The sequence below is a fragment of the Triturus cristatus genome, chromosome 2_2, assembly GCF_964204655.1.
Source record: "Triturus cristatus chromosome 2_2, aTriCri1.1, whole genome shotgun sequence".
Classification (NCBI taxonomy): Eukaryota; Metazoa; Chordata; class Amphibia; order Caudata; family Salamandridae; genus Triturus; species Triturus cristatus.
Window position 1 is genome coordinate 874,965,401 of NC_140582.1, and position 72,089 is coordinate 875,037,489.

The following is a 72,089-nucleotide window of genomic DNA, read 5'->3' on the forward strand; positions in this document are numbered from 1 at the left end:
ATCAAACAAGCCATTGAGAAGGCTACTAAAAGTGAATACTTCAATTCCAAGCCGCATACAGAGATTATAGTAGAGCTAGCCCTGTCTGGGTTTGTATGACGTTACAACGCATGCCATTATCCCGCATGCCGTTACAACGCATAACTTTACCCTGACTTGCTGTCCAACTCTAGTGTGTGCAACAGTAGGGGAGGTGTTGGAGATAAATTGAACACTGTCTACCCCCTGCAGCAAGCCTTTTGCTTTGATAGGACATGCGGGGTAATAGCATCCGTTGTAACACATGCGTTGTAACGGTTGTTTCCCCTGTCGGTTTATGCAATACAACAACACAATGGACAGCCAAATGCAAAATGACGTACCGTAGCTTAGGCTAGTAAAACATTGTCCCAAAGTAAGCTTGCTTATTTACAACCTGAGCAAAATAGCTTGGCAGTGGTGTGGGCTTTTGAAAACGTCCGCGTAGTTTCATATGGAAAGCTTTACACAATAGCGACTGATTACCAGGCCTTGTTGACAATATTTGGAAATCCAAAAGCCAAGAGGACCTTCGTATTGAACGTTGGGGGTTGAAATTACAAAAATGCAACTATGCGATTGTACATCATCCAGGGAAAGAACATAATCCTGCTGAGTATCGCTGAAGAGTATCTTTGGTAATCCATATAAGACAGATGAAGCCTACATAAACTTCATTGTGAAATCGAGCACACCAGCCGCCATGTTATTGGAACAGATTGTCACTGCAACGAGCCATGATAGTGATATGCTAAAAAGACATTATTACTTACACATCCTGGACCCAGCACTCTCGACCTCTGACTGGTGACAGTGAATACTTGATATCTAAGAATATCAGAAATTAACTGTCTGTAACCCAACAAGGTCTCAACTTGAGAGGTTTATGAATGTTATTCCAGAAAATCTAAGATAACAGATAATTAAGGTGGCCCATGAGGGACATCAAGGAATTTTTCCCACCAAACGTGATCTCCGTCATCAAGGTCGTTTTCCTCATATTATGAAAGGGTTGAAAGCGAGTTCAAGGCTTGACAATGGATTTCTTGTTGGGGGAAGACTGAAACTGCAGAAGGGAGGTCTTCAAAGAGGGAATGACAGTTTGGACGGGACAGAACCTCACCCACACATCTTTCACCCACAGCCAGACAGGAGCCCCTGTAATTCGATTAGTTAGGAGGATGGAAGGAGAGTGTTAGGGAATCTTAGCCACACCAGTGGGTTGGGTTATCCACATCAAACTCTTCAGGAGAGACTTTCTCCATTTTTGATTTTGGAAGAATAGTGCTGTCTAGGACAAGAATATGCCACACTTTGGAGGCCGTTGTCATATACCTGGGTGTCACAATGCACCACATTGGTCAAGGGCGTACCCCTGCTTGATACACGGGATCATTGAATAAATATGGAAGAGTTGCCATGCAACTCATATCTGCTGCCAGAAACAACAAGGAGAAGAAGGGTTAGCCCTGCTGGAACCGTGACCTGAACCCAAACGATTGATCTCTGAAGAACTGGATCTGCTTTACAATTTGGGACAACAGCCCCAAAGACTTTGCCTGGCTTCACAAAGATTAAGGAGAAGACTCCCTGACAGCAACATGTTAACAGAACTCACCTGCACAATGTCCCCCAAGAAGTCATTAGTCTAGAGTGAGGCCAGTGAACTTTTAAAGATTGGCCGTGTGCATTGGGGGAATTGTAGCCCCAACATCCCAAGAATCATCTCAGAGTTTCTAGACCCTTGGATTCATGTTTTGAACACCTTGAACCCACAAGAGGAAGTTCAGTAAGAATTTCTAGATGTTCTGGAGAAGTTTGGAGCAACGTTTGTAAAAAGCTCTATAGATTCACTAGGTTCACTAGGTGGGTGTTGTAGTCCCTGATCCCAAGAGGCAAACCAGAGTATCTTAGCCCGCAGCTGTCCTGCATCAAGAAACACTTATGGAAATATGCATATAGAACTTTTAACTTTGTCCTGGTCCAGCACAACCTTTTTTAACCCTTTGAGCGCAATTTGCTTCTAAGCGCTATTTTTATTGTTAATCTTTAAAAATTCATAGCACTGGTTCTCTACCTTGTATGTTCTTCATTTTGGTGTCTATTTATTCATAAAAAATGTAACCTATTTTGTACAATGGTGTTGGCTTTTTATTGTGTATTGTGCTTAATTATTTAATGTATTGGTGTTTATAAATGCTTTATACACCTGCCTCCTAAGTTAAGCCTGCCTGCTTGTTACCAGCTACCAAGTGTTGAGCAAGGGAATATTTTAATAAGATCTTGACTGAACCTTTTTATTTTGTTTGTAGCCGTATTGCTAGTGGTAGGTCCCTTTTCATCACTACTACTACACCACATTTCAACACACCTCAATTAAACCAAGGTCCTTTGCTTTCCAGTAAGTTTCAGTTTTTGAATCAGTTCTCAGCTATTTTTTGCAAATGACATACATACAAGCCTGCACTTGCAGGGCTATTAACATTGAAACAAGGCAATTAAGAGTTAACTACCTACAACAACATTTTTCACGAATTTATCTTAGAAGCTGTGTTTGTGAATGAATTCACAACCATTGCATTTTACCAGAGTTTGAAGGAGGATTTAAAGAACACATTGTCCATACTAATTAAAAGGCCCTAAAAAAATCACAGAGTTGATTTGTTTAACCCTTAAAACTGATGCAGAGCAACAGCAGTGAATTATGGCAAATTGCTCTTTGAAGCTACATTCCTGGACATCCTAAAACAACAGAAGACTCAAACGTGAATGACCAAAATGTACAAAATAAAATAGTACAACAATATCTTGTAAACAAATATTGTCAAGTAAAAAATATTGTGGGACAGAGAATAGAAGGTAAGAATATAATTTTGATGTATAGGATATTGATTTTTAATTATTGTTGTAGTGCTTGATTTTCTCACACATGGTTGCCACCTTACTGTTGGTGAGCCGCATGAGAGATAAAACTATGCCACGTGGCATTTGGTACAATTTTCCGAACCTCCACACTCCAAGCAGAGCGCAGAGTAGGCAAAACTCCATGAACTTCGCCGGATCACTCTAATGTACACCACTCCAGTGTGCAGTATTCCAGTTTATGCTACTCCACTCAACCACACTCCAGTGTAAACCACTGCACTGTATGCTATTTTGAAATAAAATATTAAAAAATATGCTGCTGCATTGTACAAGACTGCAGTCCAAGCCACTGCCCTGTACAACAATACACTGTATGCAAAACATTCCATTATATTGAAAGGACGTAACTCTACTGTACCACGCCTTCATGTATGCTATCCCACTCCAGTATACAGTACTTCAGTTTATGGCACTGTAGTATATGCTCTTCCTTTGTATGCAAATCTGTATACACCATTCTAGTGTACGACACTCTACTCTATCCGACTTCACTGTAGGTCAGTGCACTCTATGCACCTCCACTCTACGCCACTCTGCTGTATGCCCTTCCAGTTTACGTCTCTACAGTCTAACTAATTTCTCTCTACACTACTGTACAACACTACACTGTGCCACAGTACAATATACATACTACACTATTCTCCACTATATTCTGCCGCATTCCACTTGCTAACACTCGACAACAGTAAACTGTACGAATATCAAACAATTTTATTAACAGTATAAATAACATGGAAATTTTCCCAAAAATTCCCAAAATTAAAGATAAGTTATAGTTAGGAAAACTTTATTTATGTTTGGTATGCAAACCAAACTTGAACTAAACAAACATTTGAAATTCTAAAGTTACAGTTATCTGTTTACTTTATCATTTATGCACCACTTTCACATTACTGGACGTTATACTTATAATTTATACTTATGCACCACATTTAAAACAATATATTTATTGTCACCTAACTTGCCCCACTACATTAACTGTTCTGCTAAGCGAGATAATGTTGTGTTGTGGCCAAGAGACAAGTATATGTAAGAAGAGTATGCACAACTAAACAACGAGTGCATTTACAAAAGAATTACAAGAACACAATATTTGGCTGTCAAGGAAGGTGTTTTCAGACATTTAATGGAATGGCAAGAAGTGGAATCCTAAAGGTTGTTTACCCAAACTTAATCCCAAAAATACAGAAGAATAGGGAGAAACCACCAGGCAGACTTATCACAGCAGCTATTGACAGCCTGTTTGCAGCACATGCAGGCACTCTCTGGGATTACTAGCACCTTTTATTTGCAGACGTGTCTGCGAATAAAAGGTGCTAGTAATCCCCGAGAGTGCCTGCATGTGCTGATTGCATGTGCTGATTGTCGCGTGCGTTTGGAGCTGCATTTATACGTGAGTCCCATCCTCACAACTTATAGCACCCGCCTGTGAGTTCGGCAAAAGCCTGACTTTGATGGGTTTGGAGCGAAATATATATATATATATATATATATATATATATATATATATATATATATATATATATATATATATATATATAAAGCTTGAATCTATCTATCTGTCTATCTATACATAATGTTGCAAACACATCGACAGATATTCTGGTGCACTTCTTCAAAAGTTATTTTGCCAAAAATGTACGCAGTTTATGACCTTTATCTCAAACAAAAACATAACTCTATTTTTAATCCCTGCATCATCCTCACAGGAAAGAAAGAAAACTACATTTCTGAATTTAGGGGTTCAATCACACTGTATTAAAACCATGAAATCCTAAAGTTGCCTAAAGCCGTCATGCAATTTTAATATGCTTCTGTTATATTTTCTAATATAGTTTCGATCAAATATTAATCTGAAGAGAAAATAAAGCCAGCATGAATTCATCATCCATTATTTCAAAGTGCAAACAATATGAGTTGCAAAAAAGCAGTATATTAGACCTTAAAAACGTTTCAAAACTCTGTCAAACAGAGATAAATGTGTGAAAAACAGACATTATTATCACTAGCTGCATGCAATAATACATACAGGTATTTTTCCAGTTGTCAGTGGTTTGGTATGTTCATTTTCTTGATGTACAATGAGAAACGCACATTTGTACAACTTGCCTCTTGCTAATCGTTGTAGAGAATGGTCACAGTATGCACACCTTAACACAGAAGTAGCTCTAGAATGCTTTTCTAAATGTAAGATGACCTTCATACCTGTCAGACAAAGGGGTGGAGATTTTCATTTGTTTGAATACTCTTTATTTCAGCAATATACCATAAAAGAGATGCAATATATAATATAATAAAAAACAGACCTTAAAAATAAAATCAACATGTTGAAAGATAATAAACATAGCACCACCTATTTAGAATTCAGGTGTAAATATACAGAGGACCATTACAACAACACATAAGGAGGATTAAATACCCAGGGGGATATAATTAAAAATTTTAATTGTAAAATGTAGAATGTGGCCATTTACTCATAAATTACCAGTTTTCTGCTTCTTATAAATTATTAACCAAGCATGGAACAAATATCTGGAAACTGCGAAAAACTGGTAAAACGTTTTGTGTCAGCTTGGAGGATCCTATAAGCTTCCTTGTATCTACTTACACCCAGCTTTATGCAAATTGGGACCAATCATTTTGCACGCGGTTCTTTGTATAATGGGCAGAAAAAAAGCAGATGTGATATATCCTTCTTCTTATAGCCACAGAAGCTACACCCCTGGTCTGAGTTACTCAAAAGGCTTGACGGAACTAAATGTGCAGTTTTTTTGGTAAATTTGGTTACATATCATCTAAAAAGTGTTCATAATTGTAATTGTCTTTTATCATTAAAAACGATGTAGTTAAAGTGCCTTGTGCCTGTGATAAAATGAGATTATGTTTATGAGTGTGAAATTGTTTTTTTTAACTCTTTCACAGAAATGAGATTGCAGCAGCCCGCTGGATCACTCCACAGATTTTCCAGACCCATCCCCATTAGGGAGTCTTTCACAAATGTAATACAAGATAGATTTGCAGCATTTGGATATCTACGGATTTCCACCAGCCCATTTCAATAGGGCAAAAGTTTGGGGTGGCCCAAATGCACCTCCAGAAAATGAATGGCCGAAATTCGATCTTTCAGTAATTTGCCTGAGTCCCAAATAGAGCTTCAGAGGTACTACAGGAGTGCTGAGTGGTAGACATGAGATTTGCCTAATGGGCCTATTTTCTACCATTTTCAGGGGTGATTTTCACATAAGCGAGGGGCGTTGCAGTAAAAAATAATACTTCAGAATCGAACCTTCATAATCATTAAGACTTTCAATTAAAAAGCACATAGCCATATTATCCTATTATCACCACCCGCCTCCCTACAGTTACATGTATCTTTAAGAAGCAGAGTTAATGAGGGATTAAAAGTCGCACCCTTAATTGAGGGAAATTAGGAATTACTGAGAAATGATGAATTGCATACTCAATCTCCAGTAATTCCTTACTTCCCTCCTGATCCTTTGCCTGCTTGGAAGAACTAGGTCAACAAGGTGTTTGGCAGGCCTACAGGGGTGACAGGATTGAGGCATATGAAGCCTATGAAAATATATGGTCTTGAAGGAACTGGGCTCATAAGTTCTAGATCTGTTCTAGAGTGAAAATCCGATGGTTCGTTTTCACAGCATGAAAGTATAAAGGGGAGAAAAGTTCTTAGGACACAGTCAATGAGCCAATAACTCCTTTGAATACATGATAACCCACGGCCAACTACTTAAGATTAGTTAGGGTTATTACAAAGCCAAAAATAACTGAACATAAAGACACCTCAATGTGAGTGTAGAAATACACAGGAATTAGCATGAAGCCAAATCAGCGCATCCAGTTTAATTGGCACAGCATAAACAATACAATTAGTTCAATAAGTAAAATACAGAAAATCAAAAAGCAAGACTTCAAATTCCTGTGCATCGAGGGTTGGTGAGTGAAAAGCATTAAATATGTCCCTACTCTAGCCGTGAGGTGATATCCCAAATAAGCATTTTCAGAATGAGGAATGAAAGGTGTCATCATGTGGATTCTTCCTAAGAAGTCACTTCATGATCGGTGAGTAAAGTAGCACGCAACTGCAAAATCAGAGCTCGTTCTAGGATGCTCTCTCTCTCTGAAGGCAGGGAAGAAGTGACGCACTATGTCTAATTCCAAAAACAATTATTGACAGGTGACATCCCATGGTGCACTACAAGTCATGCCATATACCCTGGGTACAGCCCTGAAGGAACTTTTCCACAATGTCGATGGAAGCTCCCTCATTACAGTTTGTGCTTGGTTCCCAGGTCCTCTCTTGTGTGAAACACAATAAACGTCCTTTATCGACTCAAGCCACATGATTGTAACCTCTTCTCTCCTGGCCTAGCTGTAAAACAAAGACATATTCTATCTAACAAGAGTGCTTCTTTCAGCTGCAACACAAAACGGGAGAAAGAATAGATTCCACAGCACACATGAAATTCAAACTGTTAAGAGAGTTTTCAGGGACTTGTATTTCAGGCCTACGAATTTCAGCTAGCATAGGAAAGCATCGTATAAGATTTACGACTTCACATAACATTAATGCAACTCTGAATAGTGCAGTTACCTACATATAAATGTCATGATTAACATGAGCATCTAGTACATGAATAATTATCAGCTGCACAACACGAGTTCTTCAGGTTAATATTTTCTGCTAGTTACATTCATTTTCTAGGTTGATTCTCCATGCTACTTTTTAATGGCTTAAAATACATCATGTTTCCAGTTAATACATTTCCCAATTCTAATGCTTGATATTAATACAGCAAATTATTATATGGAGGTGTGCTCAATGTGTGATTATGATGCAGCCCCTACAACTGAAATGAAATTTCTGCTTTATTAGTTTATGGAGGTCTGTAATCTCTGGAATTTGGGGAGGGTCTCCAGGGGCATTAAATAATGTTAGAGTTGGTGCAAAAACAATTGTAAACCCATTTTGCACTACTTTGCTGTCTATTTAATAAAACATAGAACAAAATGTTTTGCCGAAGGTCATATAAAAGAAATTCTTTGTACTTAGGTAAAATTTAGCACATTGATTGCAAACTCTTTCTAAACATATGAATAACACTTTTTGCCAGTAATTCATTTTATATATGCAAATGAAATGTTGCCAAACTCACCAGTACAGGAACATCCACGATAAAATGGACCAAGCTAAATTAGCACTGTTCTTGTTGCTCAAAACAGAACAAACTAATTTCACATTCCACTGATGAAACGTAACAACGTTAGATTTGTTTACCAAAAACAACATATCTATAATCGGTTTTCATCATGTTTTACTTGAAGCAAATACAGGTCATCTTACACTTTCTTAGGCAAAAGGCTAAATTGTGAATTATTTTTGCACCAGTGCTATTATAGCCACAGCAATATTAAGGCGAGGCGGTTTGATCATTGTATACACACATTCAAAACAGTTGATTTCTTATGACTAAACTGGTATGCCCTAAAAACAAATTCCCTTACTCTGTTGAAGTGTGAATTGTATGTGTTGTCTCTTGTCTGCTGTTTGAAGAAATCTAATTTTGAAAAGCAGCCTCAAGTCCACGTTCAATGTTGACCCCCAGTTTCAAACTCTGAAGGTGGACTACACATATACAAATTGTGCTTAGTATTTATTCAAGCACAAGCACACATTGTATGTTTGGGAATCCTTGCAAAACACCCTTTACTATGCATTAACAAACCACTTGAGCTGATACAATGAATGCAATGTGTATGTTATACTGGAATGCTCTTAATGATTTGTTAGTAGCAATAGGCTTCTCTTTGTCTATCAAGAATGCATGCCACGTGACCACTGTAAGTGTTCTGTTTGTAAAGGCAGTCAATATACATTCAACTTTAGGGACAGCTTGCACGGGAACAGACATGGGAATCTATGTTGGATAGGGATCTTTTGAGTGAAAATTTTCCTGGAGGATTTTAAATAATTAGTCAATTGTTTACTCACTAAGGGGTCGATTATGTTGGCGGGCAGATCGCCACCATCCACATGGTGGTGGTGATCCACCCGCCAACATTCACCACCCGCCTCCCATTTCCCACCCGCCACATTTCGATGGTGGGGGGACCCAGCGGATGGAAAGACCGTCCGCCGGTTTTACACCGGTCGACTCGTCGACCGGGCGTAAAAATTCTTTAATATGGTGGCGGTGTCTACAAGACACCACCATCCATATTACGATGTCTGCGGAGAGCAGCCTTTGCCGCCATGGAAATGCATGCTTATCCTGCATTTGGGGGCCCATTGCGGGCCCCCAGGGTGTTTGGGGGTGGGGGTGCACATGGGGGTACCTATGGTACCCCCCAGCATTTGCTTGCACAAGGTGGGAGGCATCATGCAGTGCCTGTCATGTTGTGCATTCAAATGCACAACATGCATTTTATACCTTGCGGTGGGTGGCCGCCGCAATGTAAAAAATACGGAATGCGCCTGCCAGTGTGGCGGGCGCATCCTAATGCCTACGGTGGGACCGCCGCACCTATGGCGGGCAGTCCTTTTAGCCGTTGCGGTGTCCGTCCGCCATTGCAATAGACCCCCTAAGTGAAGTTTGGGGAGAAGTCACGTGGACAAGTGGCATCATTATCCCCACACTTTACGAACCACAGAGTGTCTTGACACTGGACCATTAAAATATTAAATCGTTCTTTAAAGACTTCTTTTATGTGCTTGATTGAAGACAACAGTTTACAAGCAACATGTAACAAGTTTTTTCCACTTTCAATGCGTGCTGCATTCTACAGCACGCATTGAAGGAGGAAAATGACTGTAGTGATCGTTTTTGTGCAGGAAGGTGTCCCTTGGTGCAAGGGTGCCTGCGCCAGCGCATGGCTGCAGTTTGTTCGCCAGCGCAGGGGTCAGCACAGAGATTGGACATATTCTTGTAAAATGTTGCATCCCTGTTGCTTGGAAGTGCCACAGCATGGCGCACCCAAAGGGCTTGCGGTTCCACGCTGCAGCACTTCCTTGTAGAACTGCCCCTAAGTGCCTTCAGGGCACAGAAAACACAGCAGCATGTGGGCAGTCTCTAGACATGTCACGCTTTAGTCCATCAAGGCGACTGATGTAATGACCTCAGCCACCCTGACAGATGGCTTGCCATCTACCGAACAATGTATCAGACTCATAATGTGACAAGAAGGGTGGTGATGGAGTGTGGGAGTTGGAGCAAGATTTTAGAGTGAAGGTGACATGGAGGATGATATTCTGAAAGTAAATAGCGTTCTTCAAAGAATTCCTGTATAGAACCTTAACAATAAAACACATTCAGAATTCGTGTATTAGAATTACTGTCAACAGAGCTTGTCAATAACAATACTTAATATCTCTCACACAACAATCATCCCACTATAGACTCCCTCAGAGCTCTCATAACACACGTCTGCTTGGAGTTACAGTACCATTTGGCTCAACAGTGTTTTACCACTTCATCATGCATACGAGTATATACATGTAAGAATAGATTTACTGTTCTTATCTCCTCATCAACGGGTCTACTAGGTGAACAAATACATCTTCAAGGCGCATAGATGCAGAATTGAGAATGTGATATACAATAAAGCATCAGTGGAGAACAAGCACGTCTATTTTTTGGGCAGGTGTCCTGGTAAATCTCGTAGTAGAAAACTCAGGTTTATGTTCTATCAAGGTGGATGAAATGAATAAAGTCGAAATTAAAAATAATACCACTTATTAGTACCCGCTGAAGGTAATTGATTTATTATTGTGAGGTGCAAATACTGTATATTGAAGCTGCATACTCCAAGTACTTATATCAACGAATCTACAAAAGTCACTAGAAGGGTTACAAAAACGTGTATTTTATAAGGACCACCTCAAACATGAAGGGCTGAATGGAGAACAGTATTGGGGATATAGTCTATTGGTGAAAACAGATTAGAAAACAAAGAGTGCGATGATGAGGGGGGATAGCAAAAGTCAATCGAGGCAATCCAAGACAACACAGTGGACTGTTAGTTGTTATATAACACGTTGCTGCAACACAAATACATATAAATGAAGGTAGAGAGAATTACAGCATTTACCAACACAGCAGTTGGTGACATGACTCATTTTGGATTTGCATGAATAGCAAAATGGACACACTGCAGACTGGAACCGGGGTGATATATGTATTCATACAATGAACTACCATTATTCCTTGGGATTTATATTGAAATCAATTCGGTTTCGGTAGCTCCCACAGAAATCTTTTATGCTAACCTTTTTCATGAATGTACTTGACAAAAGGCACTTAGACCCATTTAACCAACAATCAGGCAAGTCAAGATATACTGAATTGGCATAATCGCGAACGTCACCTATAAATGCACATGCAGCTCATGTCTTGCATTCTCATTAACATATGGAAGAGGATCTTCTGGCGCCTCATGTGGAAGATGCATTTAGACACTCAGAACAGGATCTGAGCAGAAAGGGTCAAAGCAAAATGTATCTTGATACTCAGGAACCCCAAAGTCTTAACCGGCACTCAAAGGGTTCCCATCTCCCTCACCCAGTAGATGTTCAATGTAAGGTCTGCTTAGCCATTCACTACCAAAATCTCTGTTCTATGTTAAGGGTATTCAAATTCCTGTCCATCCACTCCGAGATGCACCTCACACATCACTGAATGAAAGTGCTAGTTAAGAACCCATCGCCCAATCGCACATCCTGCTGGATGTCATCCAAGTATATGTGGAAAATAACATTGAGTCGATGCACTTGGCCAGCAGTAAAGCATAGAGGTTAACTGTTAGAAATGGGATTTCTGGTTGGCTAGGGCTTGCGCCAGAGCCAGGCAGAAACCACCACTCTAGTCAGGGCTGGGGGTTACACGCCAAAGATAACCCCTGCTCACCCCCTTGGTAGCTTGGCACGAGCAGTCAGGCTTATCCCGGAGGCAATGTGTAAAGCGTTTGCGCGCGCACCCAGCAACAACACCCAAGGCCCACCACAAAAGAAACTCCACACAAGGTATTATATAAAAATAGCCTTTGTATTATACCAAAACACATTAGATAAAAACACACACTTCACAATGTGCCAACAGGCACGGGCAGAATTTACAAGGGATTATATGTACAGGGGATAGGGCCACATGGACCACTGTCAGGAATTAGCGCTTTGTAGAAATTAGCACTTAGAACATAGCACAAAATAACTCATGTAGCGCACAACCAGTAGCCACTGGTAACAGGTAAGTACCACCTACGCAAACCTAACCACCTTAGGAAAATATCGCGCAGGGAACCAGGACCTCACTAGCACCACCTGTACTAGGAGAAAACAACCACCTAAGTATCACAATACCTGTAGGGGTATAAGCACATTACACATGACGCATAAGAACACATTCAGAGGTGTAAACACAAGGCACATGACGCATAAAAACACATTCAGAGGTGCAGGTTTAGGAACAATAGTGCAAAACTCACATAAGCCACCACCTGTCCCTAGGCCAACTGGCCTTGTCGGGGCTAGGACGCCCTGTGTCCAGCAGAGTCAGGGCAAGACTGCGCACGCAGTCAGGGCAAAGAGCAAAGGCCACAACCTAAACATTGCAGCTGCCCACTAAGTGCTGGGCAGCTGAGAAATGAGCCTGGGCACCACTGTGCCTTTTTTAAAACAAATGTCCCGCCCTGGAGCCACCTAGGCTCTCTCTGGGAGTGAATTATGCCGCACGTCGGAGCCTCACTGGGCTCTGAGAAAGCAATGCCCCATAAACAGCGTGGGAGCCTCGTGGGCTCTAGATCATGAATATGGCCCAAGATAACGTTGGAGCGGCCCGCTGCCTTCCGGGGCCGCTCTGATCACGAACCAAATGCCCCCGTTATGTTGGAGCCTTCACGGGGCTCTGAATAATGAGCACTAACCACGGGGGGGCGGCCCACTGCCTTCCGGGGCCGCCCGATACCTGTAGTGCCTTGGTGCCTGTCTCAGGCACCACAGAAATGCCCCTGCAACGTTGGGGACCCAGCGCAAGGCGGGGGAGGAACCCACGGGGACGGCCGCACTCACCGTTGGCCTACGAGGCGGCGTCTCCTCCCTCGGGTGTCTCCTCCACGGCGCGGACCTCCCTTCACCCGGGCCCCCTCCTGGGACCCGGGACTCGGATCGGAGACGGCCGCTCCGGACTTCTTGCTTCTTCTTCCTCGTCCGGCGGTAGGAGCACGGGGTAGGCTCCCTATTCAAGTCCCGCCCCCGTCCCAGCGAAGGCTGCCTGACTTCCGGCTGAAGCCCGGCTGCGGCGGTGATTCTCACAGCGGCAACGAGGGGTAGGCTCCCCCTTTAGCAATATACGGCGGGGTGGGCACCCGCCGTAGGGAAATAAGTAAATAGGCGGGGTGGGCACCCGCCAACGAACGCCACAACAATGTCCCTGGCAGGGTGGGCACCTGCCGGGGGACTTCCGGATTGGCAAAGAACGGGGCAAATGCCGGGTGGGCACCGGCTTGCAGAAATAAAGCGCTCCTAGCGCTAAGGGCAGAAGTGAAAGCGCTCTCAGCACTGAAGGCAAGTCCAGCGCTTCCAGGCGCTTAGAGATTTACAAATGAAGCGCTCCCAGCGCTTAGGGGAGAATAACGAAAGTCCAGCAGAGTTCTCCTCTGCATGCAGCAAGGCAGGGGGGGGGGCAAGGCTGGGCCCAGAGGCAGCTCCCTGGGCCTCCAGGCAGGGAGGTAGTCCAAGTGGCGGTCCTCTGGCCCAGCAACAGCAGCAGCCCCCCTCAGGCAGGATCCTGGCAGAGAACCAGTTGTAAGGGGACACAGCCCCTTCTTATACACCTTTTCCCTTTGTTCTTGGTTCAGGGTGAGGGGGAAAACCAGTCGCAGCTGGTTGGGGAGCACCCTTGATGTGCTCAGCCCCTCACTCTATTCACTGGCAGGGCTAGGGTCATCAGTCGCACCACAGGGTGTGGAGCCAGCATTTTGTGGGGAAAGCCCTGCCCTATTCAGGTCCAAGGTGCACTCCTCCCCAGCCATCAGCATGCTAATCTCACACTCACCACTGGGGCAGACCCAACCAGACTCCTGGAGCCAGGCTCACCAGCCAGCTCCAGCCAATCACACGCCAGACACATTTTACACTAATATGCCAACTCCTAGAAGTGGCACTTCCGCACATGACATAATCACGCATCATACATCATTGCGAAGCATTCAATCACACGAGTCTGCACATACCAAACTCGAGCCTGCACACCCCACGCATCAGGAACTACCAGGGACACATACATTCCCCATGCATTACTATGGGAGGGCAGGCCTATCTCACCACATGCACTCAGAGGGCGCACGCACTTTACTCTGGGACACAGGGAAAGTGCGCAGAAACCAAAAATCACTACCACAAGGTCACCAATAAAAGCAAAAAGTTCAGGGGTGAACCTGCCAGAAGGGCCAAGTCCAACATTAACGATGCATGGTGAAAGCGCAGAACCCTGTGGAACACCATATAATAGAGGAAGGCCCTTGGCTACATAGGTCAAAAATTGTACCAGTTATGTACAAATGGTCAAGAAGGAAGCAAAGCATGACAGGGCCTTAAAGGGAATGTTTGACATTACAACGCGAACTATTACAATGCATACCTTTACACTGCAGTTTTTACAACTCAACTTCCATTCCAATGCATGCCATTCCAATGCAAGCCATTACAACGCATGTCCCATTACAACGAAAATTACCATTCTAACACCACCAGGTGCTTACCTCAGGGAAGGTGCTTGTCAGTGAGGGAAATGAGTTGCAATGGCATGCGTTGTAGTGGGATGAGTTGTAATGGAACTTGTGTTGTATTGACTGTTAGAAAGGCACTTCATTGTAATGCCTGTGTTGTAATGGATGTTCCCCCCTTACAGGTTATCCCTGCTACCATATGCCATTTTATCAAGATTACTTTGTTGATTGTGTCAAACAAAGCTGAGAGCTCCAATAAGTTCCAATAAATTAAGCCCAAGGAGACTAGTATAATATAAGCTATTTTGAGATTGTTGAGCATATAAGCATTAAAGACTCTGTAATATATATCAGCAGGGTGATAGGTAGGCCTGGTTGAATTTCAAATTACGTTGGTGTAATTCATGCAATTTTGGGCATTTCACATTACGGTTCTTGTGTAAAATGTCAGAAAATACACCATTACATCACTTTGCGTAGTTATGCACCATTTACGCTAAAAGTTTACAGTGAATGGCACAATTTGTAGAAGAAATTTACTGCAAAAGCAGAGGAACAACAGAATGCAAGCAGCTGTTGTTCGCGGTGTCGTTTAAATGCGTTATTGAGCGAAAAAATTACACAAGGACGTAGTCTGCCTTTAACTATTGCACAAAATGACAGATTAGCATTTTGTGTAGTTATGTGTAATTTTGCCTTCATTTTTTGTAATTCGATGAACGCAATTTTCACGAATTTAGCACCCTCCTTGTTATAGCTTTCCTAGGTAACAGAATAGGCTATCACCAGATAACATACCTGTTGGATTTGGCCCTTTTTGGCTAAAGTTCCCTAAAATGTTTGCTTTCCCCCTAGACCTTTTTTTTGACATGGTGTTGCCAACTTAAATGCTTTGGGCACTGTGCCACTGCTGATCAGTGTCAAAGTGCACATGTTCCCTGTATAAAGTGTAATGGTAATTGGTTGTCATGATTGGCATGTTTGCCTTAAAAGTAATGTCCCTAGTAATGTGCACTATGTGTGCCAGGGCTGGTAATGCAAATGCTACTAGTGGGCCTGCAGCGCTAATTGTGACACCCACACAAGTTGCCCTAAAGAGAGAACTCATGCCTGCCACTGCAGTGCTTGTGCGCAGTTTGTTCAACTGCTTTGTTTTTCTGACAAGTGCACTCATTTGCCAAGCCTTACCCTTCTCTTTTTATGCACATCAGACACCCCTATGGTAGGACCAAGGTACCCCCCTGGGCAGGGTGCAGTGTATGTGAAAGGTAGGACATGTACTGAGGTGTGTGCCATGTCCTGACAGTGAAATACTCTCTATTTCGTTTTTCTCTGTTGAAATGCCATCTTGCCAATAGGACAGAATGGGGGAGGCTGTGTAATATGTTTCCAGCCTATCTTCCCATAGGCTTAAGATGGAGAGGTGAAGTTTAGTGTGCCTGAACTCAAAATTTAATAACAAATCTTTTTGTGAAGGTGTTTTTGCATTGTGTGTTTAGAAACCACTCTTTTAGAAGTGACTGGGTTTTTGTGTTCTAACATTTCTGTGCGTCTCTGTCTGGTTGTGGATTGACTGTCTGGATTTGAAAGTGTGAGTCTCAGCGACGCTGTGTGTGTGTGCTTTTTGCAGCCTGAGACCTTCATGGGGATTGTCCTGTGATCGTGTGCACCCACAATCCAAGTGAGTCTCAGTGACGCTGTGTGTCTGTGCTTTGTGCAGCCTGAGACCTTCGTGAGGATTGCCCTGTGATTGTGTGCACCCGAAATACAAGTGAGTCTCAGCGACGCTGTGTTCACGCTATATAAAGGTCCGACTGAGCCATAATGGGTGATTAACATAAGGAGGGTTGGTCTGGCAGCCTCCGGAAGGCAGAAAAACGTGAAAGATACCCTTTCAGGGAACCCAGAACAAAGCATTGCAGGGAAAGGGTCAAAATAAAAAGCAACACATCAGAAAGGGAAGCAGACAAAGGGTCAATAGACTTTGCTGTACAATATGATACAAATTTGTTCCACCAGCAGGTGTATACCGTCTTGGTGGAGGGCCACCTGGCAAGCTAGAAAACATTATAGACTTCAGTAGGAAGGCCGAAAGCTGTCAAGTGTCGCTGCCAGTAGCGGCCAGCACGGATCGGGGGTGGCTGGGTACGGAGAGGGGGAAAAGAGGAATGTAATATATATATATATATGTTTTTAAAACACTTATCTTTTCACTGAGTCCTTTGTCTCTGCTCCATCTCGCCTCTGTTGGACTCAGGCCAGGAACAGGGTAAGGAGCCAGGAAGCACACCCAGGCACCACTGACCGACCACAAAGCTGCAATGCAGCATTGTTATTGGACTGAGCACCATAGTTTGGCACCTAGACGGGGACTAGGGCTTGGGTATGTTCTACACGCAGACTGTAATGCATCCTGTGTGGCAAAGATGCAAAGTGCGCATGACTGTTTGGCTGGCCCCAGAGGCCGGCGAAGCCTTCATGCGAATTTGGAGTGGGCAAATGGCTTCTTCCTACCCTGAGAGCAGACCAGCCCCACCTACCCACTCACACACAAAGCAGCTGCAAACAATAAAATTATATTAACATTGAGTCATTATCCTTGCCTTAGCGGAGGATCTGCCACTGGTCACTGCTCAATCTCCACAGAAGAAGGTGTACAGTTGACATTTGGGCAAAGGACCCTGCCCTACTGCTGCAACAGAAGATCCTCCCAAAGGGGTAGCCTGACCGGAGAATCGATGCTCATTTACAGAAGCTCGGGATAACTGACTCTCTGTGTCCCATCCGGAACCACAAGGATGATTTGGGCCCGGTCGTTCTTAATCTTCTTAAGAACTTTGAACAGCAGTGGTATGGGTGGAAAGGACAACACAGGATTCCTAAATTGCACTTGAGATGAAAAGCGCCGCCAAGTGAGAGCTGCCTTTGAAACACCAGCACACAAAACTACTGACATTGCACATTCTTGGAAGAGGAAAATCGATCTAAAGAAGGCTCTTCCCACTGTTGAAGGAGACCTTGCATCACCTCCAGATGGAGACGCCACTCGTGATCCGATAGGCATCGATCGCTTTCAACGCCAAAGTGATCGCTCTGAGGTCCAGCAAGATGATGTGGAGTACCGATTCCATGGGGGGCCAGAGTCCTCTGATCTCCATCTCTCCCAGATAGCCACCTCATCCCAAAAGTGAAACATCTGTCACTACTTTAAGATCTGGTTGACGAAGGAAAAGGGGTCTGCCTCTGACCCAATCGCGGCAGGTCTCGGGCAGTTCCCTCTGAGATCTGAACCATGACAGAGAGATTCCCCATGATGCTGTAAGCATTGGACTTGAGATCACACTGCAGACCCTGTATATGCCATATGGCATGGGCTACTGGTAGGATGCATGTGTCCATGAGGCCCAACAGTCTCAGAGACATTCTCACCGAAATCCAAGACTGAGCATGAAACATCGGTATCATAGGCTGAATATCCTGGACTCGCCGCTGTGGAGAATAGACCCAAAACTGAAAGGTGGCCAGAACAGCTTAGATGAAAGGGAGCCTCTGAGAGAGATCCAGGTGTGTCTTCGGCACATTGATAGTGAACCTATGATAATGCAAGTGGTTTGCTGTTGTCTGGAGGTGGGAGATAACAGCCTGGGGCAAGTCGGCCTTCAGCAGCCGGTCGTTGAGATAGGAGAAGACTGGCACACCTGATCTACGCAGATTAGTTGTGACCACTGCCATCAACTTGATGAACACACAAGGGGCGCTGGTAAGACCAAAGGGGAGCACCGTGACCTGAAAGTGCTTGTGGCAAACCATAAACCACAAGTAGTGTCAATGGGCAGGCAGGATAGGGAAATGAAGAAAGGTCTCCTGCAAGTCCAACCCTACCATCCGGCCTCCCAGGTCCAGGGCAGACAGAACTAGAGCCAATATGAGCATCTTCAATTTCTACTTTTTGAGGAAGTTGTTGAGGTCTTGAAGGTTGATGATAGGATGAAGCCCTTGTCCTTTTTCTGGTCCAGAAGGATGCTGGAATAGCAACCATGACCTACTTCTGGTGCCAGAAACCTCTTTATGGCTAACTTGGCCAAGAGAGTCATGACTTCATCCCAGAGCAAAATAAAATGATCCTCCATTAGCCAGTGGAAGGAAGGAGGTATGGAGAAAGTGCGGACTGGGAATGGGGTAGCTGAGAGGCCCAAGGACTTCCTCGTAGCCTGGGATTCCTTAAAGTGCTCCAGTGCAGTGTCTGCCTCGAAGAGATGAGTGACATCAAAGGGCATCCATGAGCAAGGCATGGACATCTCCTGAAAAGACAGATGTTCTCAGCCAGTCATGGCGTCTAACAGCCACCACCGTGGAAATTGCTCTGCCCAGCTTATCGATTGTGTCTAAACCAGATCAAATGGAGAACTTCATGAATCTTTACTATCTGATACTGCATGGGAGAGGCAGTACCAGGCCTCCTCCGGGTCCTGTGTCCCTGACTGCACTGCAAGGCTGGCAGAAGAAAAAATATTCTTGCCACAACTCTCCAGCCTATTAGATTCCCTGTACAGGCAACAACCATGGGAAGTGGAGGTTTGGACCACCAGGCTCTCTGGGATAGGGTGAGTAGTAAGGATCTTTGGAACACCCAGGGCAGAGCAGTGGCTGCGTGCGATCAACCTGTTCACAGGGGACCCTGTGCTGGGCTTGGACCAGGTTACCCAAAGGACTTCTGTGAGGGCTTCATTGAATGAGAGCAAAGGTTCCAAAGATGAATCTCCTGGCTGCAGCACCTCTGTCAAGATGTTAGTCTTGAATGCCACTGTGGGTAGACTGGCCAGTCCAAATAAGGCTCCTGGAACAACATACTACCATCGGACACTGTGGCGCCGAAAGCTGCACTGGTCAACTCAGTGCTGGGTCTGTGTCATCAGGGATCAAAACTGGGCTGGCGCCATCAGTGCGCGACATACTCACCGGGAGCATTGGCGTCAGGACAAGTGTTAGGGAATGTCACAGTGGCATGACTGGAATCGGTCTGGATCTATGTCTGGTTCCAGGAGGCCTTGGCACCAGAGTCTACGGTGCAGACCCAATGGAGCTGCTCAAAAATGAGATGCATAAGCAGTAATCACTCTAAATCACAAAAAAGCTGGGAGATGCGGAGCCAACCCAGGTACAGGTTCCAAGGAAGGAGGCCTTGAACGCTGATGTTCTTCCATCACAAAAGCCGATGGATGGGTAGAAGTTAAAGCACTCTTCAGCGTATATTGCATCGTATGCCTCTTACCTGAGTGTCCTGAGGCTTTTGAGTGGGACGCAGAGGACTTGGGACTTATGTAGGGGCCCCAATACCTGCCCCTCAACCGGGTCCGAAACCTAAAGGCTGCAAGCAGCTTTAGGGACTGCTCCCTCAAAACCTTTGGCACCATGGCCCAGCAGTCAAAGCATGGTCACGCTCCGGACACCACAGGCAAACCAAATGCAGGTCCGTCACCGACATCGCACAGTGACAGGCACCGCATGGTTTGAACCCTAAACTCTTCCTAGAGTAGATGACTTCCTACACACCAAAAAAGTGGTTGTTAAAAAGGTGAAAATCTTGTAAAATAGTGACAGAGGATAACTCTTTTCAAGGATCAATTCTTGATTGGCGCAAAAAAAAGAACAAAGGTAAGAAATTTACTTCTAGATTATGTCTCCACCAGGAGGCATTACCAAAGGTAATCGACTTGTTTGATAATGCTGCTGATTCTTTGAAAACTGTATTTATCCACAGACACACCCAACCCTTGAAAGTCTTTTGTTGACTATTTAACAGTCAGCATTGCGCTGATCACTGTTGTGTCTGATAGACTATTGCTAGTAGTAGAATTAAATGTCTGGGCCGATGACCCTTGAGCAACAGAAGTCCAGAACTTAATAAAGTCCTGCAATGCCATAGGACTATTGCAATTGGTGAAGGTCCTACAAGCATAAGGAAACACACCTCATATTTTCAAACTCTAACAAGTGCACATTTGATCACACTTTAAATATTCCATGAACAGATCGTAGATCAGAATTTTTTACTTGTACCAATTCCAAGAGAGAAAAAATAACAACAAAGAGCAATTAAGAAAAACTGAAAAGCATTATTCAAATTTCTTCTAATATAAGCTCCGAGACATCAAATGTGCTTTCTTCTTTTCTCTTTTCCAGTGGCTCAGCAATTGGCACCAAACATTCAAACTATATCTTAAGGATCTTTAGTTCTGTGTCACATTAAAGGGTTCAGTCGCCTTTCAGACTGCATAACTTCCAAACTGATCTCTTTCGAATTAGATAAGGTCCCTGGCTCGTAGGAGAAGGCTGTAGTTACTACACTGTTAAGAAAAAAAGCTAATATTATTGTGACCTATTCTTGCAGAATTATTGAAAACATTGTTAATATTCGACTAACACAAGTAATTAAATAAAATAATATTGGGAACCTGCACCAGTTTGGCGTCCGTGCATCGTACAGCACTAAGATTGAGATATTGGCTAGCTAAATGCTTGATTGAAACTTTTATTATGCAGTGGCTTGGGGCCTTTGGGGTCACAGATTGGGCTGTGAGTTGGATCATGTCCTCTCTATCAGAGCTTTTCCAAGCTGTCTCCTTGACACCTTCCTTCTCAGCCAAGACTGTATGTGCCGTCCCAGAAGAGTCTATGTGGCATAGTTAGATGCATGAATGTGGTGTCCTTGGGGTCCCGGGGGTAAGTGCTTGCCGCTCGATAATGCTGATGCAGGGCCTGCGCGGGAAATGACACACAGGGACACAGTGCTTATGTTGCTTAGTCCGCCGCCGCAGCCGTTCTGGCGTACGTGCGTGCGTGACTGTCTTTTATTTGACATACACACGTGACCTGACGCGTACGTCCCATCGTATCGCTTCAGGGTCACGACATCACATTCCTCCCCAACACACAAAAATGAAAATCAAAAAACTTTCAGACACATTCCTGGCTTTTGAGATCCTTTCCATCCCATGACTACCCTACCTTTGCTCACACTATTACTGTGCAATTAAATCAAAACAGTCTTACGTGAGGTAGTCCTTAAGGCGACAGGAAGGCTCGGGATTGTTCCGGAGGTTGTACCTTGATGCTCCGCGGGTCGGTGAATTTCCTGGGCCGCCACCCGACCCTTCACTGGTAGCACTACTTTCACCGTCCGGTTGATCAGCACCTTCGCCCAGAAGCGGCACCTCCGGTTGCTGGATTGACCTCGGAACTTCATTCTCACTGGACCGTGGGGTGGCCCTACCCAACGCATCGTCGGTGGACACACCATGCTCCATAGAATTCTCTGCACCCCCGGGGCTATCGCAGGGATCCCCCTGATCTGGGCCCCCAGTTCCTTGTGATGACTTGATCCTTTTGAAGTATGACACGTTCCGGGTGATTCTCTCTCCCCTCCGAGTGGCAGTGACACAAGTTCCTTTGACTGCTTCCACTGTCCAGGGTTCCTTTTCAAACCTCAGCCGGAACTTGCTTCCAAGTGTTCTATTCTTTATGAGCACAACATCACCTGGGGCAATGTCAGGTACCGCCGCTCTCCATCGGGTATCGGCATGCGCATGGGCCCTCCGGCGTCGGGTATCAATGGCACTGTCATCCGGGGCTTCAGGTCGCCACTCCGGGTGGTGCGGTATCGTGTCCGTGACCACTCTTCCCATCAGCAGGTGTGCCGGAGCGGCTCCAGTGGTGGAGTGAGGCGTCTGGCGGTAACTCTGAAGGAAGGTGAAAATGGCCAGCTCTACTGACTGGTTCTTGTTGTGAGCAATGCGGATTACTTTATTAAGGGTCCTCATGGACCTTTCTGCTTCCCCGTTCGCCTGCGGCTAGCGGGGCGTGATTCTCCGGTGACGTATGCCCAAAGTTCGCAGGTACGTGGCGAACTCCTGGCTCTGGAAAGGGGACCCATTGTCCGTCCTGTTCTCCCTCACTAGTCCATGTGTGGCCATGATTTTTTCTAACTTGGGGATTACTTCACTGGCGCTGAGTGCCGACAGTATCTCAACCTCAGGATATTTTGAGTGATCGTCAATTGCCACTAGAGTGTGGCACCCATCCGGCAGGCTGCCAAAGTCCACACTTATTTGGGACCACGGAACTCTTGGCCGAGGCTCCATGACAATGGGAGCTGGCCTGGGTGCTTCCCCTGTAACTTGACATGGGTGGCAAGCACGAACAGTGGCTTCTATGAGGTCATCCATGAGTGGGAACCAGACTTTTGTACGAAGTCTCGATTTGGTCTTTACCATGCCTTGATGGCCTACATGGGCTAAGTCTACCATTCGCTGAGTTAGCGACGTCGGGATGACAAGTCTATGTCCCCTCAGCAGGCACCCCGTGTTGTCCTCGGTCAGCTCATCCCTTACATGGTATAAGCTGTCCATTATCCGTCATGCCATGGGTGTCAGACTCCTCCATTCTTCCTTTGCTCGGTTCCAGTTGTTGTTCTGGACGGCTTGCTTGGCCCTCTGCAGACACTCATCCTGGCTGGTGGCTTGTTGGAGGCTGGCCATGGAGATGGGTATGGGACATGATCGTGCAGTGACACATCTCACATACTCCTCTGTGTCAGCTGCTTCTTCCATCTCTTGGGGAGTAGCTTTCCGAGGATGGCGGGAGAGGTAATCAGCCGGGTTCCATGCCCCTGGTTGGTATTCTACCTTGCAATTGTAATTTTGCAATTGAAGCATCCACTTCTCAATTCTTGGTGGTGGTTTTGTAGAGGTCCCCGAGAATAGTGAGACCAAGGGCTTGTGGTCGGTTGTTACCACGAACGGTTTTCCATACACGTGACAACCCCAGTGAATTGCAATGGCATCCTTCTCTATCTGGGAGTACCGTTGCTCCGTCTCTGTAAGTGACCGGCTTGAGAATGCCACCGGAGCCCATTCATCTTGAGGCGTCTTCCGTTGGAGGAGAACAGCACCCAGTCCTACCGGACCATCATCCACTGCAATCAAAGTGAGCTTAGCAGGGTCAAAGAATGCGAGTGTCGTTGCTTCGGAGAGCGCCTCCTTGATTTTTTCAAAGGCCCGGGCTTGCTCGCTGCCCCACGTCCACGGAGTGGACTCTTTTGTCAGTTCTCTCGGGGGGCTGTCAAATTGGCCAAGTCTTGGATGAATCTTCCACAGTAGTTGACCATTCCTAGGAAGCTTCGAACTTCAGTAATATTTGTGGGAGCGGCCGCTTCTTTGATGTCTTAGCTTCTGCGAGCGTCTTGACAATATTGTGAATGTCCTTACCCCCTAGGTGGATGATCATTGCTCGTTTTTGGTCTCTATGGACTTTGGTGGCTTCAAAAAATATGCGCACTCTGTCCTCCCAATCCTTCCATCTGGCTGCCACTGCCGACGGTGACCCATCCACTATGAATGGTTCGATTGGTGGTATGTTAGTCATGGCTTGCGTGTGTTGCCTCCACCAGGCGAGACCTGCTGGTGATTTGGGTGTGCTTCCCCCTCTGACACTCCCCTCTCCAGGGAACCTGATGACTTATTGTAGAGGGGTGCTGTGAGTCCCTTTTCCAGGCTACGCGTGACTTGCATTCCCTCCTTGGGCCCCAGGCACACTGTTGCTATTACTCACGGGCACTCCTGCTGGACCGGTGCTCTCCCTTCGATACACGCCTATTCTAGTGCTCAGGAATGCACTCGCGTGGTAGAGGTCTCCCCCAGGGCACGTGGCAGCAAGCTCCAGTCAGTCGCTTCGTGGGAATGCTCCAATGCGCTCCGATCTACTTCCAGGCCACAGCCACGTGGTGTGCGCTAGCAGCCCCACCTCCGCGCATGTATGCGCGCTCAGGGCGACGCCGAGCAGCACGATGCACTGTCGGGTTCCAGCTCCGCACCGGAAGCGGCAATGAGGGGCAGCGACGCTGCGCAGGGGCACGAGCACCACGAGAGACGGGACACTCGCAGCAGCCACACCCGCGTACAACACGTCGGTGAGGGCACGCCCACCCTCGTCGCCAGTTTATATGGTGTCCTTGGGGTCCCGGGGGTAAGCGCTTGCCGCTCGATAATGCTGATGCGGGGCCTGCGCGGGAAATGACACACGGGACACGGTGCTTATGTTGCTTAGTCCGCCGCCGCAGCCGTGCATGCGTGGCTGTCTTTTATTCGACATACACACGTGACCTGACGCGTACGCCCCAGCGTATCGCGTCAGGGTCACGACATCACACATGAATATATACTTTTCGAGTACATTTTTACTCATATGCTGAGTGTGATTGTGGACATCTCACAAAAAGTGAAGGACTAGCCTCACACACCACCTGGTGTCATGCTTCATCATCGGCCGTCCTCGCCCTCTAAAAACTTGGTTTGATAGAGGGCGTACATTCACCTGATGACAGGGATGCACTTCTAAACTAAGTGGGGGCCCAAAGTGAATACGTGAAATCTAAAAACCATTACAGTTGCCAGATTACATTTTAATGGAGGAGGTAACTGTATGGTATTAAAAAACAGTGGACGGTGCACTCACTCACTGCATTCAATTGGGTCTCGGAGGAGTCAGAGTCCACAGTTAACGGGGCAGATTGATTTTCGGAGTTAGTCAGGGTGAAGGCTAGGTTTGGTGTTATCGATTGCTGACTTTCAGTCAACTCAATTTCTGTTGATACCACCCCTATAGCCCTCTGGAGCATCTTATCAATAGAGGTAGGCTGATGGGTTATAGGTGATTGCATAGTTAGAGTTTCCTTTTTCCCTACACAGGCATGTTTTCCCATTGTTGCTGAAAGGTATTAACGTGATTTGCCTTGTTGATAACCTCGATTTAAGGAGGAGGAGCCTAAATGTATCTAGAGCAGCTCAGTAGCTCAGTAAGCAGCACACAGCAAACAGCACAGGGACTCCTTGTTTTTCTGCTTCAAGAGTAGCTCCGTGTGCCAATGCTTTTTCACGACTATGCCAACAACAGAAAGGGGGGTGGCCCAGCCCAGCCTCTTCCAGGCTCTGACGGGCGCAGATGGGCCCACCCTTGGCCCGCGCGGGTCCTGCACTGCAGGAGCCCGCTGCTGGCTGTAACACGCCTCCGGGCACGGGATAGGTGCGTCGCTCGTGGCGTCAGCCACACAGATTCCTGGGACTGTGAGTCCTTGCAGGTGGCCGGTCCCCTCAGGGCTGTAGTATTACGAATTTCCAGCACTGCGGGAGCCCGCTGCTGGCTTTAATGTGCCTCCGGACGCGGGATATGTGCGTCCCTCGTGGCGTCAGCCACACAGATTCCTGGGGCTATGAGTCCTTGCAGACGGCCATTCCCCTCACGGCTGTAGTATTACGGGCTTCCGTAGTCAGAAGTTGGAATTGGAACTTTTTGTGCTAAAAGACTCAAATAATGAACATAATTGTACTGTCTCACCTTAAACAAGAAAATGGGCCTGGGAGGCTTCTTGTCGATATACTCAGTGTCAAGAATGGGACTGCCTTTGCCAACGAGAATGTATTTTCATTGTGTAAGCAAATCATGGGCTGCGGATAAAGTCAATGAATGCTGAAAGTTCTAGGGCACTTTATGCATGGTTGCACATACTTCCTGTGGGAAAAAGGCATGCTACCTATCTGTCACCTGAGGAATCAAGAATGTCCCATCATTAGTAAGATGAGATTGAGTTTAATATATTGAGAGCTGCAGTACTCTAGTTATTCGTTCAGAGAAAGGTAATGAGGCCCTGAGGATGAATGGATTTCTGAGTATTTTGTTTTAGATATTTGCAGTTCTCCTAATGCCACTTATCACAGTCATATTTAATATGTTTGCAGTCTGTGCTATAAGGGTCTACCTGGATTAGGCTTGTATGGGATGATCGCTGAGAGATATTCTCTAGTTATCTTGGTAGGGTATTCATGTGTGAGCAGAGAGAAAAGTAGTATTACTGAGGAGTGCAAATTGTCAATCATGGGTAAATTGACCTCATTCCCACTGCCCTACATCATAATAACATTTCAGGTGTATTATCCCCTATGATAGATGGCAACAGTGAAGATATAGTAAGATAAAGGACATGTTCTTGGAGGGTGCAGGGAAGTCCTTGCCAAAATGTAAGCAGTTATTCAGCATGGGTGATGAGAAAAAAACTCTATTTGGTAAAAATTAGGCATTGGTTGATGCACACCCATGTGAAACTAGTTGCTGTTAGAAAAGGCACCCTTTTAAAAACATTTTTAGTTCTAGTACTGGATTGAGTCGTACAATCTCCTATATACATATTGAGAGCCAGGAGCTTGAACACCAGAGTCTAAATCTAATTATTCAGAGCTATGACATAGTGTCAGTGGGTAACAACAGTTGCAACCCACTGCTGTTATGCAATATAAGCGATAAAATACCCCCTCAATCAATCAATCAGGTTTTATAAAGTATGGCTAATCACCCAATATGATATCCATGCGCTTGAATATCCTGGATACTTATTCGAAAGGCCTTGAGGGCCATTGGGAATTCTCGAAGCTTGGTGATGATCCAGAGGTGCATGGGGAGACTGTTCCAGGTTTTTGATGCGATGTGGGGGAAGGAGCGTCCTCCACTTCTCCTTCTGGAGTTGCAGGGAGTATGGGCAAGTGAAAGGGAGGGGGAGTGTAGTCTTCTCAATGGTTGGTGTAATTTCAGGTGGTAGATAATGTAAATGGGTCCTTGATTGCGTAGATCCTTGTATGCATGGATCCACATCTTGAAATGGCATCTCTTCTGTACAGGGAGCCAGTGAAGTTGCCTGTGGTGGGGTGTGATGTGGGTACGCCGAGGAAGGCCAAGAATGAGCAGCCTGCAGAGTTCTGTTTGGTCTGAAGTCTCCGCAAGAGATGTGCCCTGATTCCTATGTAGATGGCATTGCCATAGTCCAGTTAGCTGGTGATGAGGGCTTGCGCCACGGTGTGTAGGGGTAGCCATTTGAAGATCTTATAAAGCATGCACAGAGTGAGGAAGCAGGCAGAGGAGATGGCGCTGATCTGTGATTTCATAGTGAGCTTGTTGTCAACGATGATTCTGAGGTTTCTGGCATGGTGGGAGGGAGTGGGTGCAGTTCCTAGGTCTGCTGGCCACCAGAAGTCATTCCATGTGTTGCTGTTGTTGCCAAAGATCAGTACTACTGTCTTGTCTGTGTTCAGCTGCGGGCAATTGTTCTCCATCCAGTTGGCAACATTTGTCATTCATCTGTGGAAGTTGGTTCTGGACGAGTTGGGTGTCGTCTGCATAGGAAATTATGTTGAGACCATGGGATCTGACGATGTAGGCCAGCGCGGTCATATAAGCGTCTAAGAGCATGGGGCTGAGAGATGAGCTCTCAGGGATACTGCAGGAGATCTCCTTGTGTTCAGAGGTTTAAGGTAAGAGGTAGATCCTCTGGATTCTTCTGGTGAGGTAGGAGATCCATCTGAGTATGTCCTATTGAATACCGATGTCGTGGAGTCTTTTGATCAGCATGTGGTGAGACACAGTGTCAAACCCCCTGCTGTACATTATAACTTTCAGGAAATTAGCAATCTCCTGTACTAGATGCAAACGGGCTTCTGTCCCAGGTATAGTACAGACACAGACCTTTTATTAGCCTTGAAGTACCAAAAGAAAAGCTTATCCAGGTAGGGACAGCTGTGCCATTTTTTCTAGTCTTTTGCGCAGCCTTTGATACATCTCTGGTGGCCTCCTCAGACATAGACACAGGGAAGGTGTGAGACGGCTGACCTCGTTATTAGACAATAGACGTTTTCAGGTTAGGAAAGAGCCTTGACTGTCGGAGGTCCATCAGCTCAGGTGTGGAGTGCCCCAGGTCTCATTTCTGAGTCCAACTCTTTTTTAATTTTTATATCCGCCCTTTAGCAGACATTATCTAGTCAGCTGGTCTCACTATGGTGTCTTATTCATATGAAACACAGATCATTATTTCCTTATCACCTAACACTAGCATAACCTCAGAGACACTATCCACCTGCCTGGAGTAGGTGAACAATTGGATGACAGCCAAATGCCTTAAACTGAACGGAAAAAACTGAGGTGCGGTTGTTGGAAACAAACGGGCTTTGTGGGACCACATTCTTAGGCCTTCGTGCCTGGGTGATCGCCCTTCCCAAAAAACAGATGTTAAGAGCCTGGGGGTTTTAATAGATAACAATATAACCATGGCTGCAGAGGCAAAGTAAGTTCCAGAGACATGTTTTGGTCTCCGGAGAGCCCTGTGAAAGATGATAAAATGACTTCCTGTACACACTTGAAGAGTTGTCGTACAAGGTCTTGTGGTAACTCTCTTTATCTAGGCAGTCCTGCTTATGTAATTCAGATGTTGCAAGTCATTCAAAATACTGCTGCCTGAATACTGCTGGGCTTACCTAAAACACAGTCTACATATCTGGTTTTGGTCAACCTTCATTTGCTGCCGGCCACCAAAAGAATTGAATTCAAAGCCCTGTGCATAGCGCGCAAGTAAAAATACTCTTATGGCTCGCATATCCGCAGTCCCCTTATCACACCATACTACAACACAAGAGAGCTAAGATCCAACATTTGCTCCTTCCTAGGTACGCCCAGAATTAAAAGAGTCAGAGGGCGAGCTTGTGTATACCGGATGTCTAAACTCTGGAACTCTCTGCCCAGTTACCTGAGAGCCAAAACCAACTGTTAAGCTTCAGGAAGCAATTGAAGACCCACCTATTCACCTAACTGACACATTTCTTCCTCCATATTTTTGTCAGCGCTGGGAAACCTGGTCCTGGGTAGCTATGCACTTTATAAGACTAGGAAAACAAAATAAGGATATTGCTAGTCACTGAGAAGCTCCATAACCATTTAGATGAACAAGGACAAAGGTTAAGTTCCTTTACAAGGTTGTGGAACTCTAAGGTGACTTGCAATACCCTTAACATGTCCAGCAGGGAGTACTTTATCCATTTAAAACATGGTCACACCATCACCGTTCCCACAAACCACTTAAAACCTTGCTGCCAAGCTCTTTCATATGAAAGAGAGAGATGTTTGCAAACATGAAGAATCAAAATAGAACTTCTAGTGCAAAAATAAACATGTCAAAAATCTATTAGATATTTCTTGCCAAACACTATCAGAAAGCTTACAAGTCAGTTTAAAAAAAGCTGCAGAAGCTGGAATCTGCAGAAACATGCTAAACATTCGAACTTTTCTATAATTAGCTAAGGAGTGCAAAAAAGAATCATGTTCTTTCTGCTTGTCACTGTAAGCTAGAAAAACATAGCAGAAGAAAGGAAAGCAACAGCTCATTTGCTTTGCTTTAAACAGCTGATCCATTGCCTGACCTGCCTTTCAACTCAGCTGCTGAGGGACATTCATTCAGGGATTGCAGAATTTCATGTATTATAAAAGATTTCCAGGCTGTTCTGACAGAGCTCTCTGAAAGCATGTTATTGCAGAGCTGACGTTGTGCTCTAATGGAATCCAGGGGACAAAGCATCAGGTGGGTGATAGGCTGGGTGCCTTAAGGTCAATTATTGTTTTGTATCTTGGGACAGGGAATAGAAATGATGTTATCTATGCTTCTTTATTACTTGTTCGTCCCTGCATAGCAGATGAAAGCAAAGACAGATGCATTTTGGGATCACATATAACATAAAATTAGACATGGGTAAAAAGTAAATAACAGATGTTTTTCACCTTGGGGTTCTGAGTGACATCATTGATAACTCAAGCTTCGCTCTTATGGTCCATATGATGTCACTTGGAACCCCATGGTAAAAAACACCCTTGTTATTTAATGTCACCCCTCTATAATTGTGTATGTATGACTCCCACTGAGAACCATTAGCTCGAATGTCAAATGTGATAATTCACTGCTGTGACATAGCAGCAGTGGGTTACAGATCTCATCACTCAGTGTTGCTACCTGTTTCTGCGTCATAAAGGATTTCCAGGCTGCTCTGGCCTGGCTCTATGTGAACCTGTCAGAGCAACGCTGAAATGCAGAGAGCACAGCTTCTGAAGGAGAGGAAGGGAAGGCACAAGGTATGCCTCCCCCATTATTTCTCTGCCCCTGCCTAGAAATTGAAAGCAGGGATAGTTGATTTCTGGTTGCAACACAAAACATAAAATTATAGACAGATAAAAAGTGAATAACATAAACGTATCTCACTTTGAGGTTTGGAGCGACATCATAGACTACTCAAGCTTCACTCCTGAAATCTATTCGATGTCACCCCTCAGTGAAAAACATCCCCAGTATCTAATCAATCAATCAATCAATCAATCAATCAATCAATCAATCAATCAATCAATCAATCAATCAAAACATCACTCAATTAGGGTTTATAAAGTGCAGGAACTCCCCATTGAGGGTCTCAAGGCGCTGGGTGGGGCTGCTGATTCATCAGGTGTGGAGGTTCAGTGGAAGAGCCAGGTCTGGAGGTCCTTCCTAAATTGGGTCAATGACGCGTATTGCCTGAGGTGGATTGAGGTCTTGGCAGTGAGGTATGTGAAGGATCTTCCTCCGGTCCTGGTCTTGTGGATTTATTGAATGGAGGTTAGGAGGAGTTGGGCGGAGTAGAGTCATCTTGCGGGTCTGTGGAAGGTGTGGCAGTGGTTCAGATATACTGGTCCTGCATCAAGGAGCTTGTTGATAGGGAGCCTGTGGCATTGTCAGAGGTGTTGTGTCATGTGGCTGTAGCGGAGATGTCGAGAACCAGTCTGACTGCAGCGCTTTGAACATTCTCTAGTTTCCTGAGATGTTTCTGAGTGACACCGGCATAGAGTACGTTGCTGTAGTCAAGTCTACTGGTGATGAGGATGTGGGTGACCATCTTTCTGGATTTTGTGGGGAGCCATCTGAAAGTATTTTGAAGCAGCCGGAGGATGTGAAAACAGGAAGAGGATACTGCGTTGATTTGGTGGTTCATAGAGAGCGAGGAGTCCAATATGATTCAGAAGTTGCATGCTTGGTCCCTAGGGGTGGGGAGGGTTCCAGGTGCGGCGGGCCACCAGGAGTCATCCCGTGCTGAGGGGGTGGATCCCAGGATGAGTACTTTGGTCTTGTCAAAGTTGAGCTTGAAGCAGCTGTCCTGCATCCAAGTGGCAATTGCCTTCATTCCGTTGGTTGAGGTGGCTGTAGGTTCATTGGTGAGGGAGATGATTGACTGGCTGTCGTAGGCATCGGAATTGATGTTGAGTCTGTGGCTTCTGACAATGGTTGCGAGAGGAGCCATGTTGATGTCGAAGAGGGTGGGGCTCAGGGAGGTGTCCTGGGGCACTACGCAGTTGATCTATGTAGGTTCTGAGAGGAATAGGGGTAGTCTTATTTACTGAGTATGGCCAGTCAGAAAAGAGAGAATCCAGTCTAGTGCCTAATCACAGATACCAGCGTTGTGGAGTCTTGTGATTTGGGTGCGGTGGGAGAAGGTGTCAAAAGCGGCCAAGAGGTCCAGTAGTATTCCCCCAATTGAGGAGAGAGTGAATATTGCGGTTGATGGTGCGGAGTGCTGTCTCAGCGCTGTGGTTGCTTCAGAACCCGGGATTGGGAGGTGTTCAGAATGTGGTGTTCTTCGATGAACTCAGAGATTTGGGCGTTGATGGCCTTCTTGATGACCTTGACTGGAAAGAGGAGGAGGTAGATATGTCTGAAGTTCTTGAGGTCTGTTGGGTCAGCGGATGGTTTCTTCTGCAGGGGTTGATCTTAGTGTTTTTCCAGTTGATGGGAAAATGGCATTTCGATGGAGCAGCTGATGATGCGGAGAAGCTGGGGGTGATGGATGTTGTTGCTCTATGGAAGATGTGATACATGCATGAGTCCAATGGGGCTCCCCAGTGTATGCTCTTCAAGGTCTTGAGTGTATAGTCTGTGATAAGTGGAGGCCAGTTGAGCAGGATCTGTTGTGATGTGGTGGGATTGAGTGTGGTGGTGACAGGAGTTGTGGTGGGGTCTTGGGTGTTGAAGCTATCATAGATCTGCCTGATCTTGTTGTGGAAGAAGGTGCTGAATTTGTTGCAGTGGCCTTGGGAGGATGGGATGTCTTGTTGCAGAGGTCTAGAGAGGGTGGGACATCTGTGGTCTCACGGTTGGGCCTGGCAAACTCCTTGACGATGGCAATAAGTTCATTGCCGTTGTGTGCATTGGCATTTAATTTGTCCTGGATGGCTGTTTTCTTTGTGATTTTGCGGAGGAGGTGGTGTGCATTGATTGCAGCATTTTAGGTTGCTTGGTTTTCTGTGATTTTCTCTTGAGTCATCGGCAAGAAAGTCTGGACTCGTAGAGGGGAGGAGTGAACCAGCTGGCTTTCTTGGAGTGTTGCTTGCCTAGTGTCTTCTTGAAGGGTGCCAGAGTGTCAGCGCAGTTGGGGCTCCATCGGTGCAGGTTGCGTGCTGTGCTTTTGGCATCTGTTGGTGCCGGCAGAGTGGTTGTGCCATGGAGGTCGACGAGACGGTCTTCGGTGGCCATGTTCTAGTAGTGCCGGGGGGGTGATGAAGTCGGTGGTGTGCAGTGGGCACTGTGAAAGCGATGTGCACTCAGAGGTGGTCTGTCCAGAGGAGTTCGGTGGTGTGGCTGTAGGTGATGTTTCCATTGATGGAGAAAATGGGGCTGAGTGTGTGTCTAGCTGTGTGGGTTAGTGTGGTCACTAGCTGTTTGAGTCCGATGTTGGTAAGGGTTTCTAGTAGAGAGGTGGTGTTCTGCTCACCTGGGTTGTCCAGGTGGAAGTTGACTCATTTAATACTCATCCTATTTATTAATGTAATCAACATCTATGCCCTAAGACGTTTTAATGCATGGGCAAAGTGGGCTCTGGCCCAGGGCCCCAGCCTTTCAGGGGTCCCCCTGACATAGTCAGCTCCGTTCTCTAGAATTTTGCCCTGATGACCATGAATATTTCTTAAACAGATTGTTTTAAATACTGTTTTCCTTTAATTAAGTTTTTATGTACCTGATGTCTGAGAGTTTAGTACAGACATTTTGCAGAGAAATGTTATGTTCATGTTTCATGCAATATGCATAAACAATGTGTTTTTTTATATCAAAACAAGGCCTAACATATACGAAATGTGAGGGCGTCACAGAAATAATTTGCAGTAATATTGGTGAGCTGCTGCTGTGTTACAATATTGAAAACTCACATAACTATCCCTGAATATTAGATGTAAACACATTTAGGGCCTTATTTATGAAAAGTGATGCATCACTGTGTGAAAACAGGGATGCGTCACTTCTTAGTGCGCCTTCCTTGCGACATGATGGATGCTTCATATTTACAGTATTACGCATCAAGTCGCAAGGAGTTACAGATACGTCAGTATTTCTGATGTATCTGTAGGCGCAAAAGTGATGCATTCCTGGGGTGTGTCTTGCAACTCCAGCAATATGTCAAGGGCCTGCATTAGACTTACGCCTGCTGTGAGGCAGGTGTAAGATATTGACGCAACGGCGTCCTAGAAGTGGCGGGCTAAGTTCTCGTAGATTTCAATGCGCCACTTCTACGGGGCTTTTTGCGGGGAAACACAGACCCTGCATACATTATACCTGGTGCAGCTATAATGTGGTACAGGGGTTTACAAAGTGACACATCTGCCTAGATGCGTCACTTTGTAACTAGGGTGCAACAGGGCACATTTTTTACGCTGCAGGTGTGTCACAAAAAGTGACGCACCGGCGGCATAAAAGTGAAGCAAGGCCTCATAAATAAGGCCCTTAGAATTTGGACAAGTGTTCCTTTGCACTGTCAGGGACCTAATGAAATACAATTAAATGAAATAGTGTATTTAATAAAGCGTGCAGCCACTCAGACTAGAGTGTTCTGGCGTGTGACAGAGAGAGGAAAACATGCCTAAAAGACCCATCAGTTATTAAAAAGCCAGGTTTTTAAGTTCTTCGTGAAAGAGAGTAGGTCTGTGGTTAGTCTCAGAGACTCAGAGAGTCTATTCCACAATTTTGCACCTATTAAGCCGAGGGATTTGTTTCCAGTGCGGGCACGGCATATTTTAGGCACGATGTCCAGGTTGGCATTGGAAGATTTTAGGGGACTAGATGTTGTGTAGCGATTAACGTGCTTATTTAGGTAGCCGGATCATAAGCTGTGGAAAGCTTGAAAGAAGATGGTCATTGCTTTGAAGTCGATCTGTTCTTTTATGCGGAGCCAGTGTGGAGACTTAAGAATAGGGGTCATACTAGATCTGGGTTTAGGTCTCAGGATGGCTCTGGCCGCTGCGTTTTGTACCACTTGTACGTGCTGGATAAGTGATTTGGGAAGACCAAGGTAGAAGCTGTTGACATAGTCAAGCTTTAATGTAACCAGAGCCTGCACCACAATCTTTCTACTCTCAAGCGGCAACAGTAGCAGGACATTTTTTAGCATCTGGAGTATGCCAAAGTAAGTGCCAGTTCGATTTTGGATTTGAAAGTGCATAGAGAGTGTCTTGTCTATGACAATTCCTACGTTTTTGACTTTCTCCTTTTCCGCGTGCGGGGGCGACAGGTCTATTGGCCACCAAGAGCTCCAGTCAGGCGTTTCTGGATTACCAAAGAAAACAACTTCAGTTTTGTCAGGATTGCACTACAGCTGATTGATCTTAAGCCAGTTAAAAACCTTTGTCAGGCAACACCGAATCATTGCCCCATTAAAGTCTATTCCTTTTTCACATGTAAAAATCAGCTGAGTTTCATCAGCATAAGAAACAATTTTGGCGCCCTCTTCTTCTACCGGAAATGCAAGGGGGGATAGATATATATTAAAAAGGGTAAGACTGAGAATCAAGCCCTGAGGGACACCTACATTCATGGCCGGAACCGGGAATGAGAAAGGGGGAGCCAGATGTCCTGAGATCTATTTGCCAGGAAGGATGACATCCATGTTAAGGCGGGCCCCCCCAGGCCGATGTTAGCAAATCTCTCCAGGAGCCTCTCATGTGGGACCGTATCGAAGGCCGCCAACAGATCGAGCAGTATCAGAACAGCCTTGCCTCCCTGGTCCAGCTTACCCTTGAGAAATTCAGTCATTTCCAGGAGAGTGGACTCCCTACTGTGGTTAGCCCTAAAGCCGGTTTTCGGGGCGGTAAAGGATTTAACTATGACAAAGATTTCCTTACTCTTATTTTGGGCATTTTCTATCTTGGTTTGAAAGAAGATTTTCTTGGCTGCCTTCACGAGAATGTAATGAGCTTTTAAGGTGTCTTTATACTCCTTAATGTCCTCAGGTCGATTGGATCTATGCTATTTCCGTTCCATTTTCCTACAATTTCTTTTGCTAGATCTGAGGGAATCGTTAAACCATGGAGCTGATGGGGTCGACTTCTTTGAGAAGCAGGAAACAACCGTTAGTGCTGCACCAATGTTGGTTTGGAGCCATGTATCTATTGAGAGGGCATCCGACTCGGGCAGCCAGACAGCTCCAGTGAGGAACGACCGAGGGCGTCTGCTAACATCAAGATGGATATTTAATGGAACGTCCTGTAATTAGGGACCCTCTGCCCTGAGTTAGCCCGAGGGGCTGTGGCAGAGTTGGGAATGACGAATTGTAATAGGAGGTGGTCAGACCAGGTAATGGGAAGAGGTAGGCTTACTGATATATCAATGTTGTGAAAGATTTGGTCGAGGGAATGGCCTTTTCATGGGTGGCTGAAGAAATAGATGGAAACATGTTGCAGGCCTGCAGCGTCTCCAACAAGCAAATTGTTTGAGGGTCTTTTCCATTGTCCATTTGCAAATTGAAATCTCCCGGAATAAGGCAGTTGTATTTTAAGGCCAGGGAGGTGGTGGCTGTATTAAGCGTAGTAATACAATTTCTAATTGCACCGGGATGTCTGTAAATCAGAAAACCCGCTATGATATGATGGGGGTAAGGTACAGTGGAAGCCTAAGGACTCTGCGCTCTCGATGTTTTCAATCAGGATGGGAGAGCAGTCTAGTTTTTTATTGTGAATTATGGCGACACCACCCCTCTTCCCACTCCGTCGGTCCCTCCTATGGGTTCTTTAACCAGTGGGGATGGCCGAGGTGATAGTAGGGTACATTTACATCGGGAATATATAGGCTAATGCCTATGATGTGAACTGGATCGCTAACGCAGCTGAGGTAGCGGAAACTGCATGGGAAACAGGGGCTCAGATTGGATCATAAATTCGAAGCTGTTCTGAACAGGGGCCCCCAAAATATGTTTTACCCTGGGCCCTCAAAATCCTTAAGATGTCCCTGTCTATGCCACAGTTGTATTAAATCTACTTAATTAGAACATAAGGGGACAAGGATACCCTGTGAGGGTTTTTCTCCAAGAGCAGGGGAAGTTCACAAAATAAAGAGATGCACTATAAATTGACAAAAGTGTGGTAAAATAAAAGGGGAGTGACCCTTGCTAAAGGGGCTGCTTCTCTTATTGTGCAAACAATTATCCCTGGTGTCTAGTGGGTTTCTGCCCCCCTTGGGGGTAGATCGGCCTAAAAACATAGCTGCTCTACCCCAAACGGGGGAAGAAATGGCCAAAATATTTGCCAGGGAAAAAAGCAGAGTGACCCTTGCCAAAGGGGCTGCTTCCCTTATTGTGCAGGGTATACCCAGACATGGGTCCCTTGCTCACTTTGCCACTGGATTCAAGCTAGCCTGGCTGATGAAGGGTGCTACCCAGAAACCGGCCCCAGGATACTTGTTTCCGGTTCAGGGAAGACCTGGCCTTGGCAGTTTGAGCTTGACTGTTCCCATGAGGCACAGGGTCAAGACTGATTTGCATATAGCTGGGTCTGAACTGAGGTGGCAAAGTGAGCTAAAGAATGATGATGAATTCAACCCAGATCTGTGACTGGAGGTGAGTGTCTGAAAAGTTTCACTGCACGGTCCATCATCTCCTTGTGTTTGCTTTGTTCGCCCTAAGTTGACAGGGTATTCCACTAAGTGGGTCCCTTGCTCACTTTCCCACTGGATTCAAGCTAGCCTGTCTGATGAAGGGTATTACCCAGAAATCGGTCCCAGGATGCTTGTTTCTGGTTCAGGGAAGACCTGGCTTGGCAGTTCGGCTGGACTGCTCTAATGAGGCACAGCGTCAAGACTGATTTTCATATAGCTGGATCTGAACTGAGGTGGCAAAGTAAGCTAAAGAATGATGATGGATTCAACCCAGATCTGTGACTGGCGGTGACTGTCTGAAAAATGTCAGCACTCCGTCCATCATCTCCTTGTGCTTGCAGAGAAGAGATTGACCATCCATGGTAAGCTGGGAACAGGGCTTACCCAAAGATGTTGTGAAACAGGGGTTAACCAGACAGACCTTTTTGTTGGGATCAGCTGTGTGTAGCTTAAGCCCTTTTGCAGCAAGTGTAATATGTTTGTGGAGAGTTGATCTACTGGTATGGCAGTAGCCCCGTTATTGTGAAGAATCGCTGTTGCACATAGGCTGAAGAAGAGAGCCTGCAGAAAGCTCCTCCATCACAAGGCCAAAGGCTGTGTACTTCTGCAGCCAATCCCCACTGAATATAACCGAAACCCATGTGTGGCAGGGTTGGCAGCCTATGAAGAATTGGGCTCATAGCTTTGCTTTAGCCATACCCTCAGGCAAACCATTAATGCACATAGCTCATTTAATGTAGGGGGAATTGTCCACCTGCTGAGAGTTGCTCATAAGTTTTGGTTGAAGGTCAAGTCATATGGCCAGTGCTTGATGAGCATGGCTGAACACCATGCACAGTGGTATTTGGTTGGTAGCAAGGAGTTGGGCACAGGGTGCGGCCTTCAGCGAATCATTGCCAAATAAATCCAAAGGCAGAAGATTGGTGCCGTTGCAGGATGTCATCACTGATGTTATGAGTGACGCAATTAATCAAGTAAATTGAGATACCATCTGTGACGTAATCAGTGATGTAGTATAACATGTCATGAGCGATATTTTATGTAAAGTCATAAGCAGTACATGATGGAGGCGTAAATTGTGGGGTCATTACTTTCCTTTTTTGAGAACTTTCCATTTTCTTAGTAAACATTAGGCTGCATACATCGTGCCATAATGCCCAAGGGGAGTGTTGTATTTTACAAATAAATAAAATAGGATTCTGTTTAATGGATTGAGGTCAATGGAAAATGTCCCAGTTTCAGAAAAATGCTATATCACCTTTGCCTTTAGGATCATATGCCTTGATAATATTATATGCATTATAATATCTCTTAAGGTTACCTTCTGTGCTGAATACTATTACCCATCCAACATAATTAAAAAGTATTACAGGAACCATGTACCATACATCTGGAAGCTTGAGAATCCATGTTGGAAGCATAGCACCATTGCCCAATTTCGGATATTGTTTGGTTTCTTGAGATCATGAAAAAACAGCTACCACCCACTTCCAAGAACATGTAGAGAAAAAGGATATTGTTGGAGACCAATAGTTTTGATTCCTTCTTCACTGAGGAATGTAGTTTGCCTTGAGAAATACCATAGAAGCCATTTTCAGTATTGTACACTGAGCACATCGGATGTTATTAGATCACACAAAAGTGTTTAACACCCTAGACTAGCTTAAGATATATGATTTTTTGGGGGAAGGGGTGGAATGGAAAGATGTCTCAAAAACTGTTGGTCTCATTTATTACTCAAAGGAAAGTCAAAGTTGCAGTATGTCAGCAGCTAGCAGAGACAATGAGAGTTCACTTTGGAATACTACAAGATTTCTGTTTGCCCCTACTCTTTTTAAACAGTTATGTTCAACCTTTATTCCAACTACTGACCAACATAGGCGGTCAACTTTTGCCACAATGCTGATGGCACCCAAATGGTGTTCCTCTTATCTAAATTCCAATTGTGGGCAGACTGAAATAAGGAGAGGTGTTTGAGGTTATCAAGGAATGAATGATGGACAGCTAGTTGAAATACACCAAAAAGATATTCCTGTTAGTTGGTATCTACCACCAGCTGAAAAATTGCAGCACTGGTTATCATTTCTTTTGTGTAGGCTCAACTGTGGTGTGGGTGAAATTCTAGGTGACCTCTTTGGGGGTATATTTTGATAATGGGCTATCAGCGTTGTTCAAGGGCAACTAGGTATTTTAGTCCTCCAACTACTATCTTAAAGTTCTACATATAACTAAGTCTGCTTTCACAAGCAACCATAACTAGCTCTATAATTGACTATTGCAAAGATTTTCATTGAAATATTGATAGCACATGTCAGTACCTTAGAGGTCATATAGGCTTAAAAATCTACTGTGAGTGCGGCTATTCATGTATCCATGGTAGTTCACATTTATATAGCTCACTATAATGTGCACTGCCTTACATTACCTTTCTATATTAAGATCAAGATGTTCACCTTAATAAATAACATAGTATTTGACTCTGCTCCTAAGTATATGACTCAAGGCATTGCCACATACTGTCCACAAAGTTACTAAGATCTATTAGAAACATCAATTAGTGTCTCAAAAAGCATCAGGAGAAAGCATGGGATCAATATTTCCAACCCATGGTTAGTTGACTATATAAATCATTGCCAAAGCACATTATACACATGCAATATCTCACACCAATCCTGAAAGCACTGAAAACCCATCAATATGTGTAATTTTTATTTTTGCCCTACTAGGCAGCAATTAATCACCTTGTTTCCAGGTACTTAAGACAATGTAAATGCACATTGAACTAACTGTGCCTCAGCATCACTCATCGAAACAACAAAGTGCAACCTTCACATCTCAACATGTAATGTTGCCACCTTGTCATGCACATACACAAAATCCTTCTTTCATTCCGCCCATACATATTCAGCCTCCAAAACCTTGCCACCATTCCACTCACACATCACACATAAAAATACACAGATCTGACATTTAATGTTCATCAGTGCTCACTCCTCATACATGTATGCAGGAGATATCTCTGACATCATCATCAACCTCAATGGGCACCACTTGAGACAAGTTAACCCAACTGACTTTGAAATGCTATACTCTCACATTTCCTTTGACGACTGTCAACATGATCAAATCAACTGTCAGACTTATTTTAGGAGCCGCAGGACTGACAGGGGCTATTGGGCCCTGATGTGGGGTTTGAAGTCACTTGCCACTGGTGTCTTGGAGTCCATCTTACTATGGATCTGAAAACTTATCAAAGTACACGTTTTCTACTATTCTACTTCAGTGCAGCAAAGTAAAGAAGTAAAAGGCTTCTCAGGGAGGCAGTGTGGGAGACAAAAACTCAACAGCAAGGTAATAAACACACAAACATACTGTTCAGTATGAAAATAAATTAAAATGTAAAATAAAACTATGCTCAAGCAAAAGTGAACAAATCACAAAAATGTTAGTCAAGCCCTCACACACCTACCTGGGTGTCATGCTTCATCTTCTGACTTTGTAATTAGCCAAGAATTATTATAATAGTGAATAGACTTCTCTCACATGAGGAAGCACTTTGACACTCTTATTTAGGTAAGAAACAATTGAGTGTCTAGATGGTGTAGTTAAAAAATCTACTGGGTATCTGAGAAAGTATTTTGGGGCATATTAACAAGCCAGGCGATAAAATTATCGCCGCTTTAGCGGCAGTAAACTGCCGCTAGAACGGCGATAATGGGTTTGATAATATGCTCTATGGAATTCCAATTGAAGCCCATGTTAAATGTGAAGGACGTCTAACATGGGCTTCAATTGGAATTCCGTAGAGCATAATATCAAGCCCATTATCGCCGTTTTAGCGGCAGTTTTCTGCCGCTAAAGCGGCGATAATTTTATCACCTGGCTTGTTAATATGCCCCTTTGTTTCTTGACTGCTGAGTATATGATTACAAATTGTACTATGGGTTGCTTTGGATGACTAGTACTCCTGCATCAACAGTGGTCAGTAGTCAATATGTTTCTGCCTTGTGGTCCCATATGGAATTCACATTGACCTGCATCCTTACCATGTACAGACACTGCCCATATATTCATACACACCACATTCAGCACAATCAAAACGTGTATTTGCTGAGAGTAGGAAGTAATTGCTTTTTTACTAGTTGTGGGACCTGTAGTTTGCATAGAAATAAAACAAATAGGGCGACATTTTACCTAAAATTTTAACATACATGATAAGGGCTTTGTTAGAAATGGGGTCTCTGTTTGGCAATGCGTAGCACCTTTGTCCAAGTAGGGTTCCTTCTTCCTAGTCAGGATAAGGGGGATGCACTTCTAAAATAACCCCCGCTCAACCTCTTGGTAGCTTGGCACAAACAGACAGGCTTATCTCAGAGGCAGTCTGTAAAGCATGTGTGCACACATACACTAATACAGTGAAAGCACTACAAATGGACAACACAATAATTTAGAAAAATAAGTACTCTTTATCTAAACCAAACAAGACCAAAACGACAAAAATATCCACAATACAGCAATCAAAATGTAATCCTTAGAATGTAAAAACAGTTCTGTCCATAGCAAACTATAGATGCGACACTTTCAACACAAAGAACTTTGAATGCATCAAAATCATTAACAAAAACAGCCGCTTGAGAGTCGATGCACCGGTTCCTTATGCTTAAGGTAGGTGATGCGTCGGTTCCTTACTCCAGGGAAGGTGATGCATTGGTTCCTTACTGCCACCCAGGGGAGGTGATGCGTCTGTTTCTTACTGTGTGGTGAGGTGATGATTAGGTTTCTTACTGTGGCTCCGGCGTCCTTTTAGATTTGGTGCCTGGATGCGATGCGTGGGGATCAGGATGCAGCAGCGGTGGCAAACGGCACTACGTTGGTCTCTCCAGCCATGTGCTCTCGGCATGCGTCGGTTTCTTCAGGGGGGATGCGTAAAAAATGGGTGCAGATGCGTCACGCTTGTTTTAGTTGCATCTCTTTTCCAGCTTCCAACAGCAGGAACAACCTCCAGAGGCCCAATAAAGCAACAGGCACGGTCAGAACTCCCAGCATGGAAGTTCAGGGGAGCTGGTGGTGAAGTCTTTGTGTCCCTGAGACTTCAGAACAGGAGGCAAACTCTACTTCAAACCCTTGGAGATCTTCTTCAACCATGTGACACAGCACACAGCAAAGCCTTTATCCTCTCCTTGACAGAAACTGCCACTGTAGGCCAACCCCAGACAACACACAGCAAAGGGGCAGTACTTCTCCTTCAGCTTTCCTGGCTTTTTCTCCTTGACAGGGGTTCCCCTCAAGTCCAGAAAAATTCTGAAGTTTAGGGGTCTGGACCCCAATATTTATAGACCCTTTCACTTGTTCTCTGGTGTCAGAGAGGCTCTGTTCTCAGTCCAAACCACTTTAGTCTTCTCTGGTGCAGCTTCCCGGCAGGAAGTAGAGACAGCATTGTGTAAGGCAGACCAGGCCCATACAGGTGAAATCTCCTCCCCCTACTCTAAATGCAGCCCAGGTCTATTCAGCTCAGCCCTGAATCATCTAGGAAAGGCAGGACACACCTCAACCCCCCCAGTGGATGTCTACAGTGAATGCACATCCCCAGCCCCTGTCACTCCAAAGCCAGACAGTCAATTCACAAACCCCAGAGGCACACAGGATGGCTAAGCAAGAAAATACCCACTTTTTATAATTGTTAATTTCAAACACAGAATGTAAAAATCATCCATATTAAAAGATGCATCTTTATATCCTGAGTTCAGGCATATTAAACTTTACCTTCCCATTTTGTTCAAATGGAATGTTATATTTTTAAGATGTTATAAATAAACTCTCATGCTATCCTATGGGACAGATGGCCTTTCAATAGTGAAAAAAGAAAGTCACTGCAGTTCACGAGCAGGCCATGTTACACATACACACATCCAAACATGTCCCACCTTTCACATAAACTGCACCCTACCCCGATGGGTACCTTGGGCATACCTTAGGGGTGACTAACTTTGCCACTCCCCATCACCTCTGCTTCAACCTCTGACCACCAAACATGACAGAGGGGTAAGTCCACTCTTCCTCCAAAGGGTCTGGAGAATCGCGGTCAGGCAGCCATTGTGCAATGCCCCTGCACGCACCCACCAAGATAACATAACATGACGTGACATGACATGGCATGACGTGACATAACATGTATTGTATTCAACTTCACGGTCACATGTTTCTAGAATGCCCGCTCATTCAGTTGACATTAGTGCCACAAACACCTATGAGGTTCAAATTTGCATTGGCTCTGGATTTAGCAGTTCCCTCAAATGCTGAACGATTTCTATTTTCTTCCCAAATATAAAGGAGTCTTTCAATGAACCTCAGAGTCACACAAAACTTTCTATAAACACACAAACATTTGTTCATACTTGTCACTTCTCAGCGGAATTTAAATTTTGTTATGGAAATCTTTCAAAGTGTGAAATGTGACAACAGTGCAGATTATGTAAATTAACCCACAGCCTCCTTTTGTGATTCATTTCTTGAATTTACCAACACTCAGCTTCCATTCTGTTAAACAACACCTACACACAACACTGTATTGCTTCCCCTCCAGGTGTGCATTGCTTAGCTAGACATAAAGAATTAATGTATTATCTGGGAGTTCTTGATATTACCTATTTGCCTCCACATTTCCACCTCCAACCTTTTGCCCAGGTACACAACCCAGCCATTCCTACCTGCAGTCGGCTGCTTCGCCTCTTTTGTTTAGGTTAAATTACTGAAATCAGCACATTATTTCGGATTGATTTAACTGTAATCAATCACTCTCAGTAGCAAGCTGGTTGAAACAAACCTCAGATCTCTGCTTTCTTACTTAATTGGCCTAAGTGGGATACTAAATGTACCCTGTGAGTAAACAAAGATTGACAAGTAGCCTTTGAAGACTGAAATTTATTTTTCTCATAAAGTTCTAATCCTACCCTGGATTAGTGTTGTTTCTTTTATGCTGCAGTTCCGCTTTTCATAACATAAACGTGTGTAACGTGATTATGTCAGTACAACATTCTCATTGGACAGTGTGGTGCCATCTGTTATCCAGATTTCTTGGTGCGATAGATATGCTGGCAAGAAACCAAAGCAAGGGAGGTGTCAAAACAATCACTGAGTCTATTTTTTTTTGGTTTGTATTGTTGAATTTTCATTTCACATAATGTATTAATCTCTGCAGATACCTCGGCTCTTCCAAACATTTAGATATTTACTATCAGTGCTTATGCGCATGAAACGTTTTAGCGCTACACTCTGTATAAGCCCAGGCAATATCTGCTTCACTGTGGACTTCAAACAACATTTGGCTCAAGAGCTGGACATCTACAGGGAGGGCACGGATCTTCCTGGCAAAACTGTGCAAAGTCAGATAAAAACTAAATTGCTTTTTTATTGTGCCTACTGCCAGAACTCGAAGAGAAATAAATACAAAAGGAGGATGTTTCGTGGCAGCCGCTCCTGGTTTATACAGATCAACATTCTTGATTAAAACCTGATGTCCAATACCCTCAATGGGCCCAATTCACAGAACTAACTTAAGACAAAATCCTAAACTTACTACCATTTTGGTATTCACAGAACGTACTTACTACTTTTGGTATTCACAGAATACACTTACTACTTTTGGTATTCACAGAATGGGTTTATGACTATTAACTTTACTTCCTCACTCGGGCCAGAATTCTCGCACCGGAGCGGAAATTCCACTCCCAAGCCGGAATCTCTGCCCCCCGGGCAGGAATCTCCACTCTCGGGCCGGAATCTCTGATTCCGGACCATAATACACACACTGTGTCCGTTGGTCATTTTCTTCAAGGGTAAACACCTGTCCAAGTGCCAACCATCCCCCACCATGCATCAGCTGACACACTGCAGCCAATCCCAGTCTTGCAGATTGTATGAACGCAGAGCAGACACACACAAACCCTTTTAACATGTCACTGAATGTGTTTGTTGCTCTGCCCCTTGCCACGCGGCAAAACTACTTGAGGAGGAGGAGAGCAGGGAGGATCTTCAGACAGAGGAGCAACCTATTTGGAATGTCCAGTCAAGATGTCAGGGCCAGGTGCCGTTTCCCTCCAGAAGTCATCTTGGAGATAGTTGGTGAGTGGGAGCTGGAACTTGACTCTGTGACCTGCTGCTCCCATGCCATACCAGCATATCTCAAGATCCTGTCTGCTCTCCATTTCTTTGCCACTGGGTCATTCCAAAGGATCTCCAGTGACCATGTGGGCATTTCCCAGGCAAGCCAGTCGCGGTGCCTGCATCAGGTACTGAGATGCATCACTGCTGAGCCCAAAACCACATACAAATGCCCCATACACTGGCCAGGAGACAAAGGGCAGCACAAGATTTCTATCTCACTGCTCACTTCCCACGTGTGCTGGGTGCAATTGTTGGTACCCATGTGGCCCTCCAGCCACCCCGCTGCATTGAACACATCTTCAGCAACTGACACTGATGGTATTCCATCAATGTGCAAGCTGTCTGTGATGCCAGTGCGAGATTCATTGATGTGCATGCAGTGTTCCCAGACAGTACCCATGACAGCTTTGTATTCTGCATCTCACCTCTTGCCCGGCGGATGGCTGTGGGAGAATTTGGCAACATGTGGCTACTGTGTAAGTACTAAGCACTAAAAATGAGGGATATTTGTTATTGAAATGTCTGAATGCCACCTAACATTAACCATTGTACAATAGGAATCATAAAGCTACATACATGGTCTTAACAGACACTGCATGTACTAAAGTATAGATCATGTCCTGTGCAAATCAAAGAGGGAAATGTAACCAACTGCCCTTTCTTCACTCCTCAGGCGATGCTGCATATGCACTCTCCCCACAACTCCTCACCCCTTACAGGCGTGCAAACACTGTACCTCAGCTTAGGTACAATAGGACACACATACGGACTAGAACCATCATAGAGCACACTTTTGGTCTGTTGAAGTCACGATTCAGATGTCTTGACCATACAGGGGGTGTGCTGCTGTACTCCCCTGAAGTTGTGTGCAAGATCATATTAGCCTGTTGTGTTTTGCACAAAATTGCTTTAACGCATGGCTTACACATACCTCTGTAACCTCGGCTAGCTCTGAATCTGGGAAACTGGGCCATTGCACCTAACCGAGGTCAGGGTATGCAAGTCCACGATCAGCTCGTTGTCACGTTTTTCACATGAGCAACCTGTAGTGTCATGGACAAATTGTGGTTTGCAGTCTGTTATCAATGATGAAACTTGGATATACATGACTGTGTCAATAAATTCCAACCTGAGACTACTTTGCAAGCCACACAAACTGCATGTAAATCACAGCTGTTGACAGTAGTCAAAAGGTTGAGCATGCCTCAGGTCATGTGCCCATGTCAGCGATCAGTGTAGTGGATATCCCTAAAGAATCTATTCACGCAGATGAAAAACAATACATGTTCTGAGAGACCTACCTGCACCTTATGAGGATGGGTTGCTTATCACAAAAGGGCATAACCATTGCATTCTCAGGCCTGTGCCCTCAACAGATTTGACTCCCCCACAAATGATGGGCCCACAATGTGAGTGATGATGTAATGGATGAATCAGGCACCGTGTGTCTGTGATGTACAGCACTGCTTCACCCCAATTTTCCGTAACACAACACACAACTCTTGTAATGAACACTCAATATTGACTACATGTACCATAATGCAAAGTAGGAGAAAACTAAACTGTGGTTTGATGTCGTGTCAGTCACCCCCTGTCCATGCAAAAATGTCATTAAATGGTCTGTTCCCCCTTTTGTTACATGCTTATGATTCTCACCTGCACTGTAATTTCAGGTTTTTCCACAACAGAACAACAGGATGGCAGTGGATTTGATCAGTGATTGTGGATGGATCAGGATGAATACAAAATGGCTGCTAACAATTTCCTGTGATGTATTTCCTGTCTCCCACTTCCGGTATAACATTTCCTGTATGAAACAATGTGTTCCAGGTCAAGTTTGGAGGTTACGGCCCGAAAACGTAATTTCCGACCGTAATGCGCGGATGTGGACCTGCCGCTCCGGAACCGGAACCTATGTTTTCGGACCGCAATCTCTGAAAATGAATCAGAACACATTATTTCATACAGGAAATGATATGCAGGAAGTGGGAGATACATCACAGGAAGTTGTTGACAGCCATTTTCTGTTCTGAGTCATCTTCAATCACAGATCAGATCCTCTGACATCCTCCTGCTCTTCTTAAACTTATTTGCCCGAAAATGGCTGAGGGTTATGAGGAGAAAGCACCCCTTTCACTGAATTAGACATCTTGGCTGAGGGGGTGCTGTCCAAATATCCTCAGCTATATGGGGAACCTGAATACCAGCTGAGCAATGCAGCCCAGGCCAGGCTATGGACCAACATTGGTTAGTGCTGCAGTGCAGTGGGTATCCACACCAGGAGTGCTAGGGCATGCCGCAGGCCCTAGGTGGGCCTAAAACGCTGGTCCCAGCACAAGGCAGAGGAGCTGGTGGGACAGTCTTACCAGCAACATGTGTATCATCCTCGCCTCTCCCCACTGTACAGGAAGGTCCTGCGAGCAGCTTGGCTGACCCTCCATGCTCAGCTGGAGGCGCATGAGCAGCAGAGACCTGGCAAGTGCATTATATGCAATATGTGTCTGGGAGTATGATGTGAGTTAAGACAGTGCTGTACCATTGTGTGTCCCATGCCTCCATTCACCTATTCTGTGTCCATGCAGCAGTCATCAAGAATAAAAAGGCACACTGTGGCATATGGACTGTACAGGGCAGAGTGCATTTTGGGAGTTGTAGTTTCTTCAAGACAACTGGGTAAAGGAGCCACACTTGTGCATTTGTGTTGAAATTTGCTCTGCCAGTACCACTACCACTGAACCATGGGAATCATAACTGATGTGTGCATTGGATGAGCAATGGCACAGACACTGTCCAGTGTGTGTTTGGCAGGTCAAAGTGTATTGGATGCTGTGACTTGCATTGCATTTGTTGAGATTGGGTTCTAACTGAGACAGAACATCATGTGCATGGAGTCAAGACAGACTTTGAGATCCTTGCCTCACTCTTAAGTGTTTCTAAATTTGATAAGTGTGTCCACTGACACACGTCTTACCCTCAGTGGCTTGTATGCCATTTCACATGTACAGGTAGCTGTCACAACGATCCACCACTGGTCACCAGTGTACTGCACTACCTTATTAGTCACCAAAGCCAAAATGTGGCACTGGATTGTCAGATTTTGTGAGGGAACATCAAAAGGCTTCGACTTACAATGTATCAAAACAAATAGCCCAGACCCTATGTGAATGTGTGACCCACATTCAGCATTTGTCTTATACAATGCTACATAGCAGATTACATTTGTTCAGACGTTAAAGAGCTGCGACTCCATATCACTGGCCAATTTCAATTAAATCTGGACTCTCTCTGATCTCCTTTGGTGGACTGGTTTTGAAACCTGCACATTTGGCAGTGACAGGACACACAGATCACATGAATACCAAAGTTGAGGGTTGAATGAATGAATGAATGAATGAATGAATGAATGAATGAATGAATTTGAGTTTTATATAGCGCATAGTTACCCTAGGGCATCCCAGCGCTTGTCCAGGACGACAACCGTAAAGAGCAAACAGGTTCAGCGGAGTCAGACGGGGAAAAGGTGAGTTTTAAGAAGTTTACGGAACCGCAAGATACACGTCTCAGAGCGCAAACTCAAAGGAAGTCCGTTCCACAGCATGGCAATATTGACCGAAAATCTTCGCCCTCCAGTCCGCGCCCTTTTCACCCTGGGGACCTGGAGCAGAAGTTTCTGGTCGGAACGCAAGGCCCTATTAGCCTTGTAAGGCACAGCTAAATTCCCCAGGATCGGGGGTCCCTTCCCCTGAAGAATTTTATGCGCGGTGCAAAGAGCCTTGAATTTAACCCTTTCCCGTACCGGAAGCCAATGCAAGGCCCTCAATGCCGGTTTGGCTGACTGCATCCTTGATGTATTCATAAGCAGCCTAGCAGCGGCATTTTGAACCTGCTGAAGTTTATTCAGCGTAGCTTCAGGGGCACCTAAAAAAATAGAATTGCTGTAATCTAATCTAGATACAATAAGCCCCTGAATAAGTAGCTTCCTAGATGTCCAGGGAAGCAGGGGGAGGGTTTTACGAGCTGAGCGGAGAAGGCCGAAGCATACTCCAGCTGTTTTTCTCGCCTGGGTCCTAAAAGAAAGATCTTGTTCCAGCCAGATCCCCAGACTTTTGATCTCCTCCTTAGGGCTCAGAAAAGTTCCCAAACAGCTAGGCCAGCCCGACGAAAGGAGAGAGGGACTTTTATGTCCTAACAACATTAATTCGGTCTTAGAACCGTTCAGCTTTAAAGCTGACTCGCACATCCAAGTGTGGACTTTGGACATACATGAGTGCAGCGAACATGGATTATTAACCAGTTGGGATAAGGCGACCACCAGTTGCGTATCGTCGGCATAACTGACGATTTTAATACCAAATGGGGCCACCACATCCTCCAGGGGGGCCATATATACATTAAACAATGTAGGGCTGAGGGAAGAGCCCTGTGGCACACCACACTGAAGGGGGATGGACACCGAACGTTCATCGTCTTCCCAAACCTGGTACGTCCGTTCACAAAGAAATTACGTAAGCCACTTCAGAGCCACACCTATCACCCCCATATCTGACAGTCGCCGGATCAACACTTGATGGTTCACCGTGTCGAAGGCCGCACTCAGGTCCAGGAGGATCACTGCCACTGACCCTCCCGAATCCAAGATGCTCCTAGCTTCCTCGACGACTGCCAGGAGAGCGGTATCGGTGCCCTGCCCTGGCCTAAATCCGGTTTGGGAATCACGCAACAGGCCATTGGACTCCAAAAAGTGTGACAGCTGCCGGTTCACCACCCTTTCCGCAATCTTACCAAGTCCAGGAAGCAGGGATATAGGCCTGAAGTTAGCCAAATCAGATGGATCTAGGTTTGGCTTCTTCAGAAGAGTCTTTACCACTGCTCTTTTCCAGCTCGGTGGCACCAGTCCCTGGACAAAGGATACATTAATAAGGTCCGTAGCCGGAGCCGCAATAGTGGTTGCTACCTGCTTCAGGAATCTCATAGGGACAGGGTACCTAGGGGAGCCACTTTTCAAAGAACCCAATTCTCTAAGGACTTCGTCCACTGAGACTAACCCAAAGGTATCCAGCTCTACAAGAACACCCCGAGATTGACCCCGAGGGTTGGCCAATACAGTAGTGTAGGTCACAAATATTCACGTGAGATGTCCATGTCAGACTCAATTCAGGAGATGACAGTGAACATACACGTAATGTAAGCTTATAAACACTGAAAACTGTGTAGTGTGATCAGAGGAAAACAAAGTCTGATCTTGGCTCATCTATGTATGAGTCTCTTCCTGAATAAAACAACCACTATATCATAATTTTGCTTACAATTCAGCGGGCACAGCTGGCCAAATGGCAGAACAGCAGGACCAGGTTCAGAGCGGGAGGCCATCAGTGCGCCAGCGGCTATGACCTCTTTCTACCAGTGAGGAAGAAGAGGATGAGGAGGGACCCTCAACATCTAGAGGCAAGGGGATTGCGCCCACCCGGACTGACCAGGAACACAACTCTGGTGCTACGGCCCGAGTGGAGACTGTGGACATTGAATTGGGGGGGGAACCCGACACCTCTGGCAAGGGGGTGGTGGAGAGCTACTCTCCCCCAGACTATTCACCTGTGGGTTCTGTCGAGGTGTCCCTGGGGCAGGCCAATACCCAACCTGGGCCTGCCATCAGCCCCTCCCTACCTCTAGCAGCCCCCATTCCATCAGGGACTGCAGCTGCATCCCCTGCAACCAGTCTCCCTCAACGTAGCTGCCAGCTCGACCACAACATTGGCTCTGCTCATGAGGCACCACATCCCTCCTGTCCCACTCAGACCCCTCCCTGTGTTGTTCCTCCTGTGGCTGTCCCAGAGGACTTGAGGTGGATATGTGAATTGGGGGGGAACCCGACACCTCTGGCCAGGGGGTGGTGGAGAGCTACTCTCCCCCAGACTATTCACCTGTGGGTTCTGTCGAGGTGTCCCTGGGGCAGGCCAATACCCAACCTGGGCCTGCCATCAGCCCTTCCCTACCTCTAGCAGCCCCCATTCCATCAGGGACTGCAGCTGCATCCCCTGCAACCAGTCTCCCTCATCGTAGCTGCCAGCTCGACCACAACATTGGCTCTGCTCATGAGGCACCACATCCCTCCTGTCCCACTCAGACCCCTCCCTGTGTTGTTCCTCCTGTGGCTGTCCCAGAGGACTTGAGGTAGATATGTGAGGGTCAGCCAGACATGTCCGCTCACATCATGCTGCAGTTGTGTCTGGAGATACGCATGATGCTAGAGGAGATTGTCCGAGCTCTGGCCACCCTCACTACCAGCGTCAATTCCATGGCCACAGCCATGTTGTCTGTTGTTTCCCAACTTCCTTCCCATACCAATGTCAATGTCTCCTCCGTCCATTGGCCCACACTGTTTTCCCCCGTACTCCTCGTGTGTCCCGAACCCATGTGCTGCCTGTTCCTGCACTGGCCAGCTGTGTGCCTGCATCAGACTCGGAGGATCTGGACATTGTGGTAGTAGAGGATGACCAGAAGGACACTTGACTTGTGGAAAAATATTTTCTATTCCCCTTGTAAATAGACTGGTTTCCCTGATGCTCCCTGACATGTTATATTTTTGTTGCCCCACCCCAATCCAAGTTCCCTTCTCCATCTGCATTAAGATAATCATTTGTTTTCCTTTCTCCCTTCCAAACGGACGGTTGTTCTTCTAATCATTCATAAATATCTTTGAAGAATCCTACTTACTTTAACTTGTTTGACTTCATTGTGAATGTCTGGTACAGAAAATGGACACGTATTCGGTGAGTCATCTGCTATACACATTATGGCTTGTTGCAATGATGGGTTACACTTGTAACTGTGTCACACACACATACCTCCTCACAACTCTAGGCCACCTACATCATTATACAGGACATGATACACAACAGACTTTGGAAGATCTTTTTCTCTACACATATTCACAGTGGTCAATTTGTTTTTGGGATGTTGCCAGTGGCGATCGTGCTTGCGACATCGCAATTTAAGAGGTGATGATCGCTGTGAGGGATCAGGTCTGGCTTGTCGCCTACGTGTGGGTGTTGTCCAGGTGCCTGTACAGGGTGATCTACATGTGCAGGGGCAGATGGTGTATGTACAGTAGGTGTTTGTGCCTGGACAAGGGGTGGTTGCGCAGGTGGTGGGAGTGCCTGTACAGGGGTTGGTGGTGGTTGTGCAGGTGGTGGGAGTGCCTGTACAGGGGTTGGTGGTGGTTGTGCAGGTGGTGGGAGTGCCTGTATAGGGGTTGGTGGTGGTTGTGCAGGTGGTGGGAGTGCCTGTACAGGGGTTGGTGGCAGATGTGCAGGTAGTGGGAGTACCTGTACAGGGGCTGGTAGTGGTTCTGCAGGTGGTGGGAGTGCCTGTTCAGGGTGCCGGTGTGGATGTGTACCTTTGCTGTGGTCCTGTGCAGTTGGTGGTACAGGTGTGTGGATGTGCTGTCCTGCAGGCAGATATGATGGCTCCCCTCCCTGTGTTGACCGTGAAGGGAGAATTTGGATCACTTTCAGCATGCCCTTCATAATCTTCAAGGCCAAGGCATGGTGTCTTGCACTCTCTTCCCTTTGGATTGATATCATGTCTCTCATATTCCTGGGCATGTCCTGCCAAGTTCTATCCATCCTATCCAAAACATGGCTCAGTCTGTCCACCACCTGAGGGAATTGGACCATGTCCTAAAGGGACTCAGCCATGTCTGACAGGGTAGCCCCTATGGCACGAATGTCCTGCCTCACATCTGTCTGCTGTTGGAAGACGCCCTGCTCCCACTGGCAACCATAGCCAGGTGCAGGGCCTCTCTACAGCTGTCGGCCATGCATGGAACAAGCAGGTCCAACAGCGGGGGGGTGGCAGGTGGAAGCCTGTAGGCAGGAGAATGGTGCCCAGGGGATACCTGCACCACAACAGGGTTGGTACTTCCCCAGATGGTGGAGAGGATGCCGGGGATACATTGTATAGGGAACAGCGTGTATGGAAACCACCATGTCGGTCCTGGACGTGAGGGCTGTGAAGGAGTTATGTCTGTGTTGGGATGCGTGAGAGATGTGGCTGGTTAGCTCTATGCTGGGGACAGGCAATTGTTTGTTTTGGAGGAGGCTGACGAATGTTGCTTGGCGGAGGATGTGATGCCATGAATGATTTTGGCAATGTGGTACGATTGCTGTCAATGGCATCCGAATCGTCATCCCCGGAGTGGATGGACATATAGTCACCATCATCTTCCAAGTCTTCGTCCTCAGGAACTTCCTCCTCCTCTTGTGCATTACTTGCTGCCGACATAACTGCCTGGAGGATCAGTGGATTTTCCTCTCTGATTGCCCGTCGGCCCACACTGGTTGTAGGTCCATCATCCTCATCCTCATCGTCCCCTGGAATACAGAGGTTGCAGCCGTATTAGTAATTGACCTGGTATTACATGTGGTGCAACATAAGGGTTGTATTAACTGTACTTTGCATCAACAGATGAGGATCATGTGACCTGGTTAGGGTACCACCACAATTGACAGCTCACACCATAGCACTGAGGTGTTAAACGGAGATGTACATTATACAAGCAAACACACCAACTCCAGCCACAACTTTCTGTCCCTTTGCGATCTTCCCTGATCTCAACTGCTGAACATGGCTCCTCATAGATGTCCTTGACATAGCTGGCCCCGATCCAGCAGCTGCAGAGGGAACTGACAACAGTCTCAATGATCTGCATTACTAATTGACAAACAGGCACATGTGACACTCATAATATGTATGTCACTTTATAAACAACAATTTCTGATTCCATACAGAAGGGGATCTTGATCTCTGTCATGGCTTAGTAATCTAAGCTAGTGACACACTTGATGCCACAATTACCTGATGGACAGGTGCAAGAGGGTTTCACTGCTGCAGCCAGTATGACATGCATTCCCCAGGATGGTGTACACTGCACTGGTGTCATCCTGTCAGCAGCTGTGATGAGACATACATGTCCATATTTCAGTACAACAGATGGTAGCTATGAGCTAACATGTCATTCTCAATAACCATTGACCGGATAATCCAGGACAATGTGCGGCATGTTTACCTCATGGACTTTACATGTGGGCCCCTGCTCACATGCAGCAGTTTCCAGCTGTTACCTCCACGCAGCACTGACATCAATGAGATGACACATCAACAGACAAACTTGTATGAGAAGGTTACTGATATTTCAAGGAAGGGGATAAATGACCCGGACTCCTTCGCATTACACTGATTTCACCTTCACCATTAAGACTAACAGGTTTCATGAGTGTATTGTTGTCTGTTGACAAGTCAAAAGGAGTTCATGGGTGAGATGTGCGATAGTCAGGTACATAATGCTGGTCATTTGTGCTTCCCTACCCATGAAGTGACAAAGCTCATTTCTGAATGAGAGAACACAGATTTCTTATGTCCATCCTTTGAGTGTCCTCTGTTTGCATACCCTATTTCCAACATCATGGTAGTACTTAGCTGATAACGGATGGTGTCTTGTACAGCAGACATCCTAGCCTCATATGTCAACCACTCACCTATATATGTGAATACAGTAGAAGAGGAGGCAAGCAGAATGCAACATTTGGTTATGATCCCACATTGCGGCTGAGTTGAGAAGCTTTGATGCTTTCCACCTGCACTGGATTAGCGTGATGCTTTTCAGCCAAGTGATTTGAAAATGTAACTGCATGAAGATTCATCTTAGCAGCCCATACACCCATCTCAAAGGTACACAACTGGCATCAGTGTGAGCCTCATCCATACCGATTTCAATATGATTTTAGCATAGTTATTTTGCTAGGGAGTTTTCATATCATTGAATTGCAAGCCTGTTGTGTTTTGGACACTTTATATGACACATCGTACTATTTTATGTCCATTCTGCACTCACCTGGCATACATTTTGTGTCATCCTTTCATTAGCCACCAAGGTCTGATCTGGTATGTGGTTAAATGCCATATGTGAGCATATTCTGATGCAGGACAACAGTGTTGTATAACACGTACAACATACGGTAGAGATTAAAGGCACATTTAATGGGCATTCAGGTACATTATTCTTGGGTTTACTTACCATGGCCCAGCACCGGCCCAGTGTGTGGTCCCTGACCAGATGTCACAGCTGTAGCAGAAGTCAGTGTGTGTCTTTGATTCTTGGCAGACCTCATTGTACCTAAAATGATAAGTGTGTTTGCAACTTTACATTTCTGCTGCCACATGTGATGCACTCAATTTCAGGCCCAAAGGATAAGCACAAGCAGTTGTGGGCACCATCGTTGCAGAAGTGTGTAGCACTTAATATCATGAGTGATCTCACATATAACTTATTATGGCCCCACTACCTAGAGGCAAGGTATATTAAAATGACATGACTACGAATCCTGAAGTAAGGTCCACTATTGTGTTTTGTTGATGGCCAACAAAAAGGCCATCCAATGTAAGAAGTACATGAGCTGGGTGGACTGGGCGATTTCATGTATAGTGAAAACATTCTAAGTTGGACAGGGGATGCATTGTCAATACTACTGACAATGGTATCTCACTTCTTGTTCATCATTGTCATATTTGTTAACATTGGATTTCTTGATTAGGTCTACAGAAACGATTACAATATAGTGGGGACACCCTTTTGACTTGTGGCACTCGATTCCAGGATTCAGTTCCTAGGTCTGGGGCTGTTGGTGGAATACATGTTATGTTCCCCAATACAAAGGTATGATGAGCCAAGACATATTATATTTTGTCTTTCACTATTCACATATGTCATTGCTAAAGGTGAATGTCCATTGACAACTCCAATAGTTATTAAGCTAGTTTTCTATCTCTGGTTACCTTTCAAATTCGGGCACTATATGTCCCTCTGTTGTCTCCTGACAATGTATGCATTTTGACCATCTCCTGACCAGTTTGACTTACCAGTTTGTGAGGGTGGTATGCCTTGCTCTGGATGATGTTGTTTCCTCCCAGAAGATGCAGAGACCTCTGCCACTGCAGTTGTCTGTGCTCTGGATGAATGTGTCAATAGGTGAGAAGAGAGCGAAAAGTAACCAAATGGGAAACGTACATGTGGAATTGTCAGGTATTTTCCCATATCTTCTACCTGCTAACAGTGTTGTGCAGTACTGCCGCAGACAGGGCAGGTAGGAGCAGTGGGGTGTTGGGGATGTAATGGCGTGGCAGGGTGAACAACGGAATATGTGAATGACATATTTTGATCTGAGGATTCTCTCACCTTCTGCTTTGTGTGATTTTGGCTGGCACAGGGTGAGTTACATCTTTGATAATTTGTTGTAGATTTACAGGCCCCTTGCAAAACATTTAAGCCGCTGTTGCGTCACTTCTGTGACACAGCGGCGGCGTCAACCATGCACCACGTTGGACTTATTTACAATGTGACGCACCTAGCGAGATGCATCACGTTGTAAAGCCCTGCGCAACATTAAACCTGCATCAGGTTTAATGTAAGCAGGGTGGGCGTATCTTTGGGAAATGCTTCCTGAAAGTGACGCAGTGAAAACTACAAGATTTCACTGAGTCACTTTTCAGAGGCTCCTGCGACGAAACCTTACACCTGCTTGAAGCAGACGTAAGGAGTGGCAGAGTACGTTAAGTATGGGCGGTCCATGAACATTGTTGGAGTTGCGTTGCACTTGCGACACGACTTCCGCAAAGCACCGCCCTTACGCCATCAGATGCGACACACATCTATATATCCCTGCGTCACGGTGCGCCGCGTTGTAAATGTGACGCATCCGTGGGGGCGCAAGGGTAGAATTACGTGTTGCATCATTAATGGTGCATCCCTGCTAATATGCAGGGATGCGCCAGTGCTTGTAAATCTGCCCCCTTGTATTTTCCCAATTTATTTGTCAGTTGATTTTCATATGCTCCACAACCCCTTATGGTGTTGACTGACTCAGCTGCATCTGGATGAGTGGAAAGGGCACTGTGTTAATTGCTACTTAGCAGGGTTAGGTATATACAGCAGCAGTACTGTGCTCATGTTTTCAATAGTGGGAGAGGGATTTGCCATTTCTAATACAAAGGATTCTGGGACTTGTGGTGCAACATGCAGAGGGTAACACATGAGTCTCTGACTGACTATATTTTTATATACACTTTGGACGACTTCCTTACTCACAATGGAAGTGCAATACAGACACTCCTTTCATACACTTTTTTATGTCATCCCATTTACCTGGTACCACGTTGCAGACATCACTCACAGGCAGCCCATGGACCATGTGGGGGTGGATTGTGGTGAGGAGATCCTGCTCTAGTGGGGTGGGACAGAGGCGGGGTCCAGAGTGTGGGGCAGGGAGGATCCTGTTCAATTCGATCCTGGAGTACTTCTCCTTCACCCTCTTCTTTTCATCCTGCCACTTCTTCTAGATGTCCTGGACTGTGCGCCTCTCCTCTCCCAATGCTGTCACAGCAGTGGCTAATTGCTGCCATAGAGATGCCTTCTGTGTGCCATTGGTGCAGTAAGGTGGGAGACCATATATGCGTTTGTGGTGCCTCACTATGTACTCCACAAGCATGGTGGTATCCTCGGTAGTAAAGTTCTTCTTCCTCCTCATTTGTTCCATTTTCCTCTGGCGATGTACAGCGATTGTAAACATGAACTCTCTGTGGCCAAACCTGTTCCTTCAATATGTGTTGCTTTTATATGTTTTGTGGTGATGGTCTTGCAGTTAGTGTTAATTGACTTCAGCTGGAGCATGGTGGGGGATGGTAGGCACTTGAAACGTACATCAGGACAAAAAGGAGGTATTCCGGCACAAAATCGGGAATTGCGTTCTGGAAGCGGAGATTCCGGTCCGAGAGGGTTGATTCTGGCTTAGGAGCGGAATTCCCGCTCCGGGTTCGGGAATTCCGGCCTGTGTGTGGACGTAAAGTTAGTAGTCGTAAATCAATTCTGTGAATACCAAAAGTAGTAAGTGCGTTCTGTGAATACCACAAGTAGTAAGTGCATTCTGTGAACACCAAAAGTAGCAAGTGCATTCTGTGAATACCAAAAGTAGTAAGTTTAGGATTTTGTCTTAAGTTAGTTCTGTGATTCGGGCTCTGTATTGCTAGAATATGGAATATTTTCAGCGTCGTTTACGCGATAGCCAGAGAGCTCAATTGGGCACATTTCATGTTTTTACTCATTTCTGATCAAGTATCGATTTAGAACTGTGATAAATGTACAGTTGATCATTTTACACCCACCATTCGCTTGGGACTTAAAAGGTGTTTCGCTTGTGTTATCGTTCTAGCCTTTTAAAATTTAAATCTCACTGTGGGTAGGTTGACCACCTGGCATGGAGGCAAATTCTGGAAAAAGCTGTAAAAATGCAGAGCTAAGAGTCAAATTTCAGGAAACAATTTCAGGAGAGAAGGTCACTTTTAAGGGTGAATACTAGAAGAGTGCCATACCTAACTACTGTATCAGCTCATTTATTTACCATTTGTAGTCTGCTCAGTATACAATTGATGTTTTGTGACTGAATTCCAGTTGCAAAACAGTAATACTTTACCACCAATTCCAAATTAGTGGTTACCCAATAGCAAATGGGAAGGGTTCACTATAGGACCACTCCCCCTTTTAGAGTGTTAAGCAATATAATTTTTAAGGCCAAGCAGTGGTCTCATGGAGCATGTTTAACTCTTAAAAAATTAAACTTAAAGATTTCATTTTCATTTTCGAAAAAGTATCCTGTTTTGCTTTATTAAAAAGCAATCACAGACATGGTGGTCTGCTGACTTAGGCAGACTATCATGCCTGTGATTGATGTGATTCCTAGTGGGTCGCAAAATGTGACCTATCTCATTAATATTCATGAGGTAATCCAATAGGGATTGTTATTTTTCAAAATACAACTGTCACACATTAGGCATTGTGACTTCCAAATTGCGATTCAGTAAGAATCGCAATGTGGAATTTGCAATTCCTAATGTTGATAGATCTGGCCATCATAGTTCTATAAGCAGGTAAGTGCACCTAGAAGGGATTTGTTCAAATATGTATTTGCAATAGTTGATACATTCAATTTAGATGAGCTCTATTGAAGTAACTTACAATTGGATTACTCGAGAAACAATTCAATTAATTTACCAAGGAATAGATCATTCAAATAAAGTTAAAGGAGACAATGGTGTGTGTATTCAAAAAAATATGTTGTATTAATTGAAAATTATTCGTTTGTAAAGGGTACATAAAAACCACACAATGTAGCCAGAAGTAACCGTTACATAAAATTAAATATCCTTCATAGTTACAATTGTGAACACCTTTTCACAAAATGCAACATTACCTACTGTACAAGAAACTAAGGACTAGGTGTAGTAGTTGATGTTTCGGTCTAGTAATGTCTGTGCCTGTTAGACCATCCTCAGGACCTTGAATATGTTGATAAAAAAAACCCTATATATACACAAAAAAAGACCCAAAAATTATCATGTAATATTTGACATTTAATTGACTTATACTTAAGAATGACACCTGTGTGGAAGAATTTCAGAAAATTTTGTCTCTAGTCAAAGAGCATCAGCCTGAATGAAACCAAGGGCAAAGGAGAGGAGACCCATCTCCTGAAAGAACGAAACATCTCACCCAGAGAAAAGAGTGTAAGAATGAGGAAGAGAGGTTAATTTATATACACTTACTTCGCAATAACGCAATAAGTAAGGTTACTATTTGATATATCAAAACCACAATAATTTGTGGAATGCCAAAGATTTGTTTATTCCAGCACACAATGCCAGATGAAGAAGAAAAACGATGTCTTACTTTAAATGATGCTCTCCATGTTTAAATAAAGAAAGCTTGCTTTTGTTTAGTGAAAACTATGCTGGAACAGACAATCTTCTAAAGATATAATGCGGTGGCCAAAAAACTATGCCTGTTTTTATTGCTGCCTTAATGCAATTTAAACCTAAGATTTATGCCTGTCATAAAAAAACATCTCTGGTTTCATTCACATCAACAATTGATCCTAATTCTGTCAGTGTTTATATTGTGGGCATAATTTGTCGCTCCGTACAACACATGAGAAGGCAATTCTTAGGAGCAGAGTTATATCTGTTGGCACTAAATAAAAGCATTTGAAAAAAGAAAAACCTTACGCTGTCAATTCTTAAAGTGAGGACCCAGGTATGTACGGGCTCTTGATACAACGAATAGACAACGAATCTGTTGAAAGAAATGAAAAATATATATATTAGGACTATAAATACCTACTTGGACTAAGCTAAAGTCCTCGAGTTAGTATCATTAGATAACTTTAGTTCGATCCTATGGATACCTGTATTCGAATGGTGAATTCAAGATGGTGAAATGGAGCACCTATTTAAACATGCTGTATGACTCCCGTTGTTTGGAGATCGAAAGAGGACTCCTGTCCATATTGTTGTGGCTGCCATCTGTGGTAAATAAAAATTCCTTTACCGGGACTGAATTTGATACAGAAACATTATAAAATAGCTCAGTAAAATGAGAGGCAGAATCCGTGATATTAGAGTTTCGGAATGGGCTTTATTCCAATAATCGATTATAATCGGATGCTTCAAGTTCCATCACCACGGGGGTTCAGGAAGTGAAGTACATACTTTATTGACAAGAAGTAACTTTTATAGTACATACATTATAATGAAGTGAATACAGTAGGCGTAACAATTGATAAGGACATTGACGTTTGGTCTGCGTAACCGAAAATGGGTGTAATAATGAGTAAAAAGGAACATGATTGGTTATGATGTAATACATAGGTGGATCTATAAGATAATACTTGGCATAGATGCGCGCGCAGCAGTATGACGTGTAATTGACGTGTAACTAGGGGGTGACGGGAACTTGACATTTAGCTCTATATGTGGAGACGAGAAGTCTGGGGGGTCAAGTCAACCTAATCCCAAATCATATCTAACATCCTATGTTTAAAGAACTATGTTATCCATAAAAGAAGGACTCTCGGACAGAATCTATTCTATACTGACTGTGCGTGCGTGTACAAGCGTCTAAGTGTCTACACTGAATGCGAGGGGGTAGGAATATTCCATGGTAACAGGGCTATGAATTACTTGCATGAGGACAGAGAAGATGGGCCTTTTTGCTTGGTAACTGGAAGAATGTTTACTTAAACTACTAGGCAGGAATGCATCGGCTGAGGGGGAGGCAGATAATTCGAAGGTGAAATACAGTTCTTGGCAGAGAATAGGCTGATGTCAGGCTTCGTGAGCCGCGCAGAGAATGAGACAAAGTTCATGGTCACAGATGCAGGCTCGGACTGGAGCTTTCAGAGGCAGAAGGCAAGAAGAGTTTGATGACAGAATCAGGGCCTACTTGCCTGGGCTGTAAAATGGCATAAGTGAACCATATAAAGCCGGTGGCCTTTCATACTTAGGAATGGAATATCCGGCCTATTCATGGCGGATCTGACAGAGGACATGTTGACGGTGGACGCACATGTGTTTGCGTCTCCATAACTGGAACTGGAGGGAACATACATGTACTTGTGATTCATACATGAAACCGTTGGGGTCCAAGATAGGGGACATAACTGACCAGGAAAATTCATATTTCCACATTCCCTCCTTGTCCCCTACTTGCCCTTCAAGAGATATCAATCTTCATCAATCAATTGATCTGTTCATATAGCATCATTTGTTCTTCTTTCTTCTTCCGGGATCTTGAATGAAAATCTTGATGTGGAATGCACGATGTGGCACACAGACCACAAATCGCTGGTCCACATTGTAGACATAGACAGCAACTGAATAGTATGAGAAGGCCAATACCTAGGAAGGATAAAACTCTCCATCCCCAGGCTGACACCGCATTCCAAAACCAACTGGACCAAGTCCAAGTGCCTGGGTTCTGGTGTATCTGGCTTACAATCTTATGAAGGCGAGTGATGGCTTTATATACAGATGGCGAATTTTCTGGTATGAATACGCAGCAGCTTGATCCGATGACCCTACAAGCTCCGCCCCTATCAGCCAGGATGACGTCAAGGACAAGACGATTTTGAAGCACAACAATCCGCATAGCAGACTGCTCTTCCGTTAAATTGCCTAAGGCGGAAATAGTCTCATTCACTACTGCTTCAAGGGTTCTAGTTAATCTACGTATCAGCTTACTATTAGTAACAGTACCTATATAGGGAAAGATGCCTTTATTAAAATCTACATACTTGTCCCATGCCGTCTCAGTGTAATCGACAATGGGGAGATCTCTCCGTTCTCTGTTGTGTACTAAATGAATATTTCTGTAATAATCAGGAGGAGCTAGGAAAACAGGTGGCAAAAGGAATGCTATGTAGCAGGTACCATCCCAATCTAGAGGTAGACGCATATATGCAGTCTGACCACATATAAAGTAGGAGTGGCGAGAAGCTCTAAATGAAGATTTTCCTTGATCACTGAATTCTACTATAGTAGTGCATTTACTATGGCCCATATGTATGGAACCAACCTTTCTTACACATAATTCACCCCTCGCTGGGAATACTGACATGGTGGGTAAGACTAGTTCAATTTCAGATACGACATTTAGAATCATGAGATTAGGTGTAAAATTACCCAATCCATATACTTCATTTTCTAGATCAGTTCCTGTTCTTTTGGGGCGACCCTCCTTGTCGGGGTAACAGACCTTGAGTAAAGCTAGGTTCAGATTTCCCCATACCCAATGATCTTGGTAAACTGCTGTGTCTGAGTCTATGGAATTAATTAAGCTAAACCATGCTCCACAGGAGCCATTATGTGTAAATGGATGTGGAAGGAAAGGCAGGACTCCTTCATAATTCTGATAGGGAGGGAGTCGGCCACACACCCAACAATTGGTGGCATTACTAGTCTGATGGGAATGATGTAACATACTAATGAAAGTGTTATTGCGCAGCGCAAGTCTATAAGACAATTCATGCGGAGGTAAATCACTAAAAGAATGTTCAGCAGCAACATTATAAACATGTCTAGAAATAGGGTAATATATGTGCAACAACATACTTGTAATAATTATTAAAAGACTCAATAAAAACAAAATTAATAATGTCACTATGCAGTGGCTACGCAGTGATTTACAATACGCCTGTCGTTTCAACATTTTTCGGGTATTTTCTCTACTCAGGTCCAAGGGATACATGTCAGAGACAATTCAACCGCTTCACCTTGGAGAGGACTTAAACAATCAAATTGCTCGACTTGGTGGGCCTAAGCTTTAGTTTGTAATTTTCAGATTTGTTCGGTTCAACAAAAGGGAGTTTTGTATCAGTCTGTGAGGGAGTGCAGGGCACAATGTCTATATCCGAGGATAGTCCATGAAATTTCTTGATGTGGCTTGAATGAATCCAGCCCTTGCGGCCCTCGATTTTCACGGCTGTTCTTGTGGTCAGCAGGACCAACTTGGGTGCTTTCCACCTGGGCTCCAGCTGAGTCTTTCGGTCGAAATTCCTCACAAAGACAAGATTACCCGGAACAACGTCATGGGGTTTCACCTCAGTGTTGTCGGGAAAGGCTGCAGCTACCTGTGAACGAGAAGATTGTAGTGCAGACATCAAGGAAGCCAAGTAATCGGTCAGCATATTACAGTCAATATCAGTTATTTTGCGTGGTATAGGCGTCCCCCACATATTCGGTGGTCTACCGAAGATCACCTCATACGGGGATAGCCCTGTTCGAGAGTGTGCTACCATTCTCATGTAAAAGAGTGCAACTGGTAACGCTACTACCCAGTCGACACCTTTCTCTCTGCATATTTTGGACATTCTGATTTTCAGTATCTGGTTATGTCTTTCTACGAGACCTGCTGCCTCGGGGTGTCGGACACAGTGGAATTTCCACTGATAACCTAACAGAAGTGAAACGTGTTTCATTAATTCGGATGAGAACGGCTGGCCGTTATCTGAGTGAACAACACGTGGTAAACCGTATCGTGGGAAGAATTCTCGAACCAACTGTTTGGCAGTAGTCGGGGCAGTGTAATCTGAAACCGGGTACGCCTCTGTCCAACGGGACAGAGCGCAGACAACTACGAGAACATATTTGAATCCTCGACATCGTTCCATCTGGATATAATCCATCTGTAGGACTTCAAAAGGGTGATCAGGAGGATGAAATCCACCCTGTTCTACGGGAACACTTTTTCCTGGGTTGAACTGGCAACAGATCATACAGGTACGGACCTTTTGTTTGGCTGCTGCTCGTAAATGTTTATTAAACCAAATGTGTTGAATGCTGTCTAGCATAGCTTTTTCTCCTAGATGTGCCGGACTATGTATAGTGTTAATTATAACTTGGACCATTGAATCAGGAAGGAACCATACAGACTTTTCCTTCATCATCCATCCTTGGTCCGTTTGGATCCCTCCTAATTCAGTCCATTTCTTTATTTCGTCTGGTGTAGCATGTGTCTGTATGTCAATTACGTCAAGAGTAGGATCTTTAACTGTCATACAATGTGTCGGCATCGGGACTATTGTCTTTGTCATGTCGGGAGTTTGAGTTTGAGCAGTCAGTTTAGCTGTTCTGTCAGCTAGATCATTGCCTTGGGAAATGATATCAGTAACTTTTGTATGGGCCTTACATTTCATAATTGATATTTCAGTGGGTAGATGTATTGCATCTAATAATGCATGAATGAGGGGTCCGTGCTGAATGTGGGCACCGTGGGAAGTTAAATAACCTCTCTCTCGCCACAGCACGCCGAAGTCATGTACAACTCCGAATGCATAACGTGAATCAGTGTATATGTTGACTTTTTTATTCATGGCTTGAATACAGGCTTGTGTCAGAGCGATAAGTTCTGCGGCTTGAGCTGACAAAGTATTTATACGATTAGTTTCAATGACCTCAGTATCTGTTGTGACTGCATAGGCGGCTACTAACTCTCCTGTACTTGTTCTCATGCATGAACCATCTACATACAAGGTCAGGTCTGGATCTGACAATGGGACATCTGTCAAGTCTTGTCTGGGTTTTGTCGTTATAGTAATAACTTCAATACAGTCGTGGGCTAGTGGGTCTGTTCCGACTACTGGTAAAAGTGTGGCAGGATTCAATGTGTTACAGCGTCTGATTTCTATATGTGGCTGAAACAATGTAAGTTCATACCCTGTAAGTCGTGCTATAGTCAAGTGTTGTGTTTGCGTTCTATTTACAAGAACCTCTACTGCGTGTGGTACTTGAACTGTCAATGGATGTCCTAACACTATGGCATCGCTTTCTCTGATTGCTAAAGCTGTTGCTGCTACTGATTTTAGGCATGCAGGCAAAGCCTGAGCTACGGGATCTAATGTACTAGAAAAATAAGCACATGGTTTGTGTGCTCCTGCTTGTTCCTGTGTGAGTACTGACAAGGCAGTACCTTCGCGTTCTGTAACAAAGAGTGTAAACTGTTTTCTGTAACATGGCGTTGCTAAAACAGGTGCTTGACATAAAGCTTTCTTTAAGCTTTCAAAAGCTTGTGTGTGTTCCTGAGTCCAAGGGAGAACAGTCGGTGTGGCTGCCTCCTGTGTTGTCAATTGAATGAGTGGTTTTGCTAGAAATGCATACTGAGGGATCCACTGCCTACAATATGAAGTGAGGCCTATGAAAGCCCGTACCTCCTTTTGTGTCTTGGGCATTGGCATGTTAGCTATCAACTGAATGCGGTCGGGTGTAAGCTGCCTTCCCTCCTTGTCCAGCGAGTGTCCAAGATAAACAACTCGCTGGACACAGAATTGCAGCTTAGAAGGGGACACCTTGTGCCCCTTTTCGGCTAGAAATTGTAAAACTGTCAGTGATGCTTTTTCACATTTGAGTTCGCTTCGGGCGGTGATCAGCAGATCATCGACGTATTGAAGCAGAGCAGTGTTAACTGGCATGTGGATACTGTCAAGTTCTCGTTTCAGTGCTTGGCTATAGATGCTGGGGCTTTCTGTAAATCCTTGAGGTGCGCGGGTGAATTTAAAGCTACGCCCATTTAAACTAAATCCGAACAAATATTGGCTTTCCAGATCTATTGGGACGCTGAAAAAGGCATTTTTGAGATCAATTACAGTAAAGAATGTTGCTTCGGAATCAATAGCTGTCAATAATGACGAGATATCTGGGACCACAGGAAATTGTGGCACAATGCATTTGTTTAACTCGCGCAGATCAATAACCAATCGATATACTGGCGGCGCTGTAGGATCTGTTCGTTTAAGAATCGGAATTATCGGTGAATTACATACATTGGAGTCTGTTTCTACAACTACTCCTTGGGCAATAAGCTCGTCAATGATTTGTAGTAAAGCCGTTACAGCATCTGGTGGTAGCTTGTATTGTCGCATTCGTGGTAGCACCACTCCTGCCTTTAGGGTGACTCGATATGGTGTAATATTCATGCAACCAACATCAGTAGGGCCTTGTGCCCATAGATGTGTAGGTAAAGTCTGCAGTCGGGGATCCATGTCTCTAGATACATAGTGACCTTTAAAATCACGTAAAAACAACCTTACTCCTTCCGGAGAACAACATATTATGGCTCCTAGGGCTTTCAACGTTTTTATTCCTAACAAGTTTTCTGGACATGATTTAGTAAGCAATAAATCTGTAGTTCGGGTCAGAGGTCCTATCGTAAGTGGAAGAGGCTGTGATACTTCATTAACAATAGGTTTTCCTGAAAAACCAAGGGAAATATTCTGAGAGCCTGAGAGGGGTGCCCCTGGAACTTCACTACGTTTTATAGTTGTTCGACTTGCCCCTGTATCGAGTAAAAATTTTCTATCTTGACCTAATAATTCACTATGTACATAAGGTCCTTCTTGATCTACAGGAATCTCGATAAGGGGTAAGTCAACTTCCCTCTCTAGGCTAGTTCATGCGTAACGCTGATACTCGGGATATTCATACTGTGCGGTCTGATACATTTGTCGTGTTGTTGTCTGTGTGGCAGCAACAGGCAACGGTGGTGCAGCTGGCACAAACTGTATTGGCTGTTGTGCGGCTGGCATGGCCTGGGCATGCTGCATAGCTCCTTGTTCATTCTGATCTTGTCTTAGTGGCCGTGATCTTTCTTGTGTTTTACCTATGGCGATATTATGTTCTAGCACTGGACAATCGTGTACGTAATGACCTGGCTTTTTACAATAATTGCATGTCCCTTTTACAGGTCCTGCTGAATCGGAATGTGTCATACCCTTTTTATGTCCTTCAGCTGGAACTGTCTGGGAAACTAGCATTTTCATTTTCGTGTCTTTCATGCGTCTGTGTTCATGTTCTTGTTCCTCTCTAATTCTATTGTGGTGGTACTGTAACATTTGTAACATTTGTGTTGGAGTGTTACCTTGCCAGGTACTCTCGAATTTTAATACTCTATTCTTTACTGGGGGCAGGGCATTTTCCACTAATTTTGTTACAAACAGATGCGGGTATGATTCGCTACTTGCTCTTATGCCACTATTTATACCAAAACATTTCTCGAATCGGGCATAGTAATCGCTAGTGTCTTCATCTTGCTTCTGTTTACAGGCTGAAATTGTACCCCAATCTTCCTTTTTCGTAGTTAATAAACGTGGCAGTACCTGTACTAGTAGACCTGGTAGTGCTTTAGTTTTGTCCCCAAGCCCCGAACCTGGACCTCGGGCCCTTTCTTCTGCTTCTAATGCTGACCATTCTATCTTTTGATCACCTACCTCCCACTCTTTTTCCTTGAGTTTCTCATAAATGCCAGCAGGCATCAACACCTTTAATATTGTCATAATGTCGGGGTAGGTATACTCTCCCATGAGTAACATGTCTTTAATTTCTCGGTGAAAACCCGCTGGGTCTTTGTCATGACTGGGTACCACTTTCTTCATTTCTAACAATTCTATTTTCGATATGGGCGTATATACAAATACACGTTTAAACTGATTGTCCTCGCCTTTTATTGGGTGTACTTCTCGTAAGGGATTCTGTCTATCCAGGTGATACGTTGTTCTTTCCTTGACAGGCAATGAGACATGCTCTGAGCATACAAAAAGAATATACTGCTTTCTTGATACTAGAATTTCTTTAATTAATTTAGTACCTGGACCTCTCCATTTATTCATAAGCAATTCAGTCAATATGTCAGGTAAGGGACCAGGGTCCGAATGCTGACTCTGATATAGTATAATGAGTTGTTGAATCATATAAATCCCAGCTAACCTCTGCTCATCTGGGGTGAGATTCAAAAATGTGCGTACTACTGTCTCATCACTATATTTTCCGGGACTGTCCACCCAATGGACAGCCGCCCTTGCTAAATCTTGTTCATCCATAGAATCGAGAAAATGATAACCCCTTCGTTCTCGGAGTAGTTTGTCGGCGGTTTGGAACGAATGCTCGTTAGACCTTATATTAATTATAGGTATTTGAAAATTCCTGTTATTATCTGGACATATCGGATGTATTGAGTCAGTATGATATCTAGTCTGATTCCTATTACAAGATCTTCCTCTACCTACATAGGCTATGGTGTCCGACTGTCCTGTGGGCAGTCCTGACCCTTCTTCCTCGTTTTGTTCAAACTCGTCTACCTCTAATCGCTCTTCGTGTAGGCGTTCTATTTCTTTACGGATCTTTCGGCACATGGCTATTATACAATTTTGTTTATCATGTCTCCCTTCTGATATATTCTGGCTCCATCTTGTAAGAATTTTCATTGCTTCCGGGTCTACCCCCGGTCGGTCTTGATTTCTGATCACACAGTTTATGAGGAAACGTAACAGTTCCCCCTGTATCTCTACTTTCTGGTATTCCATAGCTCTGTAAATACATTCTGGATCTCGCCCTGTTTGGACAAAATGATATATATTATCTAGATGCGCAGTCATTCCTGGTAGCTTCGCTAAATACCCTGCGGCTCGTCTGATACGTAATGATGCCAGGATCATTTCGTCCTCTTTACCGAGCACCGGGTCATATCTACAATCTATAAGAAGTTCCTTAAGCGTACGATCACTTACGAATTTGGGTGTACGTGAATGCGCTGACTCTTGGAAAATAAGTTTATTTATTCTAGGTGGCGTAGAAAAAATATTGGTAGCACCTCCCGTGGCCCCGTCTGGGGCGTCGGGTGTGAAAGGATTCGTCGAACGTGACACAGCAACTATAGGCGTGGACTCAGCTATAGAAGTACCTGTAGGAACAGATGCAGAAACAGATGTGCTTGCCGGAACTTGTGACTCGATTTGTTGCTGTAGGGATACGGGTGCTGGATCTTGGCGTTGGACCTCCCTGGTATGCGGTCTACGTGGGGCGGAATTAGCATACTCGGGAGCTGCGTCATCTAAATATGAAGAAAGAAAAACATCTTCTGCGGTTCTAGGATGCCCCTTAGGATGTACCTTGATTGGGAATAATGGGGGTGGCAAGTCTTTCGGTATCTCTGGAGTAGCCTTAGGTAATCCTTCGGCCAGAAGGGGATACATACCATTCATAAGGGCATTTCTTTGTCTGTCTACTTGTTCTGATTTCACTCGGATACCTTCCTTAATTAATAGATGGTCTTGAACTTTGCTCGAACTTTCTTTACTCTTCTCTTCCTGTCTACGTGCTTTTTCCGTACGTCTATGAGATTCTTTACGCCATAACTCAACGGCGTCTTTCTGTGACTGTCTGACTTTCCTTTTCCATAACTCTTCCTCGACTTTCATGATGCACTCTGCATCCCAGGTTCCCGCTGCGGGCCATCTCTGACTTTCTGGTAATCCCTTGGTGTAGTCTACCCATAAATCAAGAAATAATATAGCGTCTAAGCCATGTTTGTGATACATGAAGTGCCCTGGAGTATCCCTAGGAGGAATAGGGACGGCTTCTTCAAGTACCCCTTTTCTAGTAGTGATCTGTCTTAATTTCGAAAAGAGCGGCATATTGACAACTGATCTGATACTTAATCTTGAACACACTTAATAAAAAAAGCACACTTAATGAACAACCATTCATACCACAATATGCAGGACGTTTAACACATTAAACATTAAAACATTAAACCTTTAACTGAAACAACAATGATGATCGTCTGCATAACTAAATCACCATGCTTAATTCTTGACACTTACTAGATACTTCGGAATACTTGATATACTGCTAAACAGTACAGATACACTGCTAAAACAGTGCAGACCGGATTTGTGTACCCAAACCCGTCTTGACCGGCACAACCTATGTGCACGTCAGAAATGCCTCCCCAGTAATGGTACTCACCGGGTAGCTTCGGAAACGGAAGGCCTCAGTAACTTGAACTTGAACCGGACTGGACTCGACTCGACTCGTCGGACACTGGGCTTGACTTCGGACTGGTGGGTCTCTGTATAACTCGGGTCTTGCTCTCTCAGCTAGGCTCTGGTCGGGATACTTCGCACTTCTCACCGCCTCGTCTGGGTGTTGATCGCAGTCTCAGTCGCCCCCGCTTGACTGGAGGGAGATACAGGAAATCCTGCTGGTACGCGTTATTGTCCGTCCAGCTGTGGCAGGAGACCGGGCCTGCAACGCACCGCCGGCGCGTGAGATGAGAAAGTGTCCCTATTCGGGCGCCATCATGTGGTAAATAAAAATTCCTTTACCGGGACTGAATTTGATACAGAAACATTATAAAATAGCTCAGTAAAATGAGAGGCAGAATCCGTGATATTATAGTTTCGGAATGGGCTTTATTCCAATAATCGATTATAATCGGATGCTTCAAGTTCCATCACCACGGGGGTTCAGGAAGTGAAGTACATACTTTATTGACAAGAAGTAACTTTTATAGTACATACATTATAATGAAGTGAATACAGTAGGCGTAACAATTGATAAGGACATTGACGTTTGGTCTGCGTAACCGAAAATGGGTGTAATAATGAGTAAAAAGGAACATGATTGGTTATGATGTAATACATAGGTGGATCTATAAGATAATACTTGGCATAGATGCGCGCGCAGCAGTATGACGTGTAATTGACGTGTAACTAGGGGGTGACGGGAACTTGACATTTAGCTCTATATGTGGAGACGAGAAGTCTGGGGGGTCAAGTCAACCTAATCCCAAATCATATCTAACATCCTATGTTTAAAGAACTATGTTATCCATAAAAGAAGGACTCTCGGACAGAATCTATTCTATACTGACTGTGCGTGCGTGTACAAGCGTCTAAGTGTCTACACTGAATGCGAGGGGGTAGGAATATTCCATGGTAACAGGGCTATGAATTACTTGCATGAGGACAGAGAAGATGGGCCTTTTTGCTTGGTAACTGGAAGAATGTTTACTTAAACTACTAGGCAGGAATGCATCGGCTGAGGGGGAGGCAGATAATTCGAAGGTGAAATACAGTTCTTGGCAGAGAATAGGCTGATGTCAGGCTTCGTGAGCCGCGCAGAGAATGAGACAAAGTTCATGGTCACAGATGCAGGCTCGGACTGGAGCTTTCAGAGGCAGAAGGCAAGAAGAGTTTGATGACAGAATCAGGGCCTACTTGCCTGGGCTGTA